General features: G+C 45.8%; 2 protein-coding genes across 5 annotated transcripts in view; both read right to left on the bottom strand.

The window, feature by feature from the left end:
* Positions 1 to 6,610, bottom strand: part of TMEM54 (transmembrane protein 54) — a 7,355-nt gene extending 745 nt beyond the window's left edge. The window contains exons 1-5 of one of the 4 annotated variants that reach the window (XM_036747308.1): positions 6,595 to 6,610; positions 5,123 to 5,316; positions 2,225 to 2,284; positions 1,538 to 1,627; positions 872 to 1,006 (exon numbers count right to left, since the gene is read on the bottom strand). In XM_036747308.1, the coding sequence (XP_036603203.1) occupies positions 872 to 1,006; positions 1,538 to 1,627; positions 2,225 to 2,284; positions 5,123 to 5,316; positions 6,595 to 6,610 (495 nt within the window). Of the gene's footprint in view, positions 1 to 871; positions 1,007 to 1,537; positions 1,728 to 2,224; positions 2,285 to 5,122; positions 5,317 to 6,594 lie in introns of all 4 variants that reach the window. The other 3 variants (XM_036747306.1, XM_036747309.1, XM_036747307.1) reach the window with 3 other exon arrangements.
* Positions 6,611 to 20,692: 14,082 nt separating this feature from the next.
* On the bottom strand, positions 20,693 to 40,164 carry RNF19B (ring finger protein 19B). Its single transcript, XM_036745407.1, has 9 exons — positions 39,453 to 40,164; positions 28,262 to 28,467; positions 26,747 to 26,891; positions 25,929 to 26,091; positions 25,300 to 25,414; positions 24,392 to 24,532; positions 23,529 to 23,736; positions 22,238 to 22,369; positions 20,693 to 21,489 (listed from the first exon to the last, which is right to left on the bottom strand). Exons 1-9 carry the CDS (start codon positions 40,079 to 40,081, stop codon positions 21,042 to 21,044), a joined length of 2,187 nt encoding a protein of 728 aa, XP_036601302.1. The 5' UTR covers positions 40,082 to 40,164; the 3' UTR covers positions 20,693 to 21,041.
* Positions 40,165 to 71,464: the final 31,300 nt, after the last annotated feature.

The following is a 71,464-nucleotide window of genomic DNA, read 5'->3' as shown; positions in this document are numbered from 1 at the left end:
TGATGCTTTCTAGTGGGTGACCACAACTACATGGTACCCTGGGAAGAAAACTCTCCCAGAGTCAGAGGACCTATATTCACAACCCCCTTGTCATGCTTCCTTCCTACCCGAGCTTGGACAAGTCATAATCCTTCTGGGCCTCAGTTTCTTCATCTGTAAAATGGAAGGCTGGAGTAGGTAACTACCAAAATCCTCATCTCGAGGCCTGTGAGGTGTGTGGCCCCTTCTAGGGGCCATCTTCTGAGGACCCCAAAGCACCAGACACACCCTCTCTTTTCTCATCTTCTCTCTTTCACACTCCAATCTTTAACTGACAGGGGGACCTGGGCAGTCACTCCCATGCCTGGAGTTTATTTTCTTATCTGAAGAGAAGAGGCTTGAACTCCATGGTTTCTGAGGTTTCTCCCAACATTGAGAATTCTAGGAACACTCCTCTGTCTGCTGATCTCTCTCCTCTCAGGCCCAAGACAGCTGGCAAGGTCCCATGGGAAAGGGCTAGTTCCCTTTATTAGCTAATAGGGGATGGAGTTCTTGGCTGAGGAAAGCCGCTTGCCTTTTTTGGGTAATGGCCTAGGGCCTCAGGGGACCTAAATTCTAAGGATTAGTTGGGTGACTTAACTAAATGCTATACTTAGCTAAGTAAGCCTCGGGTTTTCTCACCTTTGTTCACTGGGGACAATGACTCCTGCCCCCTGCCGGATAAGGAAATAAACAGGAAGAAAGCAGCTGTCAAGCATGAGGGGTGACCACAGCTGGACAGCTGAGGGTCACACACCTGGGCAGCTCCTGGAGAGAAGCCAAGGGGTCCTGACTCCCAGCCCTAGCACAGGGGCGGGCATGGGAGTGCAGGGGTGGTGGGGAGAGTTCTTACCAAATGTTGACTCCTCTTCCCCCACCAGGGCCTCAGTTCCAGCAGCTGGTGAGTGAGCTGGGCTGCCCGGACAGCAAAGGCACTTTCAGCCACACAAAGGGCCAAGGAGATAGCCCAGAGACATAGGGTGGAGCTCTGTGGGAGGAGAGGAGGAATGGGGTGAGAAGAGTGACCCTGAGGGACCCAGGCCCAGAGCTGAAGGGATCATAGATAGAGACCTCTAATGGACCTTGCAGGCCCTCTGGTCTCCCTCATTTTACCGAGGGCCAAAGAAGGCATATGAGTTCCTCAAAGTCACACAGAGTGAGCTCAGAGCCAGAGAGAATTGAGACTGGACCAGCCAGGAGTCTGCCCCACCACAGTCACCTCCATAAGTGCATGGGGAGTTTAAAGGACAGTCCAGGAGTCGAGACTCAAGGGGTCACTTACATACAAGTCTAAGAAGGCAGTAAGGGCCTCCAGGGAAACCTGCTCTCAGAGAACATTTATGTGGACCGGCACCTCAGGGAGGACCCTATGGGGGGGGGGAGTGTCACATAAGGTGGACATAGGACCTAAGAGAAAATCAAGGGGAGTTCTAAACTTAATGGTCATTTACCCAGATAGGCAGAGGGTCCCCAGGGGAGTCACGTGTCCCAGGGAGTCCCATCATGGGCAGTCACTTACATAGATTCGGGTGGGGTCAAAGGGACAGTCCGGCGTCAGGGAGAGGAGCTCTGAGTTCCCAAAGGAACAGGTGGCAAGCAGTGACCTGCCCTGGTTGGCGAAGGTGATGGCGATAGATGCCAGGAGGCCAAGGGAACAGACAAGGGAGAAGAGGGCGCTGGTTACACTGGCAACAAACACCGTCCATCGTTGGAGGGAAAAGGTCCATTTGTGGGGAGGGGGCACCAGCCGGAGAAAAGCCCTTTCCCCAACACACACAACCTGCAGTCTGAGGCATCTTTCCTTCCACCATCTGTGAGCAGTATTTGGAGGCTCAGAGCACGAGATGATCAGGGCAGGGCAATGCATGTAGGCACTTGCACATATGTGCGTAACATACTAGAACTGTCAGCTAAGGGGAATGGGATAGACATCATCAAATCCAACAGGTACACATGGGGAGGGGGATCCCTCAAGGTCACAAGTGCTAGAAGGCTGTTCTCTAGACTCTCATTTTCTTTGTACTCAAACACCCTGATATTCTCTGGGGGATCCCAACTCTTCTCAGTGACATGGTCCCCAAACTTCCTGCCCTACCCTACGAGGGTAGCTAGACCCACCCCTCACCTGTCCTGCCCTAGCCTGGTCCCGTGTTTCCCTCTTGCTCCCCGCTCCCATCCCAGTCTGGGTTTCCAGGGGCTACTATACCAGGGAGGTGAGGGAAAGGTATCTGGACAGCACAATGACTGTGATCCCACAGGCGATGATCTATGGACAGAAAAGACATGAAGTGAGGGGAGGGCCTCTGTCTCTGTCTCCCCACAGCCACTGACAGAGGGAGAGGCTGATCAGGAGGCTGTGGGCCACTCCTTCTGCACCCGTCACTTTCCTAGGACCACCCTTGAGGCACCCCCTCAAGGAGCTTCCTCTCTTGCCCCTGGGGTCCAAAGCAATGTAAGCCCTTTAAAAATAATAATTAACAATAATAATAATGAGCATTTTCATAATGCTTTGAGGTTTGCAAAGTATTTTGTATATGTGAACTCATCGACCTTCACAACAGCCTTGTGATGTAGATGCTATCATATTCCCATTTTACAGATAAGGAAACTGGAGCTGAGAGAGGTAAAGTGATTTGCACAGGGTCCCACAGCTAAATAAGTAAGTGAGTGAGGCCAGATTTGAACTCAGGTGTTCCTAACTCCAAGTCCAGCACCGTGCCACCTCGATGCCATCTTTTGCCCATGAGAAGACAATCTCTTTGGAACCTCAAGCCAGACCAAGGGTACAGTCTGTAAAGAACCTTAGCCTTGAGGTGACCCTTCTGTGTGGGCACATGCATTACTGCCAGTTTAAGGAGGGTGGGAAATGGGAGTAGGGCCTGGAATTTGGGACAAAATTCTTTCCTCAAATCCCACACCCATCCACTCTTCCAGGAGCAATGGATTCTATTGTAAGACTATTCCAAGTTCTGTGAGTTCTATTAATAACTTACACAATAATTCCTATTTATTTAGCTTTTCAAGATTTATATATTTTTTTAAAAGATGAAGAAACAGAAGCCCAGGGGAAGCTGAGTTATGTGATCAAAGTCACACAGCTAGTAAACAGCAGAGCCTAGATTTGAACCCAGGACTTCTGGCCCCAGATCTAGGGCTCTATGCAGCACAGCTGCTTGCTTTATTTCTTAATGTCTTTATATCTGACCCTTCCTCTCGACTCCCACTGGGATCACCCTCATCCAGACCCTCCTTGAATCTCACCTTGACTATCTGTAACAGCCCTAGATTGGTCTCCTGGCCTCGGGGCTCTTTCCTCCCATCCAAATGCCCCTACTCAATCTAGCTTTACATCCTTCTCTGCTGGCAGAGACCCTCCAGCTCTAGATAGGCCTTCTCCCTCAATCAATCAATCAATTGGTGCCTGCTATGTGTCAGGCATCATGCTAAGGGCTGAGGATACGCAGAGGCAAAAGACAGTCCCTGTCCTCAAGGAGGAGGGTACCCCTTTCCACCAAGGCCCATTGCAGCCTATAATGCCACCCTACCCTCTGCCCATGCCAATTCTACCCATCCTGTAAGGCCCAGCTCAAAAGCCATCTTCTCAAGGAAGTCTTCTGCCCCCAGCCTCAGCCCCACTGAACCCTCCCTTCTCAGAACCTATGGCACTAGGTTTACTATCTGGGTTCATAAGATCCTAGAATCTAGAGCTGGAGGGGTCTCCAATCCCCCTCATTTTATAGTGGAGGAAATCAAAGTCCAGAGAGGGAAGTGATTTGCCCCAAGCCACACAGTGTATGTAAGGTTAAAGTAGTGGACCATCGGTAAATGACTGAGCCAGTACTTGAAGCCCTGCTGTTGTTGGCTCCTGCCTCCAGCCTCCACGGGATTTACTTCTCTCCCCTCTAACCTTCATTTATAGAAGTTACTTGTTTGTGCTGGAGGCATGTTTGATTTTGATTTTTTTTCTTTCATGAGCATAAGGATTAGTTGCTGCTTAATCATTTAAGAGAAGCCTCATTTGTAAATCAAGGAATCATAGTATCATAGATTTTGAGATGGAGAGGACCTTAGAGATCACTGAGTCTTACCCACTCATTTTACAGAAAAGGAAACTGACTCATAGAGAGGTTAAGTGACTTGCCCAGGATCATACAGCTAGTTAAAAGTCTGAGCTGGGATTCAAAGGTAGATCTTTCTGGTCCTATCTGCTATGTCATGTTGCCCCTTGAAAATAGGTGTAACCAAGAAGGGATGGAGAGGAGGGGGCAGGCTGGATGTTTTGGGGTTTTTTTTCCTATCTAAAAATGTTTTAATGATCCTTTAAAAAATTATTGGTCATTCTTGGACATAGGTTCCCAAAAGTGAACCCTGCCTTGTAACAAAGAAAAACAGTTAAGCAAAAACAACAGGCAGAGTAAGTCCATCTGACAATGTATGTGACATTCTGCCCCCAAATTCCTCACCTATTTGCTGGGCAGGGGTAAGGACGGTTTGTCTTCTGTTGTTCCCCAGGAACAAGACTGAAATGGAACTCTTTAAGGCAAGGGTTTTTAGCTCTGTGTGTGTGTGTGTGTGTGTGTGTCCTAGACTCTTCAGGCAGTCTGGTGAAGCCTATAGACCCTTCTCAGAATAATATTTTAAAATGCACAAAACAAAATACATAGGATTACAAAGGAAGACAGTTGTATTAGAATACAGCTACCAAAAATATTTTAAAACACTTACTAGCTGTGTGACCTTGGGCAAGTCACTTAACCCCAACTGCCTTGCCTTCCCCCCTCCAAAAATTTAAAAAAAAAAAAGTTCTCAGAGTCCAGGTTAAGAACCCCTGGTTTAGGGTATCTGCTAACACTGACACAGTGATTTGTATCATCACCTAACCTTTCTACGACTCAGTTTCCTTTTCAGTAAAATGATGGAATTAGCCGAGATGCCCCAAGATTTAGATCTAAGCTCCACCTCCTAGCTGCAGCTGGCACTTAGTACCATTCCAACCTTTAACCTCTGCTCTCTGAGCACGTAGACAATGGCCACCTCCCGCCAAACAGAGGTCTCTCCCCCGACATTCCCCTCTCCCTAGGAAGGTGAGCCAGACAGCAGGTACCAAGATGGCTGAGGTGACGGCGAGGATGTTGGAGACTGCATACTGCAGCGAGACGGCATCGTGGGTGTCTGTGACATAGCGCAGGGCTGTGCCATGCAGTAAGGCAGCTGTGATAAAACCGATGTGGCCCAGAACCAGCAGCACCAGGCCTGTCTTCATCAAAATCTTCTTGTAATCACTGCAGCTCAGGCCACCTGGAGGAAGGAAGGGCAACGGAGGCAACACCCTGAACCCTGGCTTCTCCCTGTGCTAACATGGGGACCAGTTCCCATCTTCCCTTCCACCTTCTTCTCTATCTCCCCTATGGCTCTTAGGAAGAGCCTGGTTGGTTAATATTTTGTTCGTTCGTTGAGCCCTGGGGAGAGGGTCTAGGGGGCATCCTCTTGCTATTGTTGGTAGCCTAGCCTTGTTATCACATCCATGCCAAACTCCTCCAGTTCCACCTGAGCCCAGATTCCGGTAGCTGACAAGGATATGCCCCTTACAATGGCTCAGGCCCTTTTCAAGTTGGGGAGCATACATCCAATCCCATGTCAACCTTGCCTGTCTGATGGGATATCTCTGAGTCCCATTGTACAGACGAGGAAGGTGAGGCCTGGACCAGAGGAGGGAGTCTTGTTTGAAAAGTCCCAATGAATATGTTGATCGTCCTTCTAAGGGCTCCCTGTACCCCTGACAGCATTTGTCCCTCTCTGAGGGACTGTGATTTTTTACCTGCCCTTCCTCAGGATACGCAATATTCATCCTTTCCTTTCCCAGCCCACCAGGGGAGTCCTGCTCCTTATCTGAGCAGAAAAAGTCAGAATCCAGGCCTTTTATGGGGCTTTGTGCATTGGGGCTGGGGGAGGAGGGAGAGGCTGGCCCTAGGGAAGCTCCCTACAAGGGACCACCAGCTGGTGGTAGTAGGGGGTGGGCTAGGGAAAAGAGTCGTTGCTGATCGGAAGCTTGGAGATGACCTAGTTTTAAGGAGACCTGGAGGGAAGAAGGGGCTTTCCCGAGGCCCACAGCCAGCTTATGGTAGAGCAGGGAGGGACTAGCAAGTCACCTCTCCTGACTCCCAGGTCCAGGGATCTTTCCACCACATTTGGGTATTGGGAGACACGAAGGCTGAGGAGAGAGAGAGGATCTGGGACTCCTACTTTAAAGGGTTCCCTTGGTGGGTGTTGCTGGGGAAAGAAAAACAAACACCCCTGGCTGGGGAGATCTGGGTTCTGATTCTTGGGCAAGCCTTTTATTGTCTCTGAGCCTCAATTTCCCCCATCTGTAAAATGGGGGCTCAGACTGGATCATAGGATATATCAGGGCCAGAGACTCAGAGACCACCTAGTCATCCCCTTGCTTTTTTAGGGAGGACAACTTGTCCCGGCTTTCTGAGGGACTCTCCAGCTCGGTAGTTGTAAGTAGGACAGGATGACAATCTCTCCCTCCCTCCCTCCCACCTCAGGGCTGGCAGGCAAGAAGAGCGAGCTCACCCAGTTGTAGACACATCGTGGTTCGTAAAGGCAGGGGTCCCAGGCTCCTTGCTGGGGTCTGGCTTAGTGAGGGTCCTCTTCCCGGGGACCTCCCAGAGGCCCCATGTCCATCCTCCTACCACTGCTCCCAAGCCCCAGCCTAGCCCCAGCGGCCCAAGGGGGTGGCCTGGCTGGATGTCCCCAGTGCCTGCACCCTCTTCCCGCCTCTGTAGGCTGAGGCTCTGGCCCGGCCTTCCTTCTTTCCCTTCCCTTCCCTTCCTATCAGCCCGCCCCCTGGCCCAGCCCAGCCCAGAAGCTCGCCTGCATCTCCAGTTCCTGTTTGACCAGCTCAGCTGGCACAAAGGGCAGGACCCCACCTCCCCCTGCCCCCAGGAAGGGATGATTCACGACTCTGACCCCTCCCACCCACCCTCTCCTAGGCAGCTGGGCTGGAGCAGCTTAGCCAGCCAGCCGTGCCTGAGTCTCTCTCCACAAGTCAGAAGGCCACCTAGCCCCTCGGCTTTGTGTGGGGCTCCAGCGCGGAGAGGAGAGAGGAGATAAGATTCCCTTGGTGGCCAATAGGGTCTAGACTGCCTTTTTTTAGGGAGTGGCCAGAATGAATCACTAGGGATCTAGGCTTGCATTTGGGTCTGGTTCAATAGGTTGAGCAGAGAACTGGATTTGGAATCCAAAGACTCCAGGTTCAAATCCTGGCTCTGTTTGGCATTGTGCAATGTTGGGCAAGCCACTTAATGTCTCTGGGACTCGGTTTCCTCCTTTGTAAAATCAGGGGGCTTGGTCTAAGTGACCGCTAAGCTCCCTTCTGGCTCTAAGATCCCAAGAATGTCATGGCTTGTATTTTGAGTCCTGGCTCCCTTGCAAAGTTGTGGTGTGATTTAATCTTTCTGTCCTTAGTTTTATCATTTGTAAGATGGGAATAATGAACCCTGCCCTAAAAGAGTAACAGCATTTATCATTACAAAGTACAACAGAGGCTGGGTCATATAACCTTAACTACGGGAGGTAGGTGGGGCAGAGGTGGTTATCCCCATCTTAGAGACGAGGAAACTGAGGTTCAGACTTGATAAGTGGCTTGCTTGGGGGTCACAGAACTAGTAAGTGTCAGTATTGATCCAGATCTCCCATCTCCAAGGCCAGCCTTCTCCGAATCACACGAGAGCGCCTTCTTCAATGGACGGACAGAACACACACTCGATGCTCATAAAGCCCCATCCACGTACAGAGTGACAGTAGTAATATTAGTCAACACCCATCCATCCATTCACTTACTCACTCACTCACTCACTCACTCAGGATTTATTAAACTGGACTGGGAGGGAAGGGGAGGCAGGAACAGCAGACTATTCAGGGAACTCACAGTTCTAAGCCCTGTTCTCAGGGAGCTTGCAGTCAAGTTTTGGAAACAAGATTTGTAGAGGGGAGTATGAGAGGACATTACGAAAGGCTATAGAACCAGGCACTATAGTGTGTGGTCTAGACTGTAATTTGGGCGGCTGGGTGGCCTAGTGGATAGAGCCCTGGGCCTGGAGTCAGAAAGATTCACCTTCCTGAGTTCAAATCTGGCTTCAGATACTTCCTAGCTGTGTGACCTTGGGCAAGTCACTCAACCCTGTTCGCCTCAGTTTCCTCATTTGTAAAACGAGCTGGAGAAGGAAATGGCAAACCACTCCAACTTCTCTGCCAAGAAAACTCCAAACGGAGTCACAGAGTCAGAAAACAACTGAAAAAAAATGACTGAACACCAGACTGTGATTGTTGTGGGATCCCAGAGAAAGGGAGCATTGGGCAGGAATCTCTGTGGACAAGAACAATCCGGGAAGGCTTCCTAGAGGAAGCCGAGCCAGAAGGAGACCTTGAAGATGGAGGAAGACACCAGAGGAGCTCCAGGGTCACCACCTTCAATATCTCCCCTTGCATCACTGTGTGTATATATCCTGTGATATATGGTCTGTGAACATGATCTGTACCCCTCTCCCTGAGAGCAGGAATTACTTTTCTCTTTTGCACCCCCAGCACTTAGCATGGCAGTGAATACCTGACACGCAGTAGGCATTTAAAAAACAGTTTTCCATTGAAAAGGGTCTTGAAAAAGGCAGAATGATGAGGCAGGAGACCAGCTTGGGATAGTGGGGGAGGAGAGACTGGGGGAGAGACTGGGTGGAGCCTTTAAGGAAGGGATTGGGAAGGAGTGTCAGAGGCCCAGGATGTGCTCAGGCAGGTTGGGGGAGCTCTTGAAGGCTCTGGGGCCTTTCAGGTCTCCCCTTGTGGCCCAACCTGGCTGGGCTCACCACCCAGGTTCAGGAATGACACCAGATCTCAGCTTCCTTCTCTTCCCTTAGGAGGGGATTTGGGGGTGGGGAAGGGCTGGGAGATGTGGCAAGGCCTCCTCCATGTAATAAATCACTTTGATCACAACTCTATGAAAGATACGGAATAAATATCATCCCCATTCTATAGAGGAGGAAATAACTCAGCATCAGATGCAGTATCAGAGCCAAAACTCACAGGGACACAAAACTTTAAGAACACGAGAAGGGCCCTCAAAGATCATCCTGCATAAGGAAAATTTTATAAGGAAACTAAGACCCCCAGGACTTGAACCCAGGACCTCTTTCCGATGCCCCTGAGCCCATCCTCAGGATGCCTCAGAGGCCCAGGACGCTGCACCAGGATAAAGCCCCTTCCTTCCTTGGCAGCCCATGAGAACAATAATATTAAGAGTGATTGTCTCAATGGCCCTTCAGCGTTTGCAAAGCCCTTTATGTGAATCATTTCGGTGGCTCATCAGCAGCACTGCCTGGTTTAGAACTGAATTTGGGCACCTAGACACCGATCCCCCCACACAAATCCCCACTCTCCTCACATCAGCCGATGGATGACCCAGGGCACCTATTCAGCAGCTTAAGTGACACTGGTCTGGGAGGGCTTCCCCCGCCCATTTTCCTAGGAAAGGTCTTATTTAGGAATTGTACTCCAAAAAGAAGTCTGTGTGTGTGTGTGTGTGTGTGTGTGTGTGTGTGTGTGCGCGCGCGCGCGCGCGTGCCCAAGCATGCCTTGTGAGGACAGGGGGAAGGCCAGATGGCCAGTTAGTGATGATTTGCTATGAAAAGGGGATACTAATTCTAGGGATTGTTACTGAGATATCCGACATCCTATAATAGGAAGCCCACAATTCCATAGCGTTTCAAGGTTTACACAGTCCTACCCTCACAATAGCCAGCATTATTCTTCCCATTTTCTGGGTGACACTTCCCTGGAGACCCCAGGACTTGAACCCAGGTCATCTGGCTCCAAAACCAGGTTTCTCTCCCCTATACCTTGCCGACTTTAGCTAGAAGGGACCCTAAGACATTTAGTTCAACTTCCTCACTTTACAAATAGAAACTGAGACCCAGAGAAGGTCAGGCTTGAATCCAGGCCTTCTGGCTCTGATTAAATTTAACAAATATTTATGAAACATTTTCTTTGCATACCCCCAACCTGGGATTCCCTCCACCCTCATCTTCCCCTCCTGGCTTCCTTCCAACCCCAGTTAAAATCCTGTGTTCTACAAGACACTTTTCCTGGTCCCTTTTCATTCTGGGGCCTTCCCTCTGCTAACTGCCTACAATTCACCCTTTATATGGCTTGTTTGTACATAGCTGTCTGTGTGTTGTCTCCCCCATTAGCCTGGAAGAACTGGGTACTGTCTTTTGCCTTTCTTCGTATCCCCAGCATTTAGCACAGTACCTGGCACATCATGGGCGTTTAATAAATATTGATTGACTGATGATGTGCCAGGCACATTACCGGGTACTGGGGGGTAGGGCTAACATCGTTAACGTAGATAAGCATGATACAAGATTGGGACAAAGTGGGGTAGAAAGGGAGCTAGGACAAAGAATTCTAGGACAATTTGAGGAGGGAGCGAGCACTGCCAGGTGGAGGGGTTCAGGGAAGGCTCCACAGAGCAGCTCATTAAAGTCAACAAATATTTATTAAACCTTTTTCACTGGCTGTCCCTTGCGTGCCTATCACCCTCTCCCTCACCTTCTCCTCCTGGCCTCCCTGGCCTCCTTCAAGTCTCAGCTTAAATTCCACCTTCAATAGGAAACCTTTGCCATTGCCACGCCCCCCCCCCCTCCCCTTCTAACCCTTCCCTCTTCGGAGTATCTCCAGGCTGTCCTGATAATAGGTCGTCTGGACATTAATGGTTTGTATTTTGTCTTCCCCATGCTGCTCCATTGTCTCAGCTCCCAGGCTGAGCCTTGAAGGGAGATAAAGGAGGAGGTGAGGAGTGATTCAAACAACAGCCTGAGATGCATTTCCTGCGATCAAAGCATCACAGGGCGATGAAATGTTGGAGCTGGAAGAGACCTGAGGTTGGTACAGGCTGGAGGATAGCTCGTAGCAGGGCCCGGAGATGGGAGACACCGTAGGTGTCTGGAGAGGACAGTAGACATGTTTGCTTAAAAGACGACGCTGTCAATTATGGTGGGGGCAGGGAAGTTGGAGCCTGACAGTACAGGGCCTCAAGTGCCAGGCCACCAGGTCTCTCTTTTATCCCAGAGGCAATGGGAGTCAGAAAAGTTTTTGAGCAGAGGGAGTAACTTAGCTTGACCTGTATCTTAGGAAAATTATTTTGGCTGCTTTGTGGAGGATGAGCTGGAGACAGTAGCAGGGAGACCAGTGAGGAGATTATAATATGGAGGGCAAGAGGACCGGAAGCTGGACTGAAGCTTCTTGGGGGAAGAGGGATGGATGTGAGAGAGGTGGTGAAGAGAGAAGTGATAAGGCTTGGCCACTGCCTGGATGAAGGGGTGGGCTGGGAAGGGGGAAAGGTCTAGAAATCTGGGCAACTGGGAGGGTGGCAGTGCTCTGAAGAGCAAGAACTCTGGGCTTGAAGTCGGAGGATCTGGGGTCAAGCAATATGGGGAGGCCACACTACAGAATAATAATGATGATAATGATCGAAATTTACTTAGTATCGTAAAGTTTCAGCTAGGTGCCACAGTGAATAGAACACCAGGCCTGGAGTCAGGAAGACCTGAGTTCAAAAATCTGTTTGTCTCAGTTTCCTCACATGTAAAATAAACTGGAGAAGGAAATGGCAAACCACTCCAGTACCTTTGCCAAGAAAACTCCAAATGGGGGCACGAAGAGTTAGACACAACTGAAAAGACTGAATGACAAAATTTCAAAGTGTTTTATCTACATTCTCACATTTGAGCCTTACAACTTAAGGCGGGGTTCCCAACCTGGGACAGATTTCAGCGGGTTCTAACTCTGCATTATCAGTTGCCAAGTGGACATTTCCAACTAATGTCCAATAGGCCTCTCAAACTCAACATGTCTAAAATGGAACTCACCTTTCCTTTCAAACTGATTCCTCTTCTTATTTCTACTGAGGGCACTGCCTGTCTCTTGGTCATCCAGATTCCTGATCTAAGTAGTCCTCCATTCTTCACTCTATTGCACTAATTGGTTACCAAGGTTTTTTTTTTAAATTTTTGAAAATCTTCCTCTACAATATCTCTTGGATCTGTCCCTTTTTCTTCATTTCACGGACACCACTCTGACTTATGCCCTCATGGCCTCTAACTACCCCTGGACTATTGCAATAACCTCATAATTAGTCTCCTGGTTTCTAGTCCCTCCTCTCCCCAATCTGTCTCCATCACTGCCAAATGGAGAAGACAGATAGTGGAGGTGACCCAGGGTTGAGAACGTGCAAGGTGTAACGTAGAAGTGGGAATTCATGCTGTATTATCCATATATTGGGGAAAACAAGAAGCCCAGAGTAGGGAGACACTTGCTAAAGACACAGTCTGTAGGGGGAGATAAGATTATTGTCCTGACTTCTTTGACATCTCAGGTTCCCAAGCTGCCCAGCATTACACTTCACAGCCACCACCAGCTAGATCTCCAAAATTCTGAGGCACTGAGTTTGGAGAGATAAAGCCCAAAATCAATCCCTCGGGATTTTGGAGATCTATACTCATAGTCTGCCCTCCTGTGCAGAGCAACCTCCTGCAGGCAGAGAAGACACAATTGCTCTACATTTCCCAGGCTTGAGAACCCTACTTCCATGGGAGAGCAAACTGTCCCTCCTTCCCTTCATGTATCAGCTGCCTCTGGAACCCTCATCTGTGAATTCCAGCACTCAGATGAGCCCCGTGGAGATGGGAGGTTGGAAAGAAAGGGAAGAGGGACAAGGTAAGAGGCGTGGCATCGGGGCAGCTAGGTGGCATAGTGAGTAGAGCACCGGCCCTGGAGTCAGGAGTACCTGAGTTCAAATCCAACCTCAGACACTTGACACCCTTACTAGCTGGGTGATCTTGGGAAAGTCACTTAACCCCAATTGCCCTGCCTTCTCCCCTCCAAAAAAAAAACAAAACCCAAAACACACACACACACACACACAGATGCATGGAATCTGAGAACTAATCTAAGACTCTTCATCATGAGAGATACAGCACTTTCCAGACTTACAGGATCTCATCTGATCCTCACAATAGCCCTGTAAGAGGTAGATATTTTCCCTACTTTCTGAAGGAGAAAAACTGAGGCTTAGAAACTTAACTGAGGTTAAGTGATTTGGTGCCCTTTCCTCCTCCTCACATAACAAGTAATTTCATGAGGCAGGATTTGAACCCAAATCCCCGAGCCCAGTTCCAGAACTGGTTATTTAATTAGAAATTTAGTTAAAATCTTGATTAGGTTCCTAGAGTTTGTGCTAAAAGGGATCCTGGAGGATGTCAAGGTCAACCCTCATACTCTATAGATAAGGAAACTCAGGCACAGAAAAATTAAATCACTTGACCATGTTTTAGCACAGAGCTAAGTGCTTCAGAAATGTGTGACTGACTGACTGGTTCTTGCGAATGTTAAGTGGCAGAGCCCGGATTCAAACCCAGGTCCTCTGAGTACAAACCCACCTTCTTTTCACTTCCTTCTATCAGACTCCTGCCTCTCTTGAAATTTTCGACCTGAGGATCAAGTTTAGAATTGGATTTCTTAGCAAAATTTTAAGTTTCAAATATTGCATCTCAGATTCTAAGAATCCAAGATCGATTCTTTTTTTAAGGTTGACTCTAACTTCCCAAAATCATTCTAAAAGATTCCAAGATAGAATCTTACACAGAATCTGGTCATTGTAGAATTCATTCATTTCCTCAACAAAGATTTACTGAATGTCTTCCGTGCTAGATCCTGGGAGAGATAAAGTCTAGGTAAGATCTGCAGGGATCTTAGATTACTAGGAATGAAACCTATATTCAATTCTGGGCCATATGAGGTCTAAGGGTGCTGAAGGAGGGGGGAGGTTGGGTGGGTGAGTTTCAGGAAAGGTTTATTGGAAGTGGCATTTGTGCTGGTTTTAAAATACAGTAAGAAGTTCAATCAGGCAGAGAAGAGTGAGGACATTCCAGGCACAGGGAGTGGTATGTGTGCAAACATACGAAGGTAGGAAAGCATGGGATAAACTTACGGGACAGAATAGTTCAGTTGGCTGAAGTAGAGTGCGTGGAAGAGGGAATCATGCACAAAGGCTGGAGAGGTGGGAAGTTCTGGATCATGGAAGTGCCAAGCAAATAAACGAACTTCCGGGGTGACCTTCAGAAAGTCATTTACCACTCTGGGACTCAGTTTCTTCATAAATAAAGGGGCTAGACTAAATAATATCTGCAGTCCCTTCCAGATATGAATCTATGATTCCACAGAGTTTACTTCAATGGCAACAGGAATCACTGAAAACGTTAGGAGAGTGGCATGTCTAGTTCTAGGCAGCTGGAGGCAGTTTGGTGGCACAATGGATAGAGTGCCGGGCCAGGAGTCAGGATGACTTGAATTCAAATCCAGCCTCATTTATTAGCTGTGTGACCCTGGGCAAACTGCTTAACTTCTGACTCAGTTTCCCCAAGAGGGAAAATAAGGATCATAATAGCAACTGCCTCCTGGAGTTATGTCAGGATCAAATGAGATATTTGTAAAGGGCTTTTGTGCATGTGTGTGTACACATACATACATACATACACAAATACTTACTCCCTCCCATCTATGCATAATGAAGATTAAGTTTATAGCAGCATATAGGATGGATTGGGAGGGGGAAGGTAAAAGGGAACCCCACTAGGGGGCTCTCACAATAGTCCGGGCAGACTGGTAATGGGGAATCTGGTAGTGATTGTAGGATAATGAACACACAAGAAGGGAGGGATGCAAGAGGAGTCGCAGAGATGACTCTGACAGGAATTAGTGACAGCTTGGAGATGAAAGAAAAAGACAAGTCAAAGATGACTTCTAGGTTCAGGTGCAGTGCTGGGTGGAGGTTGGGGCCACCAAGAAACTAGCAAGTTCATTTTTGTAGCTGCTGAGTTTGAAGTGGTAGGAATGAGGGTGAAGGTGAAATATCCAGGTATATTATCCAGGCAGACATCCCTGTAGGCAGGTGGAGATGCAAGTCTGGGGCTCAAAAGAGAGGTCAGGACTAGAAATTGAGATCTGGGGAAAGAGAAGGGAAGGACAGAAAGGGAAGAAAAGAGAGAAGGAGAGAGACAGAAAGGGAGAGGGAGGAAAAGAGAGAGGGAGAGGACAGCAGGGGAGAAGAAAGGAGAAAAGAGAAGAGAGAAAGGAAGGGAAGGAGAGGGAGAAAGAGAGGGGAGGTGGGGAGAGAAAGAGAGAGAGAGAGAGAGAGAGAGAGAGAGAGAGAAAGAGAGAGATATTGGACAGATTATTGGGTAATATTCACTTTAAGGGGCTGAGGAAAGAGTGAAGGGCAGGGAGAGATGGAAAAGAGACTTTGGAGGAAAAGAGGAAGAGTATAATGTTTGAAGACAAGGGAGAAGAGAGTATCCAGTAGGAGGGGAATATTAAAGAATAACAAATGCTGCAGACATCAGAGAGAGTAAAGGCTGAAATGAGCCCACTGGATGTTAGATTAGGTGATTGGTAACCTTAATAAGATTATGGGAATGGGAGTTAGTTTGCAATGAGATCAATGAGAAAACAGAAACTTTGCATGTGTGTAGACAACTGTTTCTAGCCATGAAAGGGAAGACGGATGCTCTCTGGATGGGGAAGGTGGGGAGGAACATAATGAAAATAATGTAAAAACAAGATATCAATACTAGTTTTTTTAAGGGAAGAGAGAAATGGCACAGTAGTTGGATGGGCTGGAAGGGACAAAGGAAAACTTTCTTTAGGCCTGGACTGGAGATTCTTGGGTATGCTTCTAGGGTTAGATGGGAGAATGAGAGTGGAGTTAGAGATCAGAAGGCTGCTGGAGTTGGGGTGGGGGTAGGCGGGGTGGGAGGAAATGAAATGAGACCCAGGGCACAGTAAAGCATAGAGATACCTTTCTCCCACCCCCAACCATGACCACAGAAAATAGGGAGAGTGAATGATAATGCACAGCCATTTTTTGGAATTAAGTATTATTTTACTTTTCAGATCTGCATTGTCTCCTCCCATTACCCCCACTCCCCTAATGAGAAAGGAAAACAAAACCCATTACAAACATGTATAATCAAGTAAAACAAACTCCCAAATTGGCCATGTTAAAAAAAAAAATCTCAGCCCGTACTCTGGAGTGCATCGCATCTCTGCCTGGAGGTGGGCAGCACGTTTCAACTTGAAGCCTCTGGAAATGTGGCTGGTTGGTGTTTTGATCAGAGGGCCTCAGCCTTTCAAAGCTGTTTGCCCACGATATTGCTGCTATTATATAAATTGTTCTCCTGGTTGCGTAGTCATTTTAAAGAATGGAGGAAGCACAAGTGAGATGGTTAAAGCTGAGAACCAACCAATCCAGTCCTCTCTGCTGGCTGGTCCCCATAGGGAAGAAGGCTCACCCTCAAACCCTCTAACCCACATGTTGCAGATAACAAGTTCACTCCTTGCCCTCGGGGGGATGCACTCCGGTTAGGGAGACACTTTATGAACAACAAACAACTGGTACATGCCCCAGGATGGATTAAGTAATCAGCCCTAATGGTAGTGATGGTAATAAAGGCGGTGGAAGGCAGTAATGAGCAAGGTTTCCTACGGAAGGTGGGGCTTCTACCGGGCAGGATTTGGCAGGGCTGAGGAAAAGGATATTGGATCTGGAATAAGGAAAGTGGGGCCCCAAGTTCCAGTTGGGCCCCTTAAGCAGCTTTGTGACCTGGAGCAAATGGCTTACCTTCCCTCTCTGAGTCTGTTTCCAGGTCTTTAAAATGGGACTACTGTACTACCAACTATGGTGGGTTGTGAGAAAAGTGCTTTATAAACTGCAAATAATTCCTCGATTCAGTCTTTGTCCCCATCTATTTTTTTTCTCAGCTCCCTCAAGTGCCTTAGAACACTGAATTTGGAAATATGGAATCTGGGTTTGGATTCTAGCTTTCTTTACTGCTCAAGTCATCTCTGGCAGATCACTACCACTTGCTTCTTCATCTGTAAAACAAGGAGGCTGGTCTAGAAAGGGGTCTGTTGTTCTTTAGAGCTTAACAAAGTGGTTTTCCTCAAACAAGTCTGTGAGGTGGAGGACGAGAATTATCAATCCTGTGTCAGATCTCTCCAAGGTCTCTTCTGGCCATGTGCCCCACAATCCTATGATTTACAACACCCTCCAAGTCCTTTAGAATATCCCAATGAGACAAGGCAGTTCAGTGCAACTGAAGAACCCATCTCAAACCACATGGGGTGGGGGTGGGGGCTGGAGCTGTGACCTCATCAGCATCGTGCTCTGCTGTGAGATCCACCAGGACAAGCTTGTTGGAGCAGGTGTCTGAAGCTAAGCAAGGTCTGAGAAGCTGAGAACTGAGGGAGGGATCTCTGCCACAACCTCAGCAAATCACTGAATCTCTAGGCCTTGGCAGCGAGGTATATCAACCAATAAACATTTATTAGGCACCTACTACTCTGTAGTAGCGTAGACACTATGCATACAAATACACGAAATGGTCCCCAGCTCTAAAAGTAAGCAGCAGAGCTGAGATTTGTTCTACCTTGGGCTCAAAGTGCATTTCAGAAATTCAGACTGGTACTGCTATGAAGGCTGAGTCAGGAGACGACTAAATAATATATGTACTTCTCAACCAGTGACAGCTGGATGGGAGCTGGGGCTGATGAATTCAACCTGCATCCAAACTGTTGGTGCCTACTCTGCGAAGAGGGGATTAACAGATGACCGTTTGCCCTCCCAAAGCTGAACAGAGTAAGGGTGGAGGAATGGGTGGCCACAAACCACACAGGACAAAGCCATGTGTGTTTAGTTGGGTCCAGAGTGCTAGAGGGTAATCAAAGAGGGGATGATCATTTCTGGCTAGGCTCCAGGCCAAAGCCTGGGTCGGGTGCTGGGCGTGGGGCGGAAGGATGGGAGCCAAACAGCAAAGGATAAAGTCCCTTTTGTGGAAGGATCATAAAACAACGAAAGGTTAAGAGAGATTTATGTTAGATCATGAAGTTGGTGTTGGGACTCAGGGCCTCCCTTAGAATCTGGAGGGCGCTGAGCTGGGCTTCCTGGGCAGAATGCCTAGCTCAGGGTGTAGGAGTACAGAGCTGTAGAATAGCTCAGGGGAGGCTTCCTGAAGGCAGTAAGACTGAACAGGTAGGATCTGGGTATCCTTATCAGTGGGCTGAGAGGCTATGACGTCAGGGGCAAACTAACCTTGGCACAGTTCTAGGGCAGGCTAGAGTCCGGGGCTACTTTGGGCTTCTTTTTTAACTCAGATTTTTACCTGTACCCTTGAATTACACTGCTACCCTTTTTACTTCCATCTAGTTGGCATTTCTGCTGTTGCTGACCTAGTAAAGACAACTAGAATTCAGGCATCTATTAGTGAGAACACACCAGATGCTCTGGTACAGCCCTCGTTGTCCAAATACTAGGGTGCTGTGTCACCTCTCCTCCCCCACATGGATCCAGTGCCAGGTCCCTGCTTGTTGGTTTTTTTTTTAATGGCTCTCTCTTCCTTATTACTACCCAGCAATAAGGAATGTCCATACCAGGCCTCCTGAGTTCCTAAAGTCAGAAGCAAGTGTAGTGTGCTGCCCTAGCCTGCGGGAGGAAGAAAAGGGAGTCAGGAGACCCCAGTTCTGAGCCCTGGCTCTTTATCTACGGAAAAAAGACCCTGCCCTTTATCTGCCTCATGGGACTTCAAGGATGGGAGTGGAATAGATATTTAAGCATTTTGGGAAAAGTTAAATACCTCCTAACCCTATTTTTTTCTGAGCCACTCTACACTCCTGGGCAGCATATTCTAATTACTCTTTAACTGCCACCTATCCCTGCACCTTCACTTCTAGTTCATCCTCTCTACCAAGGAGGCCTTCACCTCCCCTGCCTGTCCTCCCTGTTCCCGCTCTGTCACCGCCTCCTGTCACTCTGGATCACGACTGGGTTATTTCTTTCCTTGACTGCTTTCTGCTCTTAGTATTTCAAAGCCAGCAGCTGAATGGATGCAGGCTCAGGATGGTCTAGCAATTGCTACCACGTGTCTCACTAAGAAAGTGACTTAGCTCCCTTCCTTCCTTTTGAAGTTACACTTCCTGACCACTTGCAACATAATTAACGGACCTCATGACGTTCCAGCTAAACGGCGATTGGCGAAATGACTTTCTGGATCCCTATTTGGCATCAAATTTAAGATTTTGTTGCCTACCACATACCAGAGCACTATGAGGGGTGCTGGGAGATTGGAAGATGAAAAAACGGAGGGCTTTATTTCTGTTGAAAACATGTTTGTTACACCAAGGTGGAATCTACTAGTGCCTATCCTCCTGAGCCCCAAAGCACCTTTATCTAAAATGTTCCTTTTCTTGATACCTCAGTGACTCCCACTGGAAAAAAGGTGGGAACAATAGACATTCCTTTGGGGGTTGGGATGTCCTGTGGATTAGATCTGATTAATTACAGAAGCACTTCCGCTCAATCTAACAAACATACAGAGATGCCGGGAGCACAGGCCTTTGTGGGGCAGTAGCACAGATGAAGAATACTCCCTACCTCTCTCTGGCGGTGGTTTTTTTTTTTTTGGTTGGGACAGTTGATTTCATCAGTCTAATAGGACAGTTAAAATCTATCTATGTGTATCCACGACAATGAGGTAGGGTTATAAGACATTCTTCCACCAGTGGAAATGTCTCTCATTCGCACTTTATCCTCATACCACAAAGGAAGCCTCATCCTTGTTTAAAAAAACAAACCCCAAACCAAAACATTTCAGAGCAGAAAGTCTTAACATAGTCAAAGAGGGCTGCTGGATATGAATGGGTGCCCCCAAGATGACAGCTTAGGGGTTGGGAAGCTGGGATGGATCATCAGGTCCGGGAGGAAGGAGCTTTGAGAGCCCTCGGTTGCTGATAAGTCAGTTAACTGGATCTCCTACAGAAGCTGATATCTGTTCTAGACTCTGTGGTGGCCCCAGAGGGGCAGACACTGGGCCACCATTCTTTGCTTATCACCCTCCATGGTATGATTCAGTTCCGGTCATGAAGGAAAAAGGCTCCTCTGCAAAGGAAGAAGGTAGCTAAGCCCTCTCCCGCCTTGAATCAAAGCGGGGCCTGCTGTTCTGACTCCGGTCTTGCTGATTGATGTGCAGGGTGGATTGGCTGAGGGGAAGAACAAAGGGGTGAGGCTGTGAAAGGCCTCAGAGAGCCAGGGCAGACACAAAAGGGAGGGGCAAAATCCAGGGCTGTAATGATTTGAGCACTATTCTGTCCCCTCCCAATGGCAGGAATGCTTCTTGTCAAAGCCCTCACAATGATCCTGTACCAGGCTCTGGGAGCTGCCCGCAGGAGAGCCTGGCAATTCACTGCAGGAAGGAAAGGATCCCAATGAAGCTTCAGGGGAGAACATGCACTGAGTGGCCTCTAGAGGGCGAACGGGCTCCATCCCGGCCGACAATGTAGATCCGAGAGGTGCCCAGAACAAGAGGGAAGGCCCCATCCCACTTTGTCTTTGTAGGGGTGGCAGCTCAATGACAACTCTGCTTCTGTCCAATTTGTATATACTTCCTCTATCTGTCCTGGGGTACTGTGCCCAACACACGCAGGACCCAGACCTTCCAAAATAGAGTAGGTTCTCTTCAAATCCACCATTTGGATCTGCCAGATATTCTTAAGGAAAATGAAATCTGACCAGGATTACAACAGAAATCTTTATTAAAATGTGTCCTTCAGTAATATGTTTGCATACATACAATATACACACACATACATATATACACTCTGACACACCTCACGGATCACCACCAGCGGTTTAACCAATAAATTAAAACTAAAAAAAAAGAGGGGGAGGGAAGGGACAGGGAGGGTAGAACCAAGGGGGTAAAATTTTCATGTTTTATCTTGTAAGAAATGGCATCTTTCCCAGAGCTACACTGGGGTAAACCTGTGACCAGAGAATATTTGAAATAAAATACATTAACTAAAAAAGTTTCCAAGAGATGCAGTTACAAGTGTGCTTCTGCAGACAGGAGCCTTTGACTTCATACTCTGACTTCCACGCCTTCCAGCTTCAAGACCATTTCCTCTGACTTATGCCCCTCCGCTTGGGCACAGTGGTTCATATGGGCACTTGGGCTCTGTGCGCCTCTGGCTCGGGGACTATGGGGGTGGGCTGCAGTCTGGGAGCGAGGGGAACCACATTCATCTGATGTGATGTCCGGCACATCATCTGACTGTGTGTCCGAGCTCTCCAAGTCGCTCCTGATACTCTCGGGCTGTGCCAAGGTGATGTCCCAGGTTTTGCTGGCAATGCAGTCTTTATGATCACAGCTTTGGTGTTTGCATGGTGGATCCTCTTCACTGCCTTCCTCATTCTCTACCATCTGGGCATGAACGTGTAGAGAGTCCTCTGTGCTACTTCCACTAACCAGCTGATAGTGGCTAGGTTTGGCCTCAATGTCCACTTGGATTTCCATATTGTTGCACTCTCTGGGGAGACAAAATCCACCTTGTTGAGTCAAGGATTGTGGTTTTAAGTGTGAGGGGTTTGAGGGTTCAGGGTAGGGAAATATTTATTTTCCAAAAAAGATGCCACTGTGGCCCAGAGATTCTCTCTCAAAAAGAACTTCATTCCTAAATGTGGGAACTATAACTGAAATAACATAACCTCTCAAAGTGGTAGCTTAATTTCTAAATGCTGACAAAACATATGGACAAAGAATTCTGTTAATTTCTATAGGCTAGTGTTTTAAAAAAAATTTATTACGAGAAACTGAAGGGGTTACAAAGTCTCATCCATTCTTAGTTAAAACATAAACCAAGAGAAGTATCCTTCTAATCCCAGTTTCATCTGACTTTTTCAGCACAAGTAGCCAAGACACCTGAGAGAGAAACACATTAGCCATGCTCATCACCACATAAAAATACCAGCTTCTCAAGAAACCAAGAAAAGCAGCAATTCAGGATCCCATGGACTTGAGGAACACGAATAAGGTCCCTTGAGTCCTGTGTGGGTAGCACTACTTGCCTCCAGTGGGAGATGATGCATGAAAGTAACAGTTAGAGCCAAGTGAAGAAGCCAAAACACTCCCATACATAAGAGCTGCACAGGAGCCCAAGACCAGAGATTCCACCTACACAATGGAAGCCCAGCACCCTGCAGGCAAAAAACAGCCTGTCTTCTCTATAGGCCCAATAACAGAAAACAAATTGCCTTGGCATCGCGCTGCTCACATACCTGTCCTGGGGGTTGTAGGAACTGATTATGGAACCAGCCATTGCACGAGTGCTGGCGTTGTCACTAATGGCGCCAAGACTGGCCGTATCTTTGGGGAAAATTTCCTTTTGGATATCAGCTTGGACTTCTAACCTGTATGAAAAGAGAGGAGGCATCCAAATACATAAGAACTAGGTCTCAAGACAGACTGCTCTCTTTCCTGGCTCCTTTGGCAGCCCTCTCCCAATTATGATGATGTGACCTTCTCTCCCCACAAGACAGACTTAAAAAAGAGCTAGGTCTTTCTCTAGATTGAGACTGGCCCAAACCATACTCCTTGGGCGGGGCCTCAGCACTTAGTGAGGCTGACAGCTCCCTAGCTAGGCTCCAGTGGTCTCCTGTCACAGGGCTGTGCTTCTCCATAATAGGTTTCACATAAAGTCACACACATCTGACTCATTTACTTCTTGGGAACAAGAGGATTTCACAAACTCAACAGCTGGATTGGCTGAGCTGCAGTTTCAGCACTTCAGCCTCCAATAATGTGTCTGCTGCTATCCAGGGGAGTTGAGTTTTCTAAATGCACGGCAGTGAACCCTGCTGACTGCGGGGTCGGGATCCCCTGCCATCAGGAGCTTACAGCCTAGAGCTGGGTCAAAGGAAGCCTGAGGCAGCAATACAAGGAGTCTCCATCAGGTCTCCTGCTCTCTTTTGTTAACCTCATTTGCCTTTTCAGAAACTAAATACCAAAAGAAAATGTTATGCACAGATACAGTGGAAAAGGCACTCTACTAGAAGGCTCTGGATTCTGCTTACACTGCTGCTCTGTGGGGAGCTGGGCCAAGCCACAGCCTCTGGGCCCCTGCTTCCCCCACTAAGCTAAACAAGAGGACTAGATGATGTGACTGTAGCAGCTAGTGGTATCTGTGAATGAACAGGAAGGTAAGGGGCAGAGGGAAAAAGATGACAAATATAACAGCATTGATAAATTAATACGACAGTGTAGCTGACATTTCTAACTGTTTATGGTTCATAAAACACCTTTCTCGTAACCTGAGAATCAGGCTGCCCAAGCAGAAGATGACACCTACTTTTCAGATAAAGAAGCAGGGTTAGAGAGGCCAAGGGAACCACCCTAGGTAGTGCCAGAGCTAGGACTCAGATGTTTCCACTTCAAGTCTAGCTCTTTGCGTCCTACCCACCACACTGCCTCCACCAAGATCATCCTTGGTCAACAAAGCTACTGAGACCCAACCACAGCACCACCTTGGAAAAGGACTGGTTTATTTAACTCCAAGATCAGTTTGCTTACCTGCTGTACTTTCCCTTGCCACTGGAGAGAACTCCCCCACTCAAAGTACCCCCTGAGAGAGCTGCAAAGCTGGCTGTCTCACTATAGTTGCCCTGCATGACACTGAGTCCATCTGTGGGGCTCCCGCTGGTACTCAGCACACTGGTCAGACCTTCAATGCTACTCTCCCCAATGCTGGGGTTCTTCAGGGCTCGCCAGGCATCAGCCACTATGGATGGAAGGAAACATTTCAAGTAAGGAATGAACAACATTAAAGCAACGCTGATCTGCCCTTTTCCATAATAGCCTCCTACAGGCTACCCTGCATTATTATAACTATTCATACAGGAATTAGTGAAGACTGAACTCAAAAGCATGGGAACCACCTATCATGTAACAGATACAACCAGGAGGTAGGAGGAGAGCTCACGTCTCCCAGACTCCAAGTCTGCTCTATTCCCTGGCACCACACTACTACTATTATTTACTGAAAATAATTGAGCATAGGATTGAAAACTGAAGGCACCTTTTATAGGTCATTTGGCCCAAGGCCCTTGAACTTTACAGAGAGCGAAAGGGAGAGAGCTGTGACAGAGGGGGTCCGGGTGTTCTGGCTGGGAAAGACCACAATGCTGTTCAGTCCTAGAGCCCTTCTGGTTCCCCAAGCCAATGATTTTTCCACTATACCACATGGCTGCCAGATTATTCTTGTCATAATGTGTCAGTATCAGAGGAATTAACCTACTAACTCCAGCACAAAGAAATGAGGTTAAAATAGCAGCCCCCACAGAGCTCATTAGCTATTGAAATCCTCCCACAACAGTCTCTCTGTAAAAGACATTGAACTTTCACTGATTTTGGACAGAAAAAAGATCTGTCTTTACCTGTGATGGGACCATCATCTTCATCAAATTCAATTTTCACACCTTTTCCATTGGCAGTGCTAACTCCACAACCTCCTCCACGACAGAGAGAAATGGGTACGACCCCATAGACATATGCCAGCATAATAGGGACACCAATACCTGGAAAGGAATGAAGCACAGCAACGAGGATGGACCAGCATGGATGTCTCACCTCAAAGCTGGACAGAAGACACAGGCAACACTCCCTTCTAAACAAAGCAGGAGAGGATAATAATTGGCTTTGTTCCTCTAAAGGAAGACTAGAATGTTAATCCAGGTCACTTGGAAGAGAGGGAGACGGACAAGCTGGAGAAACGTTCAGAGGGGACCAATCTGGGTGGTGAGGCTGACTCACGAGACGCCTGGTCCTCACAGGGTTAGTTAAAGGAACCCAAGAAGGTTGGCTTAGGGGGTTCTATAGCTGGGATTCAAAGATCTGAAGGACCTTCATCCAGGAAGGAAATTACAAATGTCTAGACGTAGATTGCCTTTACTACAAACTTATCACCTTCCATCTGGGTCTTCCAGTGACATCTGTGCTACTTGTGGGGAACAATACAAAGTGAGAAGATCCCTGCTTCAGGCGCTGGTTGGAGAGAATATATAAGGTTCCTTCTAGTTCCAAGATGTTATCAGTCTATGACACTAAGCACACTGTGTGGAACATACTTTTAAATACAAAGCTAGGAAGGACAAGCAACGATATCTCTATGGCCATCAAGATTAATATTGGTGTATTTTCTGGCTAGCCAGTTACATTATGAAGTCATAAATCTCCAAGCTGCCCACACACAGGACTAGAGAGATCTTGCACAAATGCCACCTCTTTTACTGACTAAGGCCCTGGGGCCCCAGGGTTCCCCAACACAGCTACAATCCCTCCTTACCAACACTAACAGCAGCAATAACCGGGGATGCAATGACTGACAAGGTCACACCACCTGTGATGGCTAAATTTCTCTTGTGCTTTGAAGTCTTCTTTCCCTCATACCTGCTGTGGATCTGAAAATCAAACAAAAATCCAGGTCAGAAAGTGGCTCTCTCCTAGGAGGGAGAAGCTAAAGCATAAGAGTGACATTTACGTAAAACAAAAAACAAAACCTCCCTGTTCTGCTATGTACATTAAAAAACCAAACCAAACCAAACTCCATCATCTATCCCAAAGGGAAACCTGCCTTTTTGTAGCTTCTGTAGGAAAAATGAGCATTAGCCAGAGACAGGCAACTCTGGGGAATCAGCTAAGGAACACTTCACCTTTAAGTTACTGGTCTGAACCAGGCCAAAGCTGGTAATAGAAACTTTCAGATCACAAGGGGTTTAAGAAAATCCATTTAAGAAATGAAAGGTATTTTTATCCCAGAACCAGCTGGTTTCCAGAGAGCTCTGCGATGCTGGCCCCTGTTTTTCCCTGTCTTTACCCAGCAGACATCAAGATACTCTTTCTGTCTTTACCCAGCAGATATCAAGACACTCAGGCACACACCTAGTGCCCACCATAGTGCCACACATGCCTTACCTTTCTGCCAACATAAACAGGGATGCCAATGACCATGGCAGGAATGGCAATGCCAGCAATGAGGGAAATGCCCACTGGAGCGCCAATCAAGGTGCCCAGCTGCCAAAGGATCTTCTTCTTACGACTCCATGGCTTCTTGCCCCAAAAGGTACAGCCAGAGGGGCTATGGAGAAAAGGAATGCTGTGTTTAGAGTAGGACTCTCTTTAAAGAGCAAACACTTCCTTGTTTCTGATTTGATGAACGGCTACAAAAACGGACACTCAGAGAATTACCATAAAACCAGAATGAGGGATGAGGACAGAACACAGGCTTTCAGCCGGACAAACCATATTTGCCACTTCCTACCTTCTAACCTTCATAAAAGGCAGTGATACTTTTTCTCTACTTTTCCCTTGGCAAGTCACATCCTTCTGAACTCTAAAAATCCTGCCTCCAACTCCACTTCTGCATGAAGCTTTCCTGGACTGATCTCTCCCAAGGCATAACACACCACCCGTTTCAGAAGCCCAGTCTCCCACAGTTATAAGACACACATTTATGTGCACATTTTTAACAGCCCCTTTAAGATATCTCATACAGTCTCTGTGCCCAGTGACTATTTGGCAAATGCTGACTGCCTGCTCTACCACAGAAATTCAATGTCTAAGGAACAGAGGGAAAATTTTTTTGGGGGAGCTTCTCAAAAACTGTAGGGCTAAGCCCTAGAGACAACCTTCTCCTCTGAGTAGGGATTTCCCCCTACCCTTTAAACCCGAACCAACCTAAGTTTCTTCCATGCCTCCCCACCCAAACAAGGACATTGCTTCCTCCAGCTCACCTGAGGTAATGCAAGTCTGAGATTTCCTTCATACAGAGCCAACAGAACTCGCAGCCACACACTGCACAGGTCATGTGATTGCAGCTCCCATCATTCATCTTGATGATATATGCGCTGCAGCGTGGGCATGGCTTGATATCATCCGCTGTAGAGAAGGGAGGAAAAGAAACTTGGCTTGACTTAAATGTAGTTCCCCCGGAATAATCCAGAGGTAAAAAGAAAGGCAGGAAGTTCCTAGACAAAGATTCCAGGCTTGGGAACAGTCATGTTCCTGTTTCAGAGTTTATACTTCAGAAAGGACCATCCAATGACTGAGAGCCATGGTGCTTCCCAGCACAAAGACTCCTTGGAGCATCAAAGTCTTCTCTTGAAGAGAGGAGTGGTCAACACACAACAAAAATTTCCACCACCTAAATGCTCATGGAAATACCCAGAGTAGGGGTCCACCAGAAACTAAAGTTTGGAAATGGACTTGTTTTTGTTTTGGGGGAAAAAAAGCAAAAAAGCTGGGGGAACAGACTCATTTTTTGGTTTCATTCAAATATCACAACTGATGTTGAACCCACAGCTCTTGGGTGAACTACTAGGGAATGACATTCCCCAAACTAAAATGAAGAGAGTTGAGTATGCTTTTGTAGCATGTCTACTCCTGCTGATTTTCATGATAAACCCATAACTGGCATGTTACAAATGAAGAATCTGTGCCAGGAAAAACTAAATGCTAAATTCTTCCCTTTTCACTCTACCCCCATGACATCAGTAAAATAAGATTTATAAAAGTCAATGTACTTGTTAGTCTCTTACTTGTAAAAGCCTGGAATTAAATGGGTGGCACACCTTTTAAGGTTCATTATGAAGACTGCTATGGAAAAACCCCAGCACTTCCTGAATCTTTTACAATTCTATAAATTAGTTTGGTGCGATGGAAAGAGTGCCAGTCTCGGGACCAGGAGACCTGAGACCCAAATCCTAGATCCAGCTGCATGACCATGAACAAGTCATTTAACCTGAGTCTGTTTCATCATTTTTAAAATTGGGATAATACTTGTACTACCTCCTATACTCTGGGCAGTTGTAAGGTTTTGTAGTCTTCACAAGTGCTACAGAAATGTGCTATTCTCATTAAAAATAATCAGTCATGCACTCTAATCTAATGGGAACAGCAGCAGATAGATCTAAAAGGCCTAACCCAAACCAAATCCCAGCAGATTTTATCCATTGGGTCTCTAAGCTCTGAGGCCTCCCACAGAAAGACCAGATTCTGGGACTAAATAATACAGCTGATGATTCTGATGCTCCTTGGGCTGAAGAATGTTTACCAGTTAAAGGAGGAAGCTGTGTATTAGCAGATAAGCTGTTCAGAATGTGCAACATTGTGGAAGAACTTGCCAAATAAAACTCACTGCCAGGTATCAAAGGCACATCCCTGAACCCCAGGAACCCCAACCTAATAGATGAGTCACCTCTTTCAGTATTAGGCTCATGTTGCCATAAGCCCAGAGGAGGAAACCGTACCTGGCCCGGATTCTTGGCCATAACTGAGACCTGAAGTGTGCTTGGTCCGTACCCGCAGAGTCTGTGCTCTCTGCTGACGGGCCATATCGCACGTTTGATTCGGATGCCATATCTGCTTGCAGTGGTAGCAGAATTCAGTCTGGCAGCCTTCCCTCTCGCAGGTCAACTTTGGGCAGCTGGCACAGCCATAGGCAATGACGGCATAGCTGAGTATGGAAACAGGAAGAGACACCAGTAAGGTGAGAGTGCTCTCACAGGGACTGGCACTAAGAGGTGGACAACACCACCATGATAGCCGACGAAGGGGAAAAGAACCTACTGCAGACCTGGGCCGAGTGTATAACACATCCCATCTGCGAGTGGAAAAGATGTGCCTTTGCTTTAGTCAGAAATGTCTATTTATACCATAAGCCTATTGGACTAAAAATGACCTTTCCCTGTTGCTTCATTATACTCCAAACGATCTGTGGTATGGGTGAGTATCCCTTACAATGATGCCAATGACATCATTTTATTTTTAAATTGCTTCAATAGCAGTTTATACAGTAAGCTTTATAAATTACAGGCTGAATAATTATCTCTAAGCTTACTATATTTTAGGGGGATCATAAATTTTGCATTATATAACAGGGAAACATTTTTCCAATTAATCTGGTCAAAGAACATTTGGGGCTTGAAATATATTGAAGGAACTTATAAAGCTGGTCTGGGAAAACAGAATCCCCTAGAGCTTGAGGGAATATTCTCTAGGTAGGGCTGGAGAAATTTTGGAATTAAAGAAGAGGAATCTTTTTTCATACAAATTCTTCCACATGAATATTTCTTGATATAGACACAATTTCATATTTATTACTTTAGAGGGGGAAATATTCTCACAAAAATCCCCTAGTCACACCATGGAGGATGCTGGGGCTCTGTGGAACCCAGTGTGATGAAATGTTCAAACAGAGGAAACTAAAGCAAGTCACACATCCTGCCTGGTCAATGAAGGAAGATAGCAAGGAGAATCAATAAACCTAGGGATGATTAATCATTTCTCAGGGAAGCTCCTCTTAGATTGTCTCTCTAGATCTTGTTTCAAAAACCCCCCCCCAAACCCAAATCCCTGAGATTGAGATTACCTGTTTCATTTCAGCCACCAGAATCTTAGGACACCACTTAATTGTACATGAGGTCACTTCTGTCTTTTGATATGATTCTCTTTGTAAAGACAAAGCCAATTTGGAACTTGTCAGCACTGCTGCATTTGTAATTGTTCCTTCTAAATTTTAGTTTCTGCCACACCAAGCATCATGATTATTATCATTATTTTACAGACTACCACAAATTTAATATAAGCCATTGGGCAATTCTATTAAGCCTTTCTGGAGTTCTTTAGTAGTCTTAGTTGCCGTTATTATATTCAGCTCATATCAACCAGAATTCTGTTTACAACAAAGCACAAGTAAAATCACTTTAAAGAAACAAAGCAGAAAAAAGAAAGAGTTGTAAGTTCTGGAAATTAGCCACACCACTTTTAAACTAGCCCATGATTAAGTACATGCATCTCTCTCTGGGCACTGCTTCCATGACCACTGGGAGAGAGAAAGGGGGGCAAAAAACCAAAGTAAAAGAACCAAGACAGGCTCCAGATGTCTAAGCTTTCAGGCCCATTACAGAAACGGAGTCAGATTTTTCAATTAAAAAATTTAACTTGATTTTTTTAATCTTTTAATAAAAATGCAATGTTTTATTTTAAACTTAAATTTTTATTTTAAACACTAAAAAAAATGAGCATTACCATATACAAAGGGGAAGACTGAATAAGGAAATTGTCAATCTGCAGCTTGTTTGGCTTGCTTTATACTTTCCACATGTCATTATCAAAGATGTTTTGTAATGTATATAAGGAGATAATGTAAATGCTTTGCAAACCTTAAAGTGGTTCAAGTATCAGTTATTATTCTTATTAACTACATGAACTGGATGGCTAGAAGTTCACATACAAGAAGCCAAGTCCCCAGAGTCTGAGCTAACACCCAATACCTAAGACTAAGGATGGATGGATGGGTCTGTTTTGGGCAGGAATCCAAGGATAGCAGCAGAAAAGGCACTAATTGAATGTAGGAATCAGGAGACTTGGGTTCAAAATCCCTGCTATAAACACTCACTAGCTGTGTGCCCCCTTCCTTGTCAAATTGCCTTACCTCTGTCCCAATCAGTGGTCAAGTCCTGTCCTTTTTACCTTCAAAGTATGTCCTTCAGGAGCCTGGTGTCTCCTCTGACACTGCCAGCACCCTGGTGCAGGCCCTCATCACCTCATGCCTGGACTACTGAAATAGGTGCTGAGGGGATCTGCCTACTTCAAGTCTCTCTCCTACTCCAATCTATACTCCACTCAGCCGTCAAAGTGATCTCCCTAAAACATGGGCCTGTTCATGAGGCCCCCAACTCAATAAACTGCAGTGGTTCTCCATAATCTCCAGGATCAAATATAAAATCCTCTGCTTAGCTTTCAAAGCCCTTTATAACCCGGCCCCTTCCTAACTTTCCAGTCTACACTTTCCATGTAAGATTCAGTGACATTCGTTCTCCTATTTGGAGTGTCCTCACTGGCTCTCCCTCCTGCTCTCCATTTCCTGGCTTCCTTCAAATCTCAGCTAAAATTCCACTTTCTACAAGAAGCCTTTTCTAGTGTTTGAAAGAACACTTAGTGTCTTCCCTCTGAGACTAGCCCCAATTTATCCTGAATTTCACTTGTTTGTGCAGTTGTTTGCATGTTGTCTCCTCTGGTAGACTGTGAGATCCTTGAAGGCAGGCATGACTTTTTGGCTTACTTTGTAACCTCAGAGCTCAGTCTGGTGCCTGGCACCAGTTGGTGCTTAATAAGTGATAGCTGACTGACTCTGGGTGGTGAAAATATACACTTGCATGAGACAATGTATGAAAAGTGCTTTATAAACCTTAAAGTGCAATAGAAATGTCAGTTACAATCTACCTCAGGGAGTTATTGCGGGGAAAACACTTTATAAATTTTAGAGTGTTATAAAGATGGGGATCAATTCTATTGTCAAATAAAATAACTGTAAAGCATTTAGCATGGTGCCGCGCACACAGTGAGCACCATATATATTTGTGTGTGTATGTATATATTATTATGTATGTATATGAATACACACACACACACAAAGACATGTATATGTTAGCTATCATTATCATTATTATTCTAGTCTCAGTGTTGCCATTATTTTCTGCAGACTGCTTTTGAGGGTAAGGGTCTTGAGGATTTTTTGAGAAGTCTGTTTAATTAACTGGCTAATTCAGGTTATATTAAAGTCCTTTCAAAGGAGAACAAATGGAAAATTGGTAAATGTGTCACACTACAAATGATTCATATCCTGTGGGAGTTTTGAACAAATTCACCATGAATGTGTGATCTACGTGCAAAATAATTCCTAAAGACAAACATTTCTCCTGAAGAAAGTCACATGCCTATCATTTAGTCTTAAGAAGACCGGATAAAAGGACAAAGTTCTAATAAACAAGAAAAGTTAATTAACTTCTGAAGAAAAGATTCTCAGACTCTTTGGTGGTCAGCCCAAGGTTTTAAGCACTTTATAAGCCCTCCAGACTACTCACCACAAGTTGGAGACATTGACAGGACACTGTGCAGTTTCAAAACATAAAAGAATAGAACACTTTGTGTTCTAGATTATATGGTTTCAATTTCAGGGACAGGGTGAAGAAAGCACTTTGTAGATCATAAAACTATATAAATGTAAACTGTCAAAAATGCATCAAAAAGTTATAGCAATTCTTTGCTATGACAGAAGAGTTACTGAGCACAGACCCTGGGCTTTCCAGTTTGGGGTCTCCATATCACCAAGCTGACTCTCTGCATGATAATGGATTAGTCACAACTCTTTCCAATCCTTGGTTTCCACCCACAAAATGAAGACACAGGTAACGCTCCATCCAACGCCAAGCTGTTTTTCATATGGTACATCCCCTATGTTCTTTTCAGTACCATCTGACCCTAACTCTGCCATTCTCCTTCTACCAGCTGGGCCAACTCATAAGGGCACCCCATTCCAAAACAATCCTTTCTCAGTCAACAAGTACTTAGTGATTACTATGTGCCAAGCACTGTGCTAAGCATATTGGATACAAAGAAAAGAAAAAATGGGGTAACTGCCCCCAAAGAGCTCACGCTCTAATGGAAAAGCCGACATGCTATATAATTAACTATGTGCAGGAAGATAATCTTGGAGGGGAAAGGGAAAGGTCTTTTGTAGAAAGTGGTATGTAAGCCAAGTCTTGAAGGAAGCCAGGGAAGCTGGAAGGTAGAGGTGAGAAAGGGTGAACACTCCAGGCCTGGGGGACAGCCAGGGAGAAAGGAATGAGTCAGGAAATGGAGTGCTGAGCCTGAGAAACATCAAACAGGCCAGCACAGCTGGCTCTTATGAGGATGGGGACAAAACAAAAAGTAAGAAAACTAGAAAGGTAGAAAGGGGCCATGCTGTGAAGGTCTTTAAAATATTTTATCTTGCATAGATTAATGGGGAGCCATTGCAATTTAGTGAGTAAAGAGAGAAGGGGACACACCATGGTCAGACCTGTACTTTAAGAAAATCACTTTGGCAGCTGAGCAGGAGGGAGAGTTGGAGGCAAGGAAACCAATGAGGTTATAAAAATTGAGGGCTTGAACTAGGGTGGCTGGCTGTTTGAGAGGAAAGATGGGGACTTAAACGACAGAAGTGAAGGTAGAAAGGACAAGACCTGGCAACAGATTAGGTATGTGAGGTAAATTGGAGGAGCAGAGGATGAGAATGAAGTTGAGAGCCTGAGAGACTGGGAGAATGGTGGTGGTGGTGGCCTTGACAGGAATAGGAAAGGGAAGAAGAGTGGCAGAAGGGAAGATAATGAGCTCTGTTGGGGGACGTTGAGTATGACTAAAGGACATCCAAAAAGCAAGTGGTAATTCAGGTCTGATGCCCTGGAGAGATCAGGGCTGGATACACAGTTGTGGGAATCATCTACACAGAAATGATACGCCTGATATGCAACTGACTATTGTACTTATAGAATCAGAATAATCAGAATTCTATCAACAACAGTCTTTTGGCTCTCAGTTTCCTGCAAACCCTGGTACTAACTTGAGCCCTAGGATTTCACAGAAGAATCCTGAAAACTGCTACCTTTTCTTTCCTTCTACTGTTGCCTGAGGAACTCCCACTTGAAACCGAATCTGACCCAAGCATCTCTACCTTTTCACAGTGGAGGCCTTCCTTCTCCCCTCTGCCTCAGAGAGCTTAAGGGACTTGTCCAAAGTCACTCAGCTAGTACACAGGAGGGGACAGGAGACTGGATGTTCTACGTCAATTGCTCTGTCACACTAAGATGACTCTCCAACACAAGCTAAGAGAATACACACACTAACTTCAATAGCATTTTTCACTCATTTTGTTTTATACTATTTGTGAAGCTTGCCAAACACCAAAGGGGGTACCAGCTGATCTGAAACGGCAAGAGGGGCAAGGGAGATTCACATTAGGAGAAGATCTTTGATTATGTGACAAATTGTCAAGGAGACTTGTTTCTCTCTTATGCCTGTCTTTTCCATTCCTAGGCAGTATAATTAGCCACTTACAAATAAATTAAGAACATGTGCAAGGGAAAAGTGTGGTGGACACTGTAGATCAAATGGTCAACAAAGAAACATACAAGATTAAGGCTGGCCAGGTGAAGATGTATAAATCTCCCCTTCTCAACATCCACTCTGGCCAGGCCCCCTTCCTCAGTGTCAGCAGGCTGTTCCTATGACAAATCCTTAATTTAAGGGTCAAAGACATAGTGTATGATGATCTTACCTCCGATGACAGAGTTGGGAAGATGAAGCACAAACAGGAAAAATTAAAGATTGAATGAACACGGCTAATACTTATTTCTCAACTCCTTTGAAGAGATATAACAAAGGCACAGGAGAAGAGATTATTGTGCATTGATGTGGTCAGGCTACACTGAAGTGGTGGCATCAGGCTTAAAAAACAAGCAATGACTCCTTATGTCCCTGCCCTCTGTCTCTCCTATGCAAGAAGCGAGGCCCAAGCATCCTGACAGGTACAGCGTAGGCAGTTTGTCAGAGGAAGAGACTGTGGCCTCCTCCCCCAAACATATTAAGCGATGCTGAAGCATTTTCAATTTCTCAGTGTTAGTAAAATGAACACACAAGTAGGAAGAACAAAGTGCACATTCCTAGTCTGAGCTAAGGATAGGAATAGGGACTCTGCAGGAAGGGTAAACTAAAAAAACTGGGCACCATCTGGCACCTAACACTGTTCAGCTCTGGATTAGATTATCCTAAGGGCCTTTTCAGCTCTACAAATTTTAAGAATTTATTAGACCAGCCTGAACTGTTCATTCTGTGAGCAGCATAAGATATTGTTGAGGTTTGGACTTTGGGACCGTAAGGCCTAAAAAGTTTAGGCTTTATTTTCTAGACAAATGAGAGTAAGTGACCAGTTTTTGAATAAAGAAGGGATATGATGAGAAGGATGTTTCAGGATTAGCTAATCTAAAACTAATCTGCAGTAACGATTTAGTAGGTGCCAATGGGTTAATGTGTTACCCTTTACCGGGTGAGAGTTTTACCCTGGATCTTCTACAAATAATACCTAATTCAAAGCCTGGCCAGGAGATGTTTCTGGGTAGTGGAAAAGTTTCTCAAATCATACTAGTTTGTCTACCTTGCACTAGGAAAGGGAATTAAATGAACAAAATAGTCTTAGTATGTGTACAATGCAGAAAATTTGAGGTAAGACAACATTTCGTTTTACTGAAATCTCCACAAGCAATCTTGCCAGGTTTAATACATAATATTAAATTCTGAGGTAGGGACATTTACAGGATTGAATTAAACGACATAATACTGATGTCATTTAAAGGGGACCAGGACAATTTCCAGTTAACTACCAGAATAGTGTATGTATATCAAGGCCACAAGGCACACAATTCAAGCCAATTTTAAACTGTCCTAGGCAACAATGTTTAACATTCTTGTTATCCATACAAACTAGCTCTCATGAAAAATAGGTCTATAACAGGAACTGAGGTCTTTTCTCTCTTGTATTTGTATTTTGGCCCTGATAAATTACAAGGTCTTACATAAAAATTTTGGGTACTAATGTATCAGATGCCTGGGAGAGGCAGTGGGAACAGTCTTAACCACAAGTCAGGAGACCTGGTTTCTATGCACAGCTTGACTTGTCCTGTGACCCTGAGTAAGCCACAACCGCCTTTTCTTAAGTCTGCAAAAAATGGAGGTTCAACCAATTACCTTCCCTTCTGTCTTGCAGGGGCAGATACAGAAAGAGACTTGAGCAGAAGTCCCAATCTGCCTAGAAAACACATGGTAAACATTACTGCTAAATACTGTTTAACCTACTCACTAGACTCATGTATCTAGAATTACAAGACACCTTAAAAGTCATACAGACCAACCTCCTTGTTCTACAAGATGAAGAAACTGAGGCAAAGGAAAGTGAAGTATCTTGATCAAAGGCATATATACAGGTATTAAGAGGCAGAGCCAGAAGGAGAACCAAGGTCTTGATGTCAAACTCAGGACTTTTATACACTTATCTTTCACTAAATATTTTTCACTTACTATTTGCAGGTGATGCTAGGGCCGATTTCTCACCAGCCTGCTGACTTAATGCATGACAAGCTTCTGACCTCACCAACCAATGAATCAATAACCATCTATCACATATGGAAAATCCTGATCCCAAGTACTACATCCATTTTGTGGCATGGCTTGACTGACCATTAACAAATGGTTCCTAAACGAAGAAAGAGGAAAAACCCTCCTTAAGTTCTGTTCTCTGAGTCATTATTAAAATGGTTAGTAACCGGGGATAAACAAAGCAAAGAACGAACACACACACACACACACAACCCTTTCCCAGTTTGGTTCCGCTAACTTCAGCTTTGGGGGTTGAGGGGTAGAGTGGAAGAATATGGGGCATGATGCTGGGAAAATCTGTAGAGCTCAAACTCTCTATGCTCCAAGTTGAAGGGATTGGCTTGTGTTAATCACTGTCACCATCAACAAGCATTTATTCGGTGCCTACTACATGCCATGCCAGGCTAAGGTTGTGATCTACATAATCTTCACTTTAAAACAAACACCAATCATATCAACCTTGTGTGAGAACACAGGAAGCGATGGTAAATCTCTGGGCATTCAACAGAAAAGGCAGTAGTATGATAGAGAGGAAGAAGGACTAGTGGCTATATCCCAAGGAACTTACCCACTTGGAAAGCAAAAAAAATGTCAAAGTTACTGTGTATTTACATAACACCTTCAACTGAAGATTTCAACACACTCTGCAAACGTTAATTAAGACTCGCAAGTGAGGTAGAAATTATGCGTATTTTATAACAGAAGAAAAACATGAAGTGAATGTTGATTGTGAAGTAGGAGGTCTGAAAAAGACCCCAATTCTATTGGCCTCGGCTCTGTCATAATACCACAACTGGGCAAAACATTCTATAATGAAGTAGGGGTTTTACTGACAAGTGCTGATTTTTCTAAGTCAGACTTCCTTTCTCTTCATTCCCATTATCACAGTCCAAACTAGAAGAGACCTTAGAGATCAAGTCCAATGCTTTCATTTCAGAGATGAAGTAATTTAGAAAACCTTAAGGATGGAGTGGCAGTCATAATTTTTAAAAGCTTGGTTTATATTCATCATTTTTTTATCAGCAAAGTTGAGGGAACCTTCCTGTGCGCTGGGTGGACTGCTTATAAGGGACTTCTGGGAGGATATGGACGAGTCACACAAGATGGGCTGTCAGAGAAGACTGCCATCTAAAACCTCCAAATGAATAAGATCACAGATCCACTTAAGTAGGTTTTTCACAAACTAAGGATGAACACTAAATGACCCTGAAGCATCTTATCACCAGACTCAACAGGAAAAATTATTTACTGAACACGGTAGGATGGGGAAATCAGGAGACCCAAGTTCCAGTCTTGACTCTAATACTTTGCTTGCTTGAGCCATGGTTTTTCTAAAAATGAGCGTAACACCACTCGTAATTTACCCACCTTACAGAGTTGTAAGGAAAATGTTATGGAAATGTGAGTTATAATCTCTATAACTGAGCTTTGTCAACGTTTATTGAAGAAGGTGAGGGGAGGAAATAAAATTAATATCTGAGTAATTAGGTGCAAAAAGAAGTCCTATGGAGAGGTGAACCAGACAGTCCCATTTTCTCCTTAGAAATAAATAGGATAAAACTAAGGGAAAGTGTGCACAGTCTTCCAATACTAATTTACATGCTTTTGCTTTGTGTTAAAAAGCTCAAATGCCAAAAAGTTTAACTCCTCTCCCTCCCCACCAAGGTCTCAAAGTCAGTAACAAATGCCAACCAAAGGAAAAGACTACACCCAAGACTACAAAGTCTGGTCCTTATCAACAGAAAGCAGGTATCATCTATCACAGATAAAGAGAGTACCTTTGGCCACATTATCTCCAAGAACTTTAGAAACTCCATCTTATCCTGGTTAAATAACACACCCATCTCGAAACAAGTCAGAAAAAGAACTCAGCTCTTCGGATACCTTAGTAATGATGTCCCTGTTTTTCCTAATGACTTTTCTGTGAAATTTGGTATGAAACAAATTACAATTAGTCTCCTCCTTTGAAAGACTTGACAAGCAGAATATTATAAGGACTTACTACAGAATTACATTTTTATTACAAGAACACTTTCCCCTTTCCCCTTTCACATTTATACTGTTCTTTCCCTAACAACCCTAGGAGGTAGTAAAATCTTATTCCCATTTTACAGATGAAGTAATAGAAGCTTTGAGAAGTTAACTGACTCACCCAGTCACACAGTCTGAGAAGGATTTGAACCCAGGTCTCCTAACTGCAAATTCAAGACTCTTTTATTCCTTTAAGCCTCAATCACCATATTTGTTCAAGGTCATCTTTCAAGGTTCAAGGCATATCCCCAGGCCCAAACCTGTGGTCTAGTCATTTAAACAAGAGGCACTTTCTAGAGATGCACTGAGAGTACACTAGGGTTGCTCTAATCAGATGAGAAAAAAGTGTCCACAGAACTAAGTGTTCAGGACAAGGGTATAACCCTCCATCCAACTCCTCTCAGATTGTAGAAAATTCAACACACCACACACATCAGACATCAGCAACACAACTCTCAAAGGCAACTAACGCAGGAGCTCATTTCTCCTTCACGCAGCAATTTAGCACCCTCATTTCAACTTTACTTTCCCTTTACTAAAGAAGGGCTCTGCCAGGGGAGTGAGAATCAGTGGATCACCCACAAACATGCTGCCGGTTACGGGCCTGGTGGAACCTCCCTGGACTCACTGCTCTAGTGCTGCTGTTTTCCCCACTACTGATGATGTAACCACCTACCCCCCTCCCCTTCTGCAATGATGTTTGCACCATCCCATATTCCCAGGGCAAGCCTCCCCTTCCTCAAAGGTCTTTGTATCATACCATTTTTGCAGGGCATGGCATCGTGGCCCAAAGTATCTTACTGCCCCACCCCCAAGACAGAACAGCTCCAGCCCACCACCCCACTGAAGCAATCCCTCTTCTTTTTTGTCTAAGGCTGTCTCCCTTTTTCCTCTCCTGATGGTTTTGTCCAAACTGTATCTTTGTAGGACAGAAAGCTGCAGTCCCCAATCTCTTCTAACTGTCAAAAAAAAAGGGGATTTCCCACCAAGCCAGAACACACACACACCCACACACCCATCCCGGGGCAGCCTCCTTCCCGCTCCAAAGGTGTGACGGGAAGGTGAGCCCAGAGCCCCCTGCCCCGCCTTCAGCTAAAGGGAAGTCCACATTACCCACAGACGGAGGGCTCCCCCGCCCACCCCTCCTTCAGCTAAAGGGAAGCCCGCATTAGCCCTCGCGGGGCAACTGCCATGACCACGAAGATGGACAGCGGGGTTCCCCGCCCACCCTTCCTTCAGCTAAAGGGAAGCCCGCATCAGCCCTCGCGGGTCAACGGCCATGACCATGAGGGTGGACAGCGGGGTCCCCCGCCCATCCCTCCTTCAGCTAAGGGGTCGCCCGCACTGGCCCTCGCGGGGCAGCGGCCGTGAGCACGAGGGGGGCAGCAGCGGGGTCCCAGCTCGCGGACGCCCCACGCCCCCGGCGGCGCTGCTCACCCGCAGTCCGGCGCCGGGCACCAGCGGCAGTCCGGGTCCGAGGCCAGGTAGCGGCGCAGCATGAACTCCTCGTACTTGTGCATGAGAGGCGGGTCTGCGAGCAGCAGGCGGATGTCGTGCGGGTTGAGGCGCTCGCTGCACTCGGGGCAGCTGACCGGCACGCGGCTCTCGCTGATCTCCAGCCGCAGGTAGTGGCGGAGGCAGTCTCGGCACGACCGGTGCGGGCAGCTCAGCAGGCGCGGGGCGCGCTCGGGCGGCAGGCGCACCAGGCACAGCGGGCACTCCACCTCGTCGCCGCCGGACTCGGGGCCCTCCTCGCCCGCCGCCGCCGCAGCCGCCACCGCCGCAGGCACGGCGGCCACGGCCTCGGCCTCCGGGGCGGGCTCGGAGGGAGGCGCCTCAGGAGGGGCCGGCGGCGGTGGCGGCGGCGGCGGCGCTGGGGGCTCGGCCGGAGCCAGGGCCGGCGGCGGGGGTTTGGCGCGGGCCCGGCGGCCGCGGCCCGCGGGGAGGAGGACGAAGCTGGAGAGGAAGCGGTGCCGCCGCCTGCCGCCGCCCCGGCACTTGGGGTCCGGCGCGGCCGCGGGCAGGGACGTGGAGCGCGGGGACTCGGAGTCCTTCTCGGAGCCCATGGCGCTGCGGCTGCCGCCAAGACGAAGCGCCGACTCCTCCCCTCAGCCCCGGCCGCCTCCCTTTAGCCTCGGCTCGGCCCGGCCGCGGCCGCCGTCGCCGTCGCCGCCGCCGCTACGTGCCCGTCCGTGTTTACGTCCGCTTCTTCCGCCCTCCGGCAGCCAGAACCCGACGGGCGGCGAGCGAAACGCTTATATAGCCTCTGCCCCGCGCGGGGCCCACTGCGCAGGCGTCCAGGACACCTCACAAACCGCACCCCCGGACTGGCGGGGAGGGGGGCGAGAGGTTGCTTGGAGGGGAGGGGAGGGGAGGTGCAGGAGCGAGGTTGGGCTGAGTGGAGCCGGGAAGGGAAGAGAAGCGAGGGGAAGGCAAAGGGCAGGGCTTTCCTCCTCCCTCAATTCAGCCGCCCCTCTTCGCCGCACACCCCCATGTGGGTCACGTGGTTCAGAGCAGCCATCTTGGGATGGAGATGATGAGATCTTCTGGAGACGGGCCGGGGGCGGGGAGGGGACGCAAGGTTTGGGGTCTGGGAGGAGTGCTCCCGACTTGATCCCATTTGTGGTGGTCTGCGTTCCTGAGATGGGGGGAGGGGATTGGGCCAGGAAGAAAAGACTTCAGAAATCATCCCAGTCCACCTCCCTCATCTCATACCTGGTGAAGCTCAGAAAGTGAAAGTGACTTGTGCAAAGTGACACGGGGTGTTTTCCATCCCCCTTTCTCTTTACTTTTTCAGCCTTTGAGTCTAATCAATATCATTAGGGATAACCGCCATAATCATACATAATAACAACCCATAAGAATGGGTCGGAGTGACTCGAGTTCCCAGCTTCTCACTGGCAGATCACGAAACCTCTCAGTGGCCTCAGACAACTTTCTTAAAATTATAAATTGCAGGAGTTGTTCATCTGCTTTGCTTAAAAAAAAAACAAAAACAAAAACAAAAAAAACCACAACAAAAACAGAACCATTTGGAAGTTAGTTGCCTACCCCCACGAACTTTCAGGTCCAGTGAAAAAACATAATAAATGCCTTTACAACACATGAAGATGAAATATTCTTTGGCCATGGGAAGCCAAGAATGAATAAATACCTCGGATCTGCAGCTGTCTTCATAACAATTCACAACTATGTGGTTTTAAAGTTTGTACTGTATCTTGCTCATAGCAACCCTGAAAGAGATAAGTATTCCCATTTTACAGATGAACCTGCAGCTCAGGTTTTAATCATGAAGAGTGACTCATCTTGAGGTCATGCAAAGAGTGAGGGAAATGGATGGAACTGGTACCTATTTCAACCTTTCTTACCCTCTGCTCTCTGAGGTAGGCCAGACAGTACTAACTATAGACAAGGAAACAGGAAATTACTAAACTTGGTCATGACAACAAAATATGCTCTCTCTACTATGCCTCCCATATGGATGGAATTTTGATTTTGGTCTAGATCAGTGATTTCATCCGTGTAAGGACCACCTGGTGTGGAAATTCCCTCCCCCGGACAAAACTGCCACTTCTCTGTTGTTTATTGTCTTACAGAGTTACCTGGGGCACTTGGTGGCCCATGGCCACATGGTAAGTCAAAGCCAAGACCTGAATTCCTGACTCTAAGGCTGGTTCTCTGTCCCTATGCCATGATAATACTTTAAAATTTAAGAATGACCAGATGGTGAGGTGATAGAGACTGGAGCATACTAGGATGGGTGGAAGGAAATGGTGCTTTGGATAGTGCCTAGAACACAACAGGCACTTAATCAGTGCTGGTTCACTTGATTTGACGTGGAGATGTTTAAGAGAAGAGAAGGCCTGGAGAGTGTACTTGAAGGGCTCTCCTATGGAAAAAAAAAAAAAAAGATCACCCTTGTTCTGCTTGGCCTTTGGCAGGCAGAATTAAGAGCAATAAACATGGTACAGTGGAAAGACGATCCTGTTTCTAATCCTGACTCTTACCACTTACTAGTGGGATGACATTGGGAAAGTCTCTTCATCTCTCTGGGCCTCAGTTCCCTTATCTGTAAAGTGAAAGGATTGTACTCTATGATCTCTAAGATCTCTTCTAACTCTATATCTGGGCTCCCATGATCCCAAGATGCAGAGAGATTGATTTAGGCTCAGTACAAGGAAACATCCCTCAGCTCTCACCCGAGGCTCCAAGAAGCTATAGCATGTGCAGTGACCACGCTGTGGTAAAACCATATCAGCAGAAAGGCTAAACCAGGTTGAAGGGAACTAACAGGCCTCAAACCCGTCGAGTTAGGGCGATGTCTGCCTTAAGCATGAATGGTCACATGAGAACAATTTGTTCCAGTGGCCATGAAGGTGGTTGAAGCAAGGCATTGTGGAGCGCTTAGGGCTTGGTCAGGCACTGAAGATGCCAAGGTCATCCACTGCATCCCAGTCCATTATTAGCTGTCTTGACTTTTGTCTTGCCACTGGACTTTGATGGTTCTAGAAGAGAGGGTGAAACCGATGACTTTGTACAACTCTGACTCACTTAAATTCAGTTCTTGTGCAAGTCAAGACATCTCCCCATGATGTCATTGGACCTCTTTGAAAACGAAGGACGGACGACAGCAGGTCTTTGAGCAAAAGCTAGGTGACCATTTGCTGGGGATTTTGTAGAAGGAGTTCTTGAGGGCTTGGTAGTGGTTGGTAGATGTTCTGTGAGGTCCTTTCCTGCTCTAGGAGTCTGTGGTTCTGTGAAATTCAAATTCGGTAAATATTTATGAAGCAAGCAGTCAGTCAATAAACATTTATTAAGCTCTGACTACGTGCCAGGGGATAAACACTGGGGATATAAAAAAGAGACAAAAGATAGTCCCTGCCCTCAAGGAGCTCACAATCTAATGGAGGAGATGACAAGCAAACAAACCCAAACAAGCTATTTACTGGGTAAGTAGGAAAGATTTAACAAGAGGAAGGCACCAGCATTAGGAGAGGTTGAGGCAGGTTTCCTGATGAAATTTTAGATGGGACTTAAAGAAACAGTAGGCAGAGTTGAAGATGATGAGCATCCCAGGCATGAGAGAGTGCCAGAGAAAATGCCCAGAGCCAACAGATTGAGTTTCTTGTTTATGAAACATTGAGAAGGCCAGTGTCCCCGGTGTTTCCCAGAAGGCTGGGAGGTCAAAGAATATATGTAGAGGAGTAAGGAGACTGGTAAGGGGGCTAGGTTATGAAAGATTTTGAACGCCAGAGGGTTTTATATTTGATCCTGGAAGCCACAGGGAGCCACTGAAGTTTATTGAGTAGGGAGGTAACATGATCAGACCTGTGCTTTAGAAAAATCACTTTAGTGGCTCAATGGAAGATGGATTGGAGTGGATGGGAAAGACTTGAGCAGGCTGACCCACCAGCAGGTTATTGCAATAATCCAGGCATGGAGCACTAAGGACCTGCACTAGAGTGGTGGCAGCATCAGAGAAGAGAAGGGGGCCATATTACAAAGGTGAAATTGACAGGCTTTGGATATGGGAGGTGAAAGATAATGAGGAATACATTATTTTCCACGCTGAGAAAGATGCAGAGTTTAATTAAGACACTGCCCTTGCCCTCATGGACCTCTCAGTCCCATGAAGGGTAAGACACAAACACAGATAACCATAATACTCAATAACACCTGTTAAGTGTGTTAGAGAGATGCAAACAAAATACTCTAGATGTGAGGGGAAAGGTTGTCACCAGCCTTGACATAAATCCAAGGGGCTGGAGACAAGTCTGGGTACTTGAGTGTCTGGCCTGCAGTGGACAGTAGAGTATTTAGCCTTCTGGACCCAATCCCCAAATTGTTGTATTCCCAAAACTGAGCTAAGAGTCTTTCTGCTTCCTTTGTCTTCCTTTGTGTCTCTGGTTGGCCTGTATAGAAAACTCGAGAGACAGTGTTGTGTGGTGTAAAGATCACTGGGCAGAGACTTGGGCGACCTGGATCCATTCCCAGTTGTGCCAGTAATTTACTGTGTGACCTTTGACATTATACTTCTTTTCCTGGAGCCTCAGTTTCCCCATCTGGAAAAGAAAGGGTTTTGGACTAGTTGATATTTAAGTTGTTGAATAATTGTGAGTCTCATCTTGGAGGCCCTTTCATGTTCTGGAACTTGGTGTCTTAGACTTCTGGGACAGCACTCATTTTACATTTCTTTGGCTTCACCATACCTCCACTAAACTCATCTTCAGGGGGAATTTTCATCACATTGCAAGATCTGATCAGCCTTGTTAGTTGTATCCTCTGCACCTCTGCTTGGAGGGTAGAAACATAAACTTGTCCATTTAAGGAAGAGAACAAGACTGATATATGCTATTTCCTACCCCTCTGCACTCATTTTGAACTTCTTTCCTTCTCTCCCTTGCTCCTGTGCTGGGGACCTTTCCTCTACCTCTACCCCATCTCAGTCTTCCTTTTGTGTATTGTCTTTTCCCGTTAGTTTGTAAACTCCTTAAGGTCAAGGACTATCTTTTTCATATCTGTACCCCCAGCCTTTAGCACAGTGCCTGACACCTAGTAGGTACTTGATAAATATTATTGACTATTCACTGTTTATTGATGTGATCAGCACAGTATGATCTGCCAACAAGGACATCTGGAGGACCTTACCATTTGGAGGGAAGTTTCCTGTTTGGACCTTGTGCAAGCTAGTGATGCTTTTGATGAGCCTAAATCTTTTCATTTTATGACTTGTTTGGCCTTAATAGACAAAGCATCACTTAACAGTCATCTCTGTAGTTGCATTTACCAAGGAATCCTATATATGGTAAAATACAGATAGATGGATAGATGATAGATAGATAGATAGATGCATGATGGAGAAAGCCCTTTAAGGATATTTTGCTCTGTAGAATCAATTTTAAAAAAAAAAATCCACAAACAATAAACGTAGCAGGATATTTCAGTGTGTAATCTGATTGTAATCATCCTGGAACAACAGCACAACCTTCTACTTTGAGCACAAAATCCTCAAAGTTGCAGGTGACCAAAAGGATGATGGAGAGACACATTGTGTATACAAATAGTATATTTCACTGATGATCTGTACACAGGATATCATCTAGGAAATGAACTGTATGTTCAGAAATGAAGATGGTTTATCTATGTGGTCAGGACAAGAGATGATATATGGACACACTGAATATTCCTCTGGCACCCAAGAAACATAACAATAACCTCTGGCATGTGGGTGCAGCCACTCCAGAGGATCTACGCAAAAAACGTGGACATGTGTCATACAGGATAAGAAAGCATGGTTGAGTTGCAGTCAGTACCAAAGGAGAGGATAGGCCCATTGAGGGGATTGATGATCCATTGATGTGTTGAAGCAATGAAGATATTTAAGTTGCCTTTCCATTCTAGTGTCCTATGTGTAACCTTAGTGCCACTCAGCTCTGGCTAGGGAACTTCTAAGGTCATTTAAACGCAGTTTGTATCTTATATTAGTACAGACAAGAAACAACATGCATTGCAAAAGTAAACCATTTAATCAGTACTCAAAAAGTTAAAAGATAATGTTGGGGGATGGGACTGGGTAACAGGGATCTAGTCCTGGGAGCATGCATGATATGCCCTGCCTGGCACTAACCCATGTGGAGATGTGGTGGTCCTGTTTCTGGACTTGTGTAATGTATGGGCTTCTCCCAGCCTCCCCGCCTCCCACCCCCACCCCGGCACTGCAGAGAGCAGGTGAAGATATTCTCTGAATGTTTCTTGCCAGCATACTGTTTGGTGATATAAAGTCTTTTAATTGACTCCAGGGCTGAGAGAATGCATACAAAAGGTTCAAGTAGACAAACTCTTTCTCCCATTCCTGTGTTTTCAGCTTGGGGTAGGACATCAACTCCTCTCTCCCACATGGCTACCATGTGTCCGTGAATGCATGGCATATCTGGTTTTGTTCTGTTTTTTTTTTTTTTGTTTTGTTTTGTTTTTTGGTCTCTGTTTAGTTTTTTCTGATCTAAGGTGAATGGATATTGGAGATGAAATGCAACAGATTAAGACTTTATGAGCTTTGTAAGGTCAGTCCTCTCAGCAACTGGAGTTAGTAATAGCAGTAGCCAATTTTGGTGAGGAGCCAGCCCTCAGGAGCAACCAGCTTGACTCAGCACAGCATTGAATTGACCTGGCAGCCAAGATACAGTCTGTGTAGCAAGGGATCAACTCATCCATTGGTTATGCCACACCCAAAAGTGAATGTGGTGTGTACATCTCAATGGGAGAAAAAGACTCCCAGGACGGGGAAACAGGGAGAAAGGAATGTTTTTCAATAACCACTTTAGATCTAAGTCTATTCTCCACAGAGACAGAGTCCATGTATAGGGGGTAGTAAACCTTCCCCTCCCCAGTTCGGGGCTTTTGCACTTCAGTCCTTTCTATACTTTCTCAGTAACTATCCCTTTGTAAAAGCTAATTGGTATTAATTAGTCAAGTTGATATTCAGGATATATTAACTGGTTAAATGATATTAGGAGGAACATACCGTATGGGAGCTCATGATCAAGAGGATAAGTGAAAACCCTAGACCCCTCAGGGTGACTCCTAGAATTCTGAGGGAAGCAGTACCCATCTGTCCTCTGCACTCCTGAGCTGTAGGTGTTAGTGGGGAGTTGGAAGAGTGAGCCCAGGGCCTGCCCTACTAAAGGAATAGGTAGAACAATCTCGGCACATGCACTTCAGGGATTAGAGTTTTATCCCTCATGGTGATTCATAGAGAAAACAATGAGTCAAATTCTGGTATGGGAAGGGTATGACAAATGTCCTAGTGTGGCTAGACAGAGGATTGGAAGATCCTTTTATGCCCTCAGATCATCTGCCAGTTTCTACCAGCTGAGTCACATCAGGAAGTCCCTCACTCTCTCACTTCTCTTCTACCTTCTCAGGGAGGCCGGCCGGAAGACTTCCTATCGCCGCCCCTCTCCTGCCCTGGGTGTGGCCATGATCGTGGTCAGCATTGAGCTTCCCATCTCCCAAGTCTCTATCTGCCTTTGTATTCAATCACCCTTTGCCACAGGCACACGATCCCATGGGAATTTAAGTCCTGGAAATTTAATCAAGCCTATTCTTGTGGCTAAGAGCCTCACGGGAAATGAAGTCCTTTTTCCCTCTGCAGTGTACTTGTTATGTGTGGTTCTATGAAAACTTTACCTGATCATCTCCACTTTCTGCTGTGGCCCTGAATCAATCTCTCTCTCTCTCTCTCTCTCTCTCTGTTTCTTTCCCCCTCCCTCCTTCCCCTTCCCCGTCCAATATATAGAAGCAAAAGCTTGCTGCACAGTAAAAGACAACTGCAGAGCTGACAGCCACACACTTGGGAAAACCAACCTTGCTGAGTGAGGATGGTAGAGATCCTTGGCAGGAACCCAACACACTAATTCCAGGACATGCTGGAAAAATTCATGCCTGCCTTCCACTCAGGGAACTGAGTGACACCCCTGCATGCTGACAGACATAACTGTCATAATCTCATCTTGCTTGTAAAACTAAACAAATGGAATGCTTCCTGGCTAGGCACTCTTAAAACGAGAGTCTGCTTTGCTTTAGATCAAAGCTGACAGCGCCGAAGTGCATTCAGGTGACATGGAACAAAAAATGTCAGGACTGGAGGAGACCCGAAAACATGTCGTCAGAGCCGGGGAGGACGTAGAATGTTAGAGTGAGGAGGACCTCAGAAATTCATCTGGTCTCATCTCCTTTCTCACTTGATATATGAGGAAACTGAGGCTTTAAGCGTGGGGTAGCCTACTGGGAGAGGTGAATGCTGAAGGGGAGGCGGGGCGGGGGATGAGAACTGCAGAGTGAGAACAGCATCAGGCATTGCTGTGTAAATGAGCTTTCTCAGAGTTGGGAAGGGCTCCTCAAATCCGTGAAGCAGGAGCTGTTTGGCTGCGGCAGTCAGCCCATCTGTTACCCAGGGGCAGTCCCGCATCCCTGCATAGTGTGGTTAACATTCCCTCTGAGGATAGAGGGAGGCGGTCCTCTCCGTCTGGGAGCGTGCATCATAGAAACTCAACCGCCATCCGCGTCTTTCCAGGAAAACCAAGGGCATCCCCACAATCCTTCCTCTACAGCCCCCTCCCCACTCCCCGCCTAGTGCGCAGTCGCAGAAACCCCAACGCCCACAACTGAAGAGCCAGTGCTGGCCCTGGCTTCGCGAATCGGGATTCCAGGGACCGACGCCTGGGACTGCAGCAAGAAGCCAGAGCGGGAGGGGGTGGGGAACGTTTCTCCGGTAGAGTCATTTCCCGGCAACCCTCTCTAGGTTAGGGGAATCCACCTAAAGAATGCTTCCTTTCCAGTATAATGGTGACTAGAAACGGCATTATTCTTTACCTTGGGATTCCGCATTGCTTGGGATTGGGAGAGATGAAGAGGGGATAGCGGGCGAGGAGGTTGGAACAAACACATTCTACCCACAGGCAGAGTTTCCAAGGGTCCCGCCCCCTCTCCCCCCACCTCAATTCCGGAACATGCAACAGAAAATTAGTTGAAAGGGGGATTAGACTATATAGAATGTCAGAGAGCCAGAAGGCAGTCCAGGGGTTTTTAACCTGGCATACATCCTCAAGGGACACTGGTAGATTTCAGAGAATCCATGAATTTGGATGGGGAAAATATTACCTCTTTATTTTAATATAATTGGTTTCCTTTATCATGCCATATATTTTATTTATGCATTTAAGAACATCACTCTGAGAAGAGATCCAGAGACTTCATCCAAACTGCTAAATGGGTCCATGACACAGACAAGGTTAAGAATCCCTAATAGTCCAATTCCATCTACAGAGGAACAAGACCCCAAGAGGCTGAGTGACTTGGCTCAGACCCTACGATGAGTGTCTCAGTAGGAGAGCCAGGACTATTCAGGACTGACTGCCAACCCAGGACTCTGCCCTCATAGGTTGCACCATCACACCCCAGGGCTTTCCACCTGAGGAAGAAAATGCTCAAAAGCCAGGTGACCCGCCCTACTGGTGGTAGGAGAAAAGCCTGAAAGAAGGAGCCCAGTTTCACACCCAGGCCTACATCTCCCTCACATAAAAGTTTTAGCCAGAAGGGAGTCTAGGAGACCAAAACTTGCCTTCCCCCTTTAAAGAGATGATTCTAGATATTAATCCAGACACCCTGGCTGGGTCACTGATGCCACATCCTCTTTCTTGCAACTCTGGACTTACTGACTTGCAGGAGTTAATTAACATTTATTAATTGCCTACTACGTGCCAGGCATTGTGCTAAGTGCCTTGATACAAACAAAGAGAAAAGACAGTCCCTGACCTCAAGATGCTCACAGTCAAATGATGGGTGTTGCTCTCTGTCACCATGACGACAGGAATTCAGGTCAAGGGAGTTTGGAATTTGAAGCCAGAGGGAGTTTAGAGATCATCTAAATGCCTTAATTTTGTAGAAGAGGAAACTGAAGTCCAAAGAAGGGATGTGACATATTTATCAGATATAGCTGGTATCAGAGCAAGCTGGTATCCAAAACCAGTATATGAATCTGGGTGCTTTGACTATATAAATCCCTGGACCACCCAAGCATTTCATCTTGATTGAACAAGCATTCATTAAGGGACTTATTAAGGAGTTTATTAAGGTTCAAGGTACTGGACTAGGCAGTGAGGATACAAAGAAAAAATCAGTGGTCTCTACCCAGAAGGAATTTTTATTTTACTGGGGGAATATACCACGTACACAGATAAGCACATACAATATATATTACATAATAAACATAATACATAAACTTAAACATATATTATCATATAATGTATATTAGAGGCATCGGGGTGGTTCAGGGGATAGAATGCAGGACCTTTGGTCAGGAAGATCCGAATTCAAAACTGGCCTCAGACATTCAGCAGCTCATTTAACCTCTTTCTGTCTCAGTTTGCTCATTTGTAAAATGGAGATAACAGCACCTATCTCCCAGGGCTCCGAGGCTCGAATAATGTGTGATAAATATAATATTTGATTTAAAAACTTGAAATATTTATAGGGCACTTTGCAAACCTTAAAGTATTATAAAAATGCTAGCTATCCTCATCATCATTATTACTATGTGAAAAGTTAATTTGAAGTAATTGACATGTGAGGGAAGGGGAGCACTAGCAGGGGTGGCAAGTTAGCGGGGAACTTGAAAGGCCCCATGTAGTCCCTCAGCTGAGCCTTGTAGGAAGCAAGGGATTCCAAGAGGTGGAGATGAGGAGGTGTCCATTTGGAGATAGCTCTAATTATTGGAAGAGAATTCCAGGTATAGGGAGACAGCCTGGGCAAAACTACAGAGGCGGGAAATAGAATGTCATGTATAGTAGGGCCAAGAAGCAGGCCAGTTTGGTAGGAAATTGGACAGATGAGGATATTATTAAGTAAACCTGGGAAGGTAGTCTGGAAATAGAAGTTAAATAGTGATGCTTCAGTGGGATCCCTACCAGAGACAGAAGAGAAAAAGCACCAGATTCCAACAACCTGAGTTTCAATCTTGATTCCTTCACTCAATAGCAGTCATGTTTATAAACGCAGCTCCCAGTCATAGATTTCGAGCTAGAAAGGACTTTAGTGGTCCTCTAGGAGGTTACCCCATCATCTTACAGATAGGAACCTGAAGATCTAGGAATTTTTAAAAATATTTTATTATTTATTTAATATTTTTAGTTTTCAGCATTGATTTCCACAAGATTTTGAGTTACATATTTTCTCCCCATTTCTACCCTCCCCTCCACTCCAAGATGGCATATATTCTGATTGCCCTGTTCCCCAGTCAGACCTCCCTTCTGTCACCCCACTCCCCTCCCATCCCCTTTTCCCTTACTTTCTTGTAGGGCAAGATAGATTTCTATGCCCCATTGCCTGTTGCATGCAAAAACAAATTTTTTTTTGAACATCTGCTTTTAAAACTTTGAGTTCCAAATTCTCTCCCCTCTTCCCTCCCCACCCACCCTCCCTAAGAAGGCAAGCAGTTCAACATAGGCCACACATGTGTCATTATGCAAAACCCTGCCACAATACTCATGTTGTGAAAGACTAACTATATTTTGCTTCCTCCTATCCTGTCCCCCCTTATTCAATTTTCTCCCTTGACCCTGTCCCTTTTCAAAAGTGTTTGCTTTTGATTACCTCCTCCTCCTATCTGCCCTCCCTTCTATTGTCCCCTCTTTTTTATCCCCTTCCCCCTTCTTTCCTGTGGGGTAAAGATCTAGGAATTTATATGAGCTACCTAAGATCATACAGCTAAGGAAGCACAGGTCCAACCATGCCATTCAATAAACTCCAGTGGGTCCCTATTACCTCCAGGATCTATCTGTTTGATATTCAAAGCCCTTCATAACGCATCTCCTTCCCACCTTTCCAGGCTTCTTTCATCTTCTCATTTCCAGGGACCGTCTTTTTGCCTTTTTTTATTCTTTATACTTAGCACACAGTAGGCACTTAAAAAGTATTTTTTTGACTGGATGATTAGTGATGTGTACCCAGCTCCTCTGACATCAGATCCAGTGTGTACTTTTCATGACCCTGGGCTGCCTTTCTCTATCACATCTCTCTGGGCCTCAGTTTCCCTACCTGCAAAGGAGAAGAGTGGATGACACCATCCCTAAATTCCTTTTTGGCTCTAAATTCTGTGTGTGGTCTATTTTTCCTTTCCTTCTGTTCAGCCTTAGAGGGAAGACAAGTTTGGCTTTTGATCAGAGCTGTGAAAGTAGCAGGACCAGTTTTCAGGAAGTTAGAAAAGAAAGGAGCTGGAGAGGAGGGGGTAGGGGTGGGCTAGAGCACATCTATCAAAAATGCACCTTGAGGAAGTAGCCAAGTCTGATTCTCAGCATTTGGCTGTGTCCTGGCTATGACTAGATCTAATTTCTGGGTAGAATAAAGAAATGAGGATGTTGGGGAAACTCCCTATTCAGATCTCTGCAACTTATAGTCTTAGTGACTTCCCTAGAATACCAAGTGGTTAAATGACTTGGCCAGTGTCACAATGCTGGGGTGAAACTTGAACCCAGGTCTTCCCAGCTTCAGGGGCAGTCACTTCCTTTCTTTGAGCCTCAGTTTCTCTATCTGTAAAATGTGGAGGCTAGACTTGATGACCTCTAATGTCCCTTCCAACGCTAAATCCTAGGATTTCCATTTCCATTCTGTTCCAATGATCTCACTGAAAGGCCAGGTGGGACAGCTCCGCCTAGGCAGAGCTCAGGGGGCCCTGAGTCAGCTCAGAGTAGGAGTCCTGCTGTTTCTGAGTCTCAGGACCATGAGGGAGAGCCTTGGGATGGAGTGGACTCTGAGGGTCTGAAGTCCATATGGAAGTCTGTCCTGCTCTTGAAGCATCAACCACATCTGAACACATGAATAGACAGACAGCAAAAACCTCTGGAGCTGCCTCCAAATAACCTGCTTACTCAACATATTAGCTGCATCCCTGGAGTCAGAATGAGTGGGAGAGCAGAGCCAGAGGGCAGAGGGTCAAATGAGGGAGTGGGGGTGGGGGTGGCAGTCTGTCTCATTCCTCTCCTTCCAAAGAAAATCAAGGCCCTCTTCCCCCCTTCCCAGCAGCCGGGCCTTTCCCTCATAGGGAAGGGAAGGGCGGGGGTGTGAGATAGCTTCACTTTTTCCAAATGCCAGTAAACACTACTGGCTTGGCATCCCTCTCTTGGCTCCCCAGGCTCTGGGAGAGGTTCAGAAATAATGGAAACCCACAGGTCTGAGCAGGAGGTACCCAGAGGCTAGTTTTGCCTGTGAAGATCATAATGTCAACTTTGAATAGCATTTCCTGAAGGGTGGTCATGAGACCCTGAATGTCTCACTGACTATGATACCAAAAAAATGGCTATAGAATGTTAGAGCCTGCAAGAATTTTAGAACAAAGAACATCAGAGCGGAGAAGGGCCTTAGAGCACAGAATGTCAGAGCTGAGAGGGCCCCTACAACACAGAATGTCAGAGCCAGGAAGGCCCTTAGAACACAGAATATCAGAGCTGGGAGGGAACTTAGAACACAGAATGTGAGAGCTGGAAGGGACCTTAGAACACAGAATGTCAGAGCTGAGAGGGACTTTAGAATACAGAATATCAGAGCTGGGAGGACCCTTGGAACACAGGACATCAGAGCTGGGAGAGGTCCAGAGGTCATCTAATCCAACCCTTTCATTTTACAGATAAAGAAACAGAGGCCCAGAGAAGTGAATTGACTTAGCCAATGTCACACAGCAAGTTGGTGGCAGACCCGGGAACTAGGTCTTAATTCCTGGATAATGTTCTTTGCACTCCATCATGATGCCTTATCATTCCATTGCTTGAGCCCAAGAATGTCCCCGTCAGAAGAATTGGATGAGCAAAAGAAGTGGTGGCAGGAAAGCAGAGCACCTCTGCAAGAGATTTCCTTCTGCGATACTTAGAAGAAAACTTTTATTAGAGGTTCTCAAGGTACAGACAGGAACTGAAGGTACTAGAAGGCACTATCTTGAAGGAGGGAAGGAAGAAAAGAAGGAAGGGCATCAGAGAGGAAGGGAAGGAGAAGAGAGAAGTTCACATTCCAGCATTACAGGAGGTCATGTAGTAAAGAGAAGAAGGAGCTGGCAATGGATCTGAGAACTCCTGGCCCTCAGCTTGGATGCTGGCCTTTGACCAGTATGGTACAGTGGAAAGCACAGCATTGCCTCTGGAGGCAGAGGACTTGGGTTAAAATTCTGCCTCTGAGCAAGATCATTGTGACCTTGGCCAAATCACATCAGTTCTGGAGTTTAGCTTCCTTAACCATAAAATGAAGGAATTTTACTAGATTGCCCTCTGAGGTCCCTTCCATCTCCAGAGTTAGGTTTCTATAATCCTATGAACAAGATTGTGTGTGTGTGTGTGTGTGTGTGTGTGTGTGTGTGTGTGTATGTGTGTGTGTAGGGGAATAGTTAAGAGCATCTTTGTGTTTGTGCATGTATCTTTATGTGTGCCCTGAATATGACATCTCCTAACTCCTGTTTTTCAATTTCATCTTGTTAGATTTTGCCCTAGCATTCCAGTCTGTTGAGACCTCTTTGGGTCCTAATTCTGTTGTCCAATTAATTATCTGATCCAGCTTCTTCTATCCACAAAATTAGTGAATTTGATATCTGTGCCTCAGTAGAATGGAAGCTTCTAGGAGGCAGGAACTAATTGTGTGTGTCTGTGTGTGTGTCTGTGTGTCTGTGTGTGTGTGATTCCAGTACCTTGAATATAGTACAGATGAGTATAGATGAACATAAACATTTAATAAATGTTTATTGAATTAAATTTAATTGCTTAAAATGTTCAAGAAAGCAAGATGTTTGAGGAATAGGGTCAAGGACAGAGCCTTGTCGCTGCCCCTAGAGCCCACCATCTGTGATAACTTACAGCAAATGTTTTGGGAGAGTTCAGTGAATGGGCAGATGTGTTAGTGTGTGTGTATGTGTGTGTGTGTGTGTGTGTGTTTGTGGTGTGTGTTTATTTCTATTTATGTTAGTTTGAGGTTTTGTGGTGTAAGGCAAAGAGTCTTAAGAGTCAAAAGACCTAAGTTTCAGTCCCACCTTAACTTCACCTTCTGTAAAATGGGGATGACAGTCATGATACTGCCTGCTTCCCAAGGCTGTCCAAGCAATCAATCAAAAGGCAGTTATTAAGCACCTATTATGTTCCAGGCACTGCGCTTGGTTCTGGAGAGTGGAATACAAAAATGAAAGAGTCTGTCCTTGAGGAGTTTCTACTCTATTGAGGGAAATGATGTGCATTTATATAAGTATATAGAAAGTACAGATGGGAGAAGCCTCTAGGAGCAGGGGGTTCAGGAAAGGCTCACCCAGGAAATAGTGTTTGAACTGCAAAGAAAGCGCTTTGTGAACCTTAAAATGTTATCGGAATACCGATTATTTCTTGGCTATTTCCAGGGCTTTTAATTTCATCTGTTGTAGAATCACAGAGTCAGAGCTGGAGGGGCCCTTAATTCCAACCCCTTTAATCATCAGATAAGGAAACCGAGTCTGGGAGAGGTTAGGTGATCTGTCTAAGATCACACAGCCCTCTAGTTTCAGAGGTGGATTTGAACCCAAGTCTTTTACCACCTTATTCACTATGTCACACTGCCTCCCTAGAGGTATCCACCAGCCTAGGTCACTTTTCATCCCCTTGCTAGGTGGTCTTTGAAAGTAGCTGTGGCCAAATGATTCATTACTCAGCAGCCATTTTCATGATGAGGCTCTCTAGTCCTCAGACAAAAGACATTTGTCTGGTCCTGGAGGCTAGTTCTCTAGTTCCCAAGAGGAGGTCAAAGGAAGCTGAGGTCCTGCTGTGTCCACATCTGGAATATAGCATTCAGCAGTTATTACTAAGCGGAAGAACCCCCTCTCCAACCTCCAGTTGCACTTGGTGTTTGCCCTTCAGCTGGCATTTAGCCCATTGATCTCGTCTCTGGTTGGCTCCTTCTTTACTATGTAGGGTGTCTCCCTTTCTCAATTGTAAGGCAATCTCTTATGCCTCCAGCTTCCCAGGGCCAACAGCATATTTAGGAACGCACCAACCATCTGTGGATGGTGACAGCGATACCCCCCAACAGCCCAGGGTTGGCTTGCCTTCAGATCGTAGTTCTGGAAGCAACCTGGCCAGCCAGGCCGAAATTTCCCTGGGGAAACAAAGAATTATCTCAGTGTCAGAATCAGAAGGTTCCTGAGTGACAGACTATTCCAACTCCCTCATTTTACAGAAGAAATTAAGACCTCCATAAGGAAAGTAACTGTCTCAGGATCACACAGGAAGTTAATAGCAGAACCAAAGCTGTTTTTTTTTTTGAGGGGGGAGGGAATGGGGAAAATTTTAATTAGTGTGTGGAAACTTCCTATGTGGAAACTCCCTCCACCAATGCAAATGGGAACTTTGTCTGTAGCTTAGGCATAATCTCATAGATTCATAAAGCTGGAAGTGACATCAGTCAGGTAAGTCAATAAGTATTTATCAAATGCTACATATCAGGTACTCTGCCAAGTACTGTGGTTACACAGAAAGACAAAAAAGTGGCCCCAGAGCTTCAGAAGGTTATATTTTAATGGAGGAGACATCATGGAATCAGCTATGTAATTTGTAAGGTGCCTTCTGACTCTAAATGGACACTGCTATGACCAAGCTAACTGCAGAAATGTTCATCATCGGAGGGCTGGTCAGTAGAGGGTATTTTTGAACTACAGTCATTCACTGTCTTTCCTTTTCCCCCACCATCCCAATTGGGGTTAAGTGACTTGCCCAGGATCCCACAGCTGGTAAGTGTCTGAGATCGGATCTGAAAGCCCCACCGTCCTGACTCCAGGGCTAATGTGCTCTCTGCTTCGCCACCTTCGCAGTGGACCTTGGTCACCCCCAAAAGCTGCCTACTAAGGTGTTCCACTCCTGGAGGGCTCTCCCTCCTCATTTCTGCCTCCTTTTTTTTTCCAAGTCTCACCTGCAAGAAGGCTTTCCCAGTTCATTTCAGTGCCTCCCCTCTGAGTTTATTTCCAATTTATCCGTGTTTGTAGCTTGTTTGTATAAAGTTGTTTACATCTGGTCTCTCCCTTACACTCTGAGCTTCTAGAGACCAGTCAGGGACTGTTTTGATTGTTTTTTTTTCTTATCTTTGTATCCCTAACACTTAGCACAATGCCAGGCACAAGGTGCTTAGCAAATGTTAGTGGATTGTCACTGTCAGGATTGAAGTCATAGGGCCTGAGTTTAAATCCTGTTTACCATCTATGCCACCTTAGGCAAGTTACTACCTTCTTGGGGTCTCAGTTTCCCCATTGGTAAAATGAGGGGGATTAGGTGAGGTGGTCTCTGAGGGTCTCTTTCAGCTCTTGAGTTGGGATCCTATGAAAGTGCTTTCTGCGAGGTAGTTAGTCCAGATGATATCATCCACATTTAATGGATAGGAATATTTGAGAGCCAGAGCAGGTAATGACTAATCCAGGATCAGCAGCTGGTCAGTGACTAAACTGGGATTAGGGCTCGGGTCTTCTGACTCCAAGTCAGAAGGGCTGGGGTACCTTGCTGCCCTAGATATCGGGAGACAGACCCGCAGAGGCTGAGGCAGTGTCATCAATTCCATTCAATTTATGAAGGGCTAACCAAGTCCACCGCCCCCGGGCAAAAGAATCAACCCACCTCGGCCCCGGGAGGCTGAAATGAAGGCGGGGTTGCAAAGATTCGGTTCCCCTGTGTCGCAGCTCTTCTAGGGAAGGGCGTTGGTGTAGCCTTCCACTCACCCTACTGTACTTTCCTATATCAGAAGAAAGGAAGTAGGGGACGGGGCTGGGGCTAGAACTCTTGATCTCAGAATTTACTCCGGTTTTCAGATGGAGAGGAAAGGAACATAATAGAGCCAATTCTGCCTCCTCCTCCTCTCGTCCTGGATCTTCTCCCCTGTCTCTCAAAAGAAGAGACTGGAATGATTTGCCTCCTAAGGTTTCTTTCAGTTTTAAAATGATAGCCTCGCTTCTCTGGGACTTCAAAAGGGGATGAGGGGTGGGGTGGAGGGAAAGGAGAGAAAGGGGCGCCAGCCTTGAGGAAGTGTTTGGTAGAGGGCGTGGCTCAGGATGCGGGGCTGGGGAGCCCTCAGTTACAGCGAGGCTGGGCTCCCTGAGTCAGAGTCAGCTAATGCCCAAGTGCACCTTTCCAGTTTCGTTTCTGGCTAATTTCATTATCGTTCCAAGACCTTCTGCCACTGGGCATTTTATGTGACCCTTGGGCCAAAGCCTTCCCTTCTACGGACTTCAGTTTCTCCACCTGCAAAAGAAGAGGTTGGATCCCACAATCTTTAAGCCCTTTTCCCCACTCCAAGTCCTGGGATCCCATTACTCCAGCCAGCCGTCTGGCAGAGTTTTTGGAGGTTGCATTCCTGAGCAGGGAGGGGTTGCCTAATTAAGGAAGCCGGTCTGAACAGCTCATTCCTGATCGGCTTGTAGTCTCCCTCGAGCTGAGGAAGAGAAGACGCTCTTAGGAAAGGAAGTAGTTGTGGCGAGACAGAGGATGGATCAGCTTCACAGGCTCTGGGTGGAAAATCCCTTTGGTGCCTGGCGCTTCCTGGCCAGTGCAAGCCAGAGTCGGCTACCAAAATGCGATCCCAGTCATAGAACGTTAGGGCTCAGGCGTCATCCCGTCGACTTCTTCATTTTACAGAAATGGAAACTGAAAATCATCCAGAAGTGACCCCACAGCAAAGCGGCAGTCCTTGAAATGAAAACAGAAAGGAAGCCTCCTGAACCTTAAGAATAACTGCGGCTCACATGTCAATAGCTCTTTAAAATCTGCCAAGGGCTTTCTTCTCAACAGCCCTGTGAAGTGGGTATCCAGAGTACTATTATCTTTAATTTAATTCAGAGGATGCCAGACTGAGAGCTGGAAGAACTTTCAGAGGCCGTTGATTCCAGTCCTCTCACTTTTATGGCTAAGGAAGATGGAGCCTTAGCCCAAGCTCATTCAACTGAGTCGGGATTCGAACCTAGGTCTGTCTTAATTCCAAGTTCAGCATTGTATCCGCTAGGTCAGGCTGCAGCTCTAATTCCATTTATTACCCACGAAATGAAAGGCACTTGGTGCAGATAAGTGAACTCTGGGCAGCTAGATGGTGCAGTGGCTAGAACACCAGGCCTGGGGTCAAGAAGATTTATCTCTGTAAGTTCAAATCTGGCCTTAGAAACTTCCTAGTTGTATGACCCTGGGTAAGGCACTTAACTCTTATTTGCCTCAGTTACCTATCTGTAAAATGGCGACACATTGGAATGCAGTATCTTTGCCAAGAAAACCCAATGGACAAAGTCTGTGGGGTCAGAGTCGGACAGGACAGACCAAAAAAAGCAAAACATTGTGCTTGGAGCTAAATCAAGGAATGTTACCTTGAAGCTATGCATCAAAGACCCCGGCAGCGCTGATGTTATCCTGGCCCCAAAGAGAAAACAAAGACCAACCCAAAACAGGTCCTGTTCTCAAGGAGCTTAGGTGGGGGTGGGGGTGTGTGGAATACAACAAATACACAGATAAACACACAGACAACAATAACATAACAGTGGAGAGGAGATAAGAGAAGGTGGAATAAGGGAAGATCTCCTGAAGAAAGAGGTACTTGAGCTGAATCTTGAAGGAAATCCTGGGATACTGAGATACCAAGGTGAGGAGTGAGAGATCGTAGGCCTGGGGACACTCTGCAAAAAGACAGGGAACCGATGGAGGAAGAGGATAGAATATCCTGGCTGCGAAGGGGGCCAAACCTGGAAAGGGAATGTGGCTTGCCCATCATCACACAAGGAGCCAGTCAGTCAACAGACATTTATTAAGCACTTACCATGTGCCAAGCATTAGCAATGTATGCTGGGAGTTAGCAGCAGGCCTCGAACTAGGTCTCAGTTCCCCTGAGGGGATATAATAATAACAATAACAATAATAATAATAATAATAATCCTTCATTTAAGTCCTTTTCCAGTATTATGAAGATGATCTTGGAATGCCAGTGGAACACAAGCTCTGACAGGTCCTTCCAAGCTGGAAAGGCTTCAGGAACAGGCCTGGTTCAGCCTTTCTAAGTTTGGAGTGGCTCACCTTCCGTATTTGTTTTTCTTGTTCAGTTGTGTCTAACTCTATATGATTCCATGGATTTTGTCCATGGGAATTTCTTAGCTGAGATATTAGAGTGGTTTGCCATTTCCTTCTCCAGCTCATTTTACAGATGAGGAAACTGAGGCAAACAGGGTTAAGTGACTTACCCACGAAGATACAGCTAGTGTCTGAGGCAGAATCTGAACTCAAATCTTCTTGACTCTAGGTCTGGGGTGCTCCATCCACTGTATCACATATAAGCTGACTTCAAATATGAAATCCTCTGTTTGGCTTTTTAAGACTTTCATTACTTCTTTCCCTCCTACCTTTCTAGTCTTCCCAGTCTGCCGGTCTACCTTACTATCCTCCACATACTCTTTGATCCATTGACAGTGGCCTCCTGGCTGTTCTTCCAACCAGACGCTCCACCTCCAGACTCCTTGGCATTTTTCTGTGCTGTCTTCCCATGCCTGGAATGCTCTCCCTCCTGGCTTCCCTGGCTTCTCTTAAGTCCCAGCTAAAATCTTACCTTAGGTGAGAAGTCTTTACTCATCTCCCCAGAGCTTATTTTCAATTTTTGATATAGACATATATGTATATACATAATATATAGACATATGTATGTATGTATATGTAAATGTGTATGTGTCTATATGTGTATGTATGTGTATATAACCATATCTTATTTGTGCAGTTTTTGTTACATCATGTTCCCCCATTAGACTGAGGACACCTTGAGAATAAGAATTTTTTTTAACTTTCTTTATCTCCTTAGAGCTTGGCACGCGATAGGTGATTTATAAAAGCTGGATGACCTGATCTGACTAGGAGTTGGGGAATTGTCTGGACAGACTGACCCATGAAACAGATCAGAAAACCAAAAAAACCAAACCGGCTCTTAAATCCAGGCACATTGGCTGTGTGGAGAATCCTGGGAGGAAGTACACAGTCACAATTTTGAGGCCATCCAGTACCATCGGTTTAGCTGCTTAGACGAGCTCTTAGATGAGAGCTCTTTGTCCTGGCTGGAGGAAGCAAACGTCATCCCCCTCAGCATTCTGGCTGGAAATGAAACCAGAAGATCTATAGAAGCTGCAGGGGACCTAAGGATGTCTCCCACTCTCCCCTAGGAGCTGTGCATCAAGGATCGGACAAAGCTGATTTCATTCTGGGCCCAAAGACAAGGAGAATTAACGAATAGTGGGCAGGACCTTCGGTCATCTTAGTCTTGCAATGCTTGTGATAAGAAGAGACAAACAGACTACATTGCTGATGATTGCCACTGCCTCCGAAAAGGAAGATTTGCAGAGTGTTTTCCTCACAGTGACCACGTGAGGTAGGTAGCCTAAGTATCATATTCCTCATTTTATTAAGGGGGAAACTCGCCCACAGAAGGGAGGGATCTAAGGTTATGTACCAATGAAATGGCAGAGCTGGGGTTGGACTCCACATCCTCTGACTCTTGATCTCATGTAATTTTCTTCCTAATAGCCTGCAAGTCATATCACATTTAGGACTCTCAAGTCTTTGAAGGGCTGTCCTGTAGAAGAATAAATAGATTTGTTTAGTTTGGCCCCAGATTATAGAACTAGGAACCAAGGTGGAGTAGGGGAGAGGGGTGGTGTTGGGAGGGGTGGAGTATGGTAGTGGTAAGTTACAGAGAGGCATATTTGGGTTCACTATAAAGAGATATTTGATTCAACCCTCCCCTCCCCATTTTTTCAATGAGGAAACTGAGGCACAGAGAAATTAAATTAAGTGATTAGCCCACTGCCAATATAGTATTTTCCCTTGAGGAGCTCAGGTTCTACCAAGATGATTCTGTTTCTTCCAGGACACTGACATCTTGAGGGAGGGGGAGAGAGGGTGCTTCTTACACCCAGAGGACACCTTTGGGGGGCTTCTGGAAGTGTTAGGGTGGGCCTCTAGCCCAGCTATTCCTGACTCCATCCATCCACCACCCTCTGCTGCTTTTTTGGAAATGCTGGAGCACTAGGTCCCCAGGGCCAGACTGCATGCCTTGTGTTGAGACCAGCTTGGCTCAGTCCAAGCTGGGGTTGGTTAGTCATCAGGTTGACTGCAGGAGGATGAATTTCTGGCCACAGTAGCTCCAAAAGACCATCTGTTAAGCGACATGTGGTGTGTGATCTGTAGTGACGAAAGGACTCCCCGAGCCAACAAAATCAGGATTCTCAAGGCAGCTCTGTGGTGCAAGAGGATAGGGCCCTGGATCTATGGTCAAGAAACCTGAGTTCGAATACAGCCTCAGACACTTACTAGCTGTGTGACCCTGAGCAAGTCACTCAACCTCTCTTTGCCTCAGTTTTTTTTGCCTCAGTTCTTTGCCTCACCTGTAAAATGAGGATAATAATAGCACCTACCTCTGTAGGTGCTCAATGAGTTGTGTGAAGATCACTTGGGATATTTGTCAAAAGCACTTAGCACAGTGCTGAGTGCATAGTAGGTACTATATGTGTCCCTTCCCTTCCCTTTCCTTTGGTCTTGAGGCATTTCCCACATTTATAACAGCAAGCACCCTGGCATACCCAGGATGGCCTGCTAGCATAGGTTCTTTGATTTCCTTTTAAAGGAAAAATAGTTTTTAAAGGGGTCAACAATCTTACTTTAATTACACACACACACACACATACACACACACACACACATATATCATTCGCTTAGTTCAGGAGAGAGGTCAGTACCCTGAACGTAGAGTAAATACAAACAGAGAAATTACCAGCAGAGAAAATAGCACAGATCAACAGACAGGGCTTCCAACTGTCTGACTAAAGCAACACATACATACATACCAGAGAGGAAAGCACCAACATCTGGGTTTTCAAAGGTGGGGGCGGGGAGGCTCCTTAACAGCTACCCAGAGTCTTGTCTGGCCAAATCACATGAACATTCTTCCAATGAGTGAGCCCAAAAGCAAAATGAATATATATACAGGCAGAATATATATGCAGGCAGAGGGCATCACAATCCATGTACTTCAGAAGTGCCTAATTACCAAAAGGTGTGAAAGTCTTCAATCGAGCAAGCCTCCCCATAAGCAAGTTTTCCCCATAAGCAAGTTTTCCCTCTAAGCAAGTTCCTCCCTAATGGGCTTTACTTGATTTAGGATGCATCACAGCTGTGAGCTGGAGTTTTAAAGCAGCAAAATATTGTGATTGAACACATGTGGTCACATGAACCTATTGATGGACAGGGGAGATCTTCCTATTCCATTAACATTACACTGTCCCAAGCATAGGAATATACACACAGTAGGTACTATATATGTGTCCCTCCCCCTCCCTTTCATTTGATCTTGAGGTATCTCCCACTGTCCCAAGCACAGGAATACACACATAGTAGGTTGACCACTCATAAATGTCTGATCACTGACTGAATGGTTCTCCATTTCTACCCTCCTGCCCTTAAGATGGATACCACGGCCAAGCTGCTGACATAGGCATTGGACGCTGAAGCATATGAACTCACATGGGGGACATTGTCTCAGCCCACAGCCACATCTCCAGGAACCACAATCCAATTTCAAGTGGGATTAATGCAGCAAATGAGGAACCTCATTCTTCTGGAACTCCAAGCAGGGGGAGTTGGCTTCTGGCTGAGGGATCAGGGAAGGCTTCTTAGAGGAGGTGGCTTTTGTGTTGTGCCTTGAAACATTTTGACAGGTGGGAATCATGGACCCATAAAAGAAGACTTGTGAAAAAAGGCTCTCACCACCAGCGTCCTTAGAATCATCAAATGGTTCAATGTCAGAAACAGATAAGGTTTTATCGGTGGAATTGACATTAAAGAAGACACAGTGGGCTTTGCCAACGTACTCTAAGGACCGTGGGACTTTTCCATCTGACTTGAAGCTGAAACTTCCTCTATTTGGTGTGTCTCCCATTAGAATGTGAGCTCCTTGAGGGCAGGAACTGTTTTTCTTTTTCATCTTTCTTCCTGTCCCCAATCTGCTTAGCCAGAGTCTGGAAGAGAGTAGGCATTTGTTTTTGCTTATTGATTGACAGAGAATGAGGCTGATGACTCTGCCAATCTCACACACGCACACACACACACACACACACACACACACACACATCCGTTTCACACACAAGTCAAGGCATCACACTCATGATGTCACTGATCCTCTTTAAGAATTGAGGATGAACTGGGAACTGAGTCAACACGGCAAGGGGAGCCACGGAATGGGGGTCAGAGCTGTCATCTCCAAAGGTCACATGGGTGTTTGTTTAAGATTCTGAGGAGTTCTTTGACGATATACTCATCTTCTCCCACGGGGCTGGGTTGAATAGTCGGCTTCAGCAAACCTACTTTTCCTGTCTCATCTCTCACTAAATCACTTAATAGACTCATGCTGTTCCCTACCCCCCACTCCCATCCCACCGCCTGCGCCCCTGGAGAGAGGCAGCCTGGCATAAGTTTGAATCTGACCCCAGTCAGATCTGCCTCTGTTTCCTGTCTAATGTTTCCTCATCTGTAAAAGGGGTTTAATAATTCTCGTATCAGATCTTTCATAGGAATGTTATGAGAAAAGCCTTTTTTAAGCCTCAAAGCCCTATTCTATTATTATTAAATATCTTCTCTGACACATATTGCCTGTGTCAGGTTGTTGTGGTTCAGCTGTGTATGATTCTTTGTGACCCTACGGACCATACTGTCTATGGGCTTTTCTTGCCAAAGATTCTAAAATAGAGTGGTTTGCCATTTCCTTCTTCAGTTCGTAGATGAGAAAACTGAGACAAACAGGGTTAAGTGACTTGTCCAGGATCATGCAGTAAGTGTTCGAGGCTGCATTTGAACTCAGGTTTTCTTGACTCCAGGCCTTGTGCTTTATCCACTGCACCACCTAGCAGCCTCCTACTTTACGTAATTCTTCAAAACTCCAAGTTGCAGATCCCTTGCCAATCCTCATCAGTGGTAGGAGTTTCCTCCCAGTGAGTTCCTTATACCAATAAAATGATAAGTCTAGTCAGAAAACTAATTTATTAGCTGCTTAGTAAATATTTGTTTAATAAAATCCAATTTGATACCCTGCTCCCCCCTCCCCCTCCCCGCCTAGAGGCACAAGCCTTAGAATGCTTAATAGGGGAACAGAGGAGCTCAGTGTGCAGTGAGGAGGGGAGCATCAAAAGCTCATAGACTGACCAGTTCTGGGGCTAACTCTACACTAACAGTCTGCTTTAAAGCAAGGATGACTTCGTGTAAAGCTGTGTGACCTTGGGGCCGGAAGCCTGGCTCCTACTCCATTGACTCACTGACCCTGGCATTGCCGCCTCTCGGGTGCAGGTCCTCATCACCTCATGCCTGGATTATTGAACTAGCTGCTGGTGGGTCTGCCTGCCTCAGGTGTCTCCTCCACTCCAATCCATCCTTCACTAAGCCTATGGCTCCCTATTTCCTCCAGGATCATAAAATGTTCTGTTTGGCATTCAAAGCCCTTCATAACCTAGCACCCCTCCTACATTTCCAGTCTTCTTACACCTTACTCCCTGACACCACTATTTAATTTGGTGACACTGATCTCCTGGCTGTCTCATGGACTCCATCTCTTGGGTATGGGCATTTTCTCTGGCCAGCTCCCCCTTGCCTTGAATACTCTCTCTCTCTCTTCTGCTCCAGCTACTAACCTCCCTCCTTTATTTTTATTTTTTGGAGGCAATTAGGGTTAAGTGACTCTCTCCAGGGTCACACAGCTAGTAAGTGTCTGAGGCTGGATTTGAACTTAGGTGCCCCTGACTCCAGGGCTGGTGCTGGGCTGGTGCTCTATCCACTTTCAGCACCCACCTGGCCCCCTGCCTTCAAGTCCAAACTAAAATCTCATCTTCTACAGAAAACCTTCCCTACCTCCTCTTAATTGCAGTACCTTCCCTCTATTAATTATTTCTTTTCTATCTGTCCTGTATATTGCTTGTTTGTGCTTGTTTGTTTGTTTGTTTGTTGTCTTTTCCATTTGATTATGAGCTCCTTGAGGACAGGGACAGTCTTTTACCTCTTTTTTTTCTTCTTCTTATCCCCAGCACTTTGCACAGTGCCTGGCACATAGCAGACTTAGTAAATGTTTATTGATTGACAGCACCTGGTAATCTGCTTCATAATGAATTTGAATTTCCCAGAATCACAGACTCTCAGGGCAGGAAAGGACCTCCCATGGCATCTACCAACCACTACCAACCCCTCAAGAACCCCTTCTAGAAGATCCACCTCAAGTGGTCATTGAGAGTGTCAAACTATCTTGGAGATACCCTGTTTCCCAGAGTGAAGGCCCAGCAAGCAGGCTGTTCCTTGAACTTAGCATAACAATAATCTTTTGCACTCAGGATGATATCACCTTTTGGCAAAGTGTATTGCTTGGACCAGCACCAGGTGTTCACTGAGGGATTTAGCTCCCCTTATTTCCCAGGACCATCCATCATATGTTCACAGCCCCCATTCCTTGTCACTGCCAGATACAGCACTCCTGTTCCCATCACAGAACTCTCGTTCTGTACTCAGCAGGGCAACCACCACTCGCAAGACTTGAGACGGTGACTATTCCCGTGGGACCCAAGAACGCCTGTATTGTCCCAAGAAATGCCAACCATGAGAACTGTCTCAAGACCTAAGAATGATTGTGTGGTGGGCCAACCCCTTTCATGTGGCTTCAGCAGCATTAAGCGCTCCTTCTTACGCGGGAGGCTTCTGCCTGCAGATGTCATTTTCCTCACTCTAAAATAATTAAACTTCTGTTTGTGTCCTGACTCGCCTGTCTCTAGGCTGCTTTGTGTTGACTCTGGCTACCCACAGGTTACAGGCTGGTTCCAGTCCAGTTGATGCGAGAGAAGATAAAGATGTCAACCCACTTCAGGTTGTTGAAGGGAGAAAAGATTCTGGGAAGACAGGAGAGGAGCTGGCAGTCTCCATCATGTCCCTTTCCTCAGCTTGCTACAGTAGACTTCAGGGACCCTTGGGTGAGATGTGGGATTTTCTGTCTTGGTTGATTTGAGTTACCTTGCTTCCGATGGCAGAGTTCCTTCATTCTGAATCGTCTGATATAGATTCTCTTGTGTATACCTTCTCTACTTTCTGTTTTGCTATCAACTTGGATAAATGGGTTTCTTTGCTACTGGTTATGTGTGTTCATTGTGGAACTAGTATTTGGTGGGAAGGAAATCAAGCCTTTTATGAAAATGTTGGGTCCTCCTTTCCCCATTAATGAAGAGTCATCAGATGTTTAACTTGAACCTGAAAACCATCTCCCTTAGACTAAATAATATTTAAGAGAGCAGACCGATGTAATTCTAGCCTGGTAATCTCTCTCTCTGGGGAGAGCAGAGTGGCCAAGTTTCTGGTCTCAACCTCTTACTTGCCTTCCTGGCAGGAAATAAAGTCTCCTTTGGAGTGCAGGGAGGAGAGGAGAGGAGAGATGTCTATTGCACCTCCCTTCAATCCATACAATGACACCCCATGTTACATGCAGGAGACAGCCTTACTGAAAATACAGAAATATATTATTATTTTATATATTATTACTATCAAGCATCTTATTTCACTATTTCTTTAATCATCAGGTTGTTTTTCTTGACATCAAACAGACACTCCCCTCTGAGCAGTTTTCATACTCATTGTTCCTAGGCCAAGCAGAACAAATCTAACCCTCTTACACAAGACAGCCATTCAAATATTTGAAGAGTTATCTTGATTCCTATTTCTACGGAACTGGCTTTCACTTCTTTTTCGAGCTCCTCTTTCACTTTGTGAAGGGACCATTGGCTTTGAAGTCAGAGGACTAAGGTTCAAATATTCCCTCTGTGTCATTGGGCAAGCCACTTGACCTGTCTAGACTTCAGTTTCCTTATCCATTCAATGAGAGAATTGGGCTAGGTGGCCTCTTGTATCCCTTCCACCTCTGAATCGACGGTCCTACGAATTGCCAGCTGCCTAGTAGATATCTCCACCTGGATGGAGTTTTCTCAGGCTTAGTCGTCTAAAACGAACTCGTTCTCCTCCCTTCTTTACCTTTCTAGACTTAGATTACCTCCCTTCACAATGCAGCCAAACTGACGTACTTTTTGTCCCTAGTATTTGACATTCTCTCTCCTGCCTCCATATATTTTTGAAGACTGTCTCCTATGCCCAGAATCTTCTTCTTCATCATTATTTCTATCTCTTGGAATTCCTAGCCTCTTTCAAACCTCAGCTTAGGTGCTGTTTTCTACGTGAAGCCTTCCCTAGCTCTTTTTGCTTCCTTTACCCTTTACCCTGAATTTTCTTGTATTGGCTTTATGTGTGTGTGTGCATTTGTGTGTGTGTGTGTGTGTGTGTGTGTGTGTATCTTGATATGGAGGCTGGTAGGTATGTAAAGTATGCTGATGGAATTCGTATGTGGAAGAAATTGGGGAGACAGCTTCCAGAAAGATGTGATGGTATGTAATACTCCACAATTTGGAGCATGTGTATATATTCTATAACTGGTTCTGGTCGCCTAACCATGTGATGAAGGGATAGACTGTTGATTGGCTGTGTAGCTACAACTGGCATACATTCAAAAGGCACTAAGTAGCCAAATGGAGGAAGGGATCTGGGTGTGCTCCAGGGAAGGGTCAAGAAGTGATGGAAGCCCTCAATGGGGAGACAGGCCTCAGGCCTCTCCATGGGGGCCACCAGCATGTACTGCATGAGCACGTGGTTCTGCTGTTGTTGCTGAGTCTACGTGTTCTTGTTTTAGGGTGATAGAGCACTGGAGATAGCTACAACCTTGTGAGATTTGAAAGACCAGAATGGTGAGTCATTGATATCCAGGAGCTGAAGTCCATGCTGGGTTTTGCAGTTAGCCATGCCCAGCAGGGCACTGATAAGATAGCTTAGATGAAGACTCAGCCAATGACTGTACTGCATTTCGAAGGGACCAATGCTATACAGAAACTGCTTTAAGTTTGAGTCTACTGTCCCCCAGGTGGTAAAAGGGAGAGGATGACCCAAGTGTGTGTGTGTGTGTGGGGGGGGTGGAATGGTTATCACTTCTGTTCTTGCTTATATCTTCAGACTAAATTGTTCAGTCATTTCAGTCATGATCCCCTTTGGGGTTTTCTTGGCAAAGATACTGGAGTGATTTGCCATTTCCTTCTCCAGCTCACCTTACAGATGAGGAAACTGAGGCAAATAGGCTTAAGTGACTTGCTCAGGGTCACATAGCTAGTAAGTATCTGGCATTTCTTGAACTCAGATCTTCCTGACTCCAGAACTAGCACTCTATTTATTGTGTCATTTAGTTGTCCCTCAACGTAAAGTACCTTTTTGTAAAAGCTCAGACGATTGATGAAACTGGGGTGCTAATCACTGTTTGTAAACAATGGGATAAATACATCAGAATGAGGGCTTGTGCTGATAGCCTTGGTAAAAATCACCCCAACCCTTCAAGGGTACCCCTAAGACCCTGAGGGGGGTGATGTAGCCAGATTTGCATTGGAAGAGTGGGTACAGAATCTTACCACTTCTAATTATATACTTATATGTGAATGTTTTTCCCTTTATAACATGGAATCCCCTTGAGGGCAGGGACTGTTTCATTTTGTCTTTATACCTCTTGTGCCTAATATAGTGCCTGGTACATATGTTCTTGCTGATTAATCGATTCCTCCTTAAGCTCACTTCTCCTTCCAATGTCTTTCTTTCGGTTGTGACATCTCTCTCCTTCTAGTCACTCAAGGTCACAACCTCAGGGTCATTCTTGATGCTTTCCTGTTAGCTCCCATGTCTTGTCAGTTCTATCCCCACAATATATCTTATCTTTATTCCCTTCTCTTCACTCAGCTGACCATCATCCCAGTCTAGGCTCTTTTCTCCTCTTGCCCAGACTATTACGACAGCCTCTGATTTGACTCCAGGCTTCTAGTCTTCTTCCTCCTTAATCTAGCATCTAAACAGACGCCAAGATGTATTTTCCTATAACACAATTCTAACTATCACTCCTCTGCTCAAGGACCTACCAAAATAAATTTCTTAGATGATCATTTAAAGCAATTTGACTCCAGCCCATTTTCCAAGTTTTCACATTATTCTCCTTCATACAATCTCCATTTTAGACAACTTGGCCTATTTGTTTTCTTCAAATCTTAGCATTCCATTTCCCTCCTCCATTCCTTTGACCAAGCTGCCCCCTCTGCCTGGAATGCCTTCCTTCCTCATCGCTGTCTCTTAGAATACCTAGCTTCATTCCAAGCTCAGCTTATGTGCTTCCTCTTTTGGAAAGCCTTTCCTGATGCCCCTGGTTGTTAGTGTTCTCCCCCCATTCCAATTTACACACGCACATACACACACACACATACACGCACAATGTATACATATACATACACATACATATATACATATTCATATGTGTGTATGTGTGTACATATGTATATATTTATGTGTATACATACATATGTAATAGGAGATTTGAGAAGTGATGGACATTTGCAGTTCAGAGGGACAATCCTGTCCTCTGGGCTCTGAGAGAAATGTGGGACTTTGAGTCAGAAGGTGGACTTGAGTCACAACTAGGAATTCTTAAAGGGACATACACAGTCTTTAGGATATGGACCAGAAAGATGGTAGAAAATGAGTATCCGTGGCAGCAGTGGGGACACAGCAAAGCCTTGGACTTAATGACTTGAGCCCAGAAGAATTATTGGCATAAGAGCAACACATAAAAAGGAAAAAAAAAACAGGGGAAAAAAGAGAGGAGAATTTGAAAGGAGAGACTGAAAAGAAAAAGAGAAAGGAAGGCTAGGCTTTCTCAAAGGAGGGGAAGGTCAAGGAGGGTCATTGGGTCCCTAGAGGCATCTCATGGCTGGGACAGAAGCTAGCTGTTGGACCTGCCTCTTTAAGGACTGAGGGAAGTTCCCCCAACCCCCCAAAGGCCTGCTCTTTCCCCAACTTCCTCCCTTTATGCCTGTCCATGCTAGACAATATATTCTGCTGTTGCTGAGTCATTCAGTGGTATCTGAGTCTGTGACCCCATGGACCACAGCACTCCAGGCCCTCCTCTCCTCCACTATCTCCCAAAGTCTGTCCAAGTTCACGTTCATTGCTTCCATGACCCTATCTGTCCACCTCATTCTCTGCCTTTTGCCTTTAATCTTTCCCAGCATCAGGGTCTTTTTCAATAAGTCCCATCTTCTCATTATGTGGCCAAAGTATTTAAGCTTCAGCTTCAGTATTTGACCTCCCTGTGAATAGTCTGAATTAATTTAAATATTGACTGATTGAATCACCTTGCTGTCCAAGGGTTTCTGAAAAGTCTTCTCCAGCACCACAGTTCAAAAGTCTTGATTCTGTGGCGCTCAGTTGCCGTATATATATATACACATACATGTACGTGTGTATATATATATATATATGTATATATGTATGTATATATACGTATGTATATATGTGTTTATATGTATGCATGCATGTATGTGTATGTATAAACACATGTATATATTCATGTATATGTGTGTAGATATATAGATATAGATATGGATATGGATATGGATATAGATATAGATATAGATATAGATATAGATATAGATATAGATATAGATATTTCTACCTATGCAGGTGTCTTTTTTCTCCCAGTAAGCTCTTTAAGGGCAAGGACTGTTTTTAATTTTGTCTTCATATCCCTAGGGACTTGTACATAAGAGATATTTAAATAAATACTTGTTGAATTGGGTCTGGTTGGATGGATGTATCACCCTAAATCTTCTCTCTTCCAGACTAAGTATCCTCTGTTCCGCCAAACAATTCTTAGATGCTTTGGTCTCTAATCCTCTGCCCTTCCTGGCCGGACAGGGGGAAGTCTAACTTCCTCACCCATTTTCATTCCCAGCACTTCTGGGTTACCTATTCTTT

Source organism: Trichosurus vulpecula, chromosome 2 (genome assembly GCF_011100635.1).
Source record: "Trichosurus vulpecula isolate mTriVul1 chromosome 2, mTriVul1.pri, whole genome shotgun sequence".
Classification (NCBI taxonomy): domain Eukaryota; kingdom Metazoa; phylum Chordata; class Mammalia; order Diprotodontia; family Phalangeridae; genus Trichosurus; species Trichosurus vulpecula.
The sequence above is the reverse complement of the archived record's forward strand: the minus strand, read 5'-3'. Positions and strand labels throughout refer to the sequence as shown.

What these genes read in the sequence shown, in the direction of transcription:
- RNF19B (XM_036745407.1), bottom strand. Translation starts at nt 40,081, where the DNA reads ATGGGCTCCGAGAAGGACTCCGAGTCCCCGCGCTCCACGTCCCTGCCC. An exon ending in TCAGACTTGCATTACCTCAG is followed by an intron (nt 26,092 to 26,746) that starts GTGAGCTGGAGG and finishes TTTTCTCCATAG; the next exon opens with CCCCTCTGGCTGTACCTTTT. An exon ending in CTGTTTATGTTGGCAGAAAG is followed by an intron (nt 25,415 to 25,928) that starts GTAAGGCATGTG and finishes TTTGATTTTCAG; the next exon opens with ATCCACAGCAGGTATGAGGG.